This window comes from Cryptomeria japonica, chromosome 1 (assembly GCF_030272615.1).
Source record: "Cryptomeria japonica chromosome 1, Sugi_1.0, whole genome shotgun sequence".
Taxonomy (NCBI): domain Eukaryota; kingdom Viridiplantae; phylum Streptophyta; class Pinopsida; order Cupressales; family Cupressaceae; genus Cryptomeria; species Cryptomeria japonica.
Window position 1 is genome coordinate 179961965 of NC_081405.1, and position 72089 is coordinate 180034053.

A 72089-nucleotide genomic window follows, 5' to 3' on the forward strand; every position below is an offset into this window, starting at 1 on the left:
CTGATATTGGCAGTTCACAACAAGTTTTTGATAAGTTATGAGTAAAGAACTATTACCAAAAACAACTATAAGTCATGGCCAATGTCTTATTCATTAGGTGACTGAAATTGCAAAACGTAATATGAAAATATAACATAACCTTTTATCTAGTAGCAGAGGATCTAAAGAAAACACTGCCTTGCAATATATCTCTAATGATATGACGAATCAATAAGGATCCAGACAACTACTAAGAGGAGGGGTGAATCAGTAGATAGAATAACCAACTAAACTTTCACCAAACTCAAAACTCAACTCACAAATCAATCACTAAACTATAAACTGCAACTGCACTGTCAGGTTTACTGGTTGACTGGCATAACAAGATAACAGTGTAACAAATCTGAAACTATCAAACCATTTGACCAAAACATCAAAACACTTTACTAACATTAGTAAAATCACTTTTCAGATCACATCTAGTCATCTTAACATATCTAAGTGGATTTATCAGCTAAGCAAATTAACCATATCAAAATATAACCACATAAACCATTCACCACTTGACACAATGGTTTTTTGATGTGGAAACCAAATGGGAAAAACCATGATGGGGATGAATACCCATAAATATTTTGAACTCTTCTAAAGTTCACCCTGTTAGGATCCAAGCCTTGTTAGAAGCTTTAGAAAAATGTCCTATTAAGAACAGATCCAGTTAAGGACCACCTGGTTAAGGGATTGACTACAATACCCTGCTAAAAGCAATACCCTGTTAGGAGTAACCTCGATAGAGGACTTAAAATCCAAGCTAATGGATCATCTGGTTCGAGGATTTAAAGAACACTAGGCCTGTTAGAGCTTACCTGGTAAAGGGATTTAACTTTTGTAATTGTTAGAGAACAACAAGGTTTTGTTGATCTAGTAAATAAAACTACTATGCTTGATTAGATCCTTTTCGTGCTCTTATCTTCCTCCAAACATTCTACAGATACTCCTTCTGGTTCAACAATCAATCACATTGACACTTAACCAAAATTGCCAACACTACTATAAAACAACTCGTCGACCTTTTAAGAAAAACAATAGGTCGATAACACATCAAAAACCTAAGATCTCATAGAGATTACAAACAAATCAGTTCAAACATGACCATTAGATCACATAGAAATCATCATCACATTTTTCAAGACAACCTCAACCACTCCTTGATCACCACTCATCAAATCTTGTAACTCATCACATGGTTTCTACTTCACGCAATGTACTCACTCATTCCCAAGATAAAACCATTATTTCTACATGCCAAAAACTACTTGAAACTCATCACATGCATCATACATATGTGGTATAATCATCTTCGATCATCATTTGATAATAGATCAACACAACCGATTCACCAAGATCCATCGGTTAGCATTCAGAATGTCAACAAGTAGGGTTACTGGTTGATCTCACTACTTCAATAGTAATACCAATTTCCATCACTTACTCAACTACCGATTGCAAAAACAACTCCATTATTAGTTACAATTGACATTAATGACAACACAATAGTTCATCGATGCAATCTTCATGAAATGCCAAAAATCTCCCCCTTTGGCATTGATGGCAATACAAATATAAATACCCTATGATTATGATGATTGAGAGTAATGCACAGACACAAATATAGGAATCCTCATTTACATTTTACCATTTACTCTCCTTCAACTAAGTCTCCATGTCTTCAACTAGTAACTAGCTATAGTTCTTCTCTCTATCAATCATACAATTATTCTCCCCAATAGTCATACATGTCTTCTCTTCCTTTGACAACAATGCCAAAGTGAAAGTAGAACATGCAGTGTCATACTTCACTGTTTTGCAACTAGCTGCTCCCTTTTTGGAGGAGCTCCACTCTACACCAATCCTGCTTCAAGATCTTCAATAAACCCTAAGACTGATGTCTTCCACATCTAGTCAATTAACCTCATGTAAGGGCAGAACCCCTAGCTGACTTCTAAGATACTCAAAAGTAGTCTTAGGTAGAGGTCTAGTAAAGATATCCACTAGTTGTTCCTTAGTAGATACATACTCCAATAACACATCTTTACTCTGCACTTTCTCTCTCAAGAAATGATATTTCAACTTAATATTCTTGGTTATAGCATGCAACACCGAGTTCTTTGAAATATTTATTACACTAGTGTTATCACATAAAATCCTTATTAGTTTTATGATTTTCAACTTAAAACCTTCCAGAATGTGTTTCATCCAGATTTCGTGGGTACAATTCATATACGCTGCAACATATTTAGCTTTAGTAGTCGACTATGATATACAACTTTTCTTCTTGCTTCTCCAAGATACAATCCTTCCTCCAAGAAATAATGCACCTCCGGTTGTGCTCTTCCTATCATCAACATTTCCCACCTAGTCTGCATCTATATAGAATTTCAAATCAAATTTACCTGCATATGGATACCATAATCCATAATCAATAGTACCTTTCAAATATCCGAATATCCTTTTAGTTGCAATCATGTGTGTTTCCTTCAGGTTCTTCTGAAATATGGCAACTAATCCAACTGCATGAGCAATATATGGTCTGTTATGGACAACATAATGCAGTTTACCTATCATAGATATCTACTCCTTTTCATCAACGGATGTAGAATCATCTTCCTTAGATAGTTTTCAACCTATAACCATTGGTGTCCCAACTGGTTTACAGTCTCCCATTCCAAATGTCTTCAATACCTCTTGCACATGTTTGGACTATGTGATAAAGATACCATTCTTCATCTATTGAATTTGCAAAACTATGAATAATTTTATCTCTCCTACCAGAGACATCTCAAATTCACTTTTCATCTCATTTGCATAGTCATCACTCATGTCATCATTGCCTCCAAAAATGATATCATCCACAAATACTTCACTAACTAGTATCTTATCTCCTTCAGTCTTGAGATATATATAGTTGTCTTCATTGGTTCTCTGAAAACCTATGTTCATTAGGTGTGAATGTATTCTTTCATACCATGCTCTTTGTGCTTTCTTCAAACCATATATTGCCTTGTGTAGTTGACACACCATATCCTTTGCATCAATCAAAGCATAACCATCTGGCTATTCAATGTATACTTCTTCTAGTATTCCATTTGGAAATGATGACTTCACATCCATCTGATAAACTTTGAATCCCCTATATGCTACAAATGCAAGTAGAGTCCTAACACCTTCCAATCTAGCAACTGGTGCAAATGTCTTGCCATAGTCTTCTCCTTCATCTTGTGCATAACCTTTGCATACCAATCTAGCTTTGTTTCTAACTACTACTCCATCCTCATTCAGTTTATGGACCCTAGTACCAATCTGGCTTTGGGTATGCAAGAAACAAAGCCAGATTAGTCTGGGTACTAGGGTCCATGTATTGTTCTTCTCAATCTGGTCAATCTCTTCTTTCATATCTTTGATCCAGTGATCATGTCCAAAGTCTTCCTTTGTTGTTCTAGGCTCAATAGTGGAGAGCATACAAGAATTCTCTCTAATTCTTCTTCTACTTAATACTCCAGCATCCTTATCTCCAATAATCTGATCAGGATTATGATTGAGTCTTACATACCTTAGAATAACATGATCATTATCTTCAGGTTCTTCTTCCTCACTATCTTCATCTTCTGTAGAATCTACTTGTTTAGGTTGAACTGGTACTACAACATTCATTTCAACAACTTCTGGATTCACCGGTTCTGGCTCCAAAATCAAAATGTAAGGTTCATATTCCTTCTTCTCCTCATTGGTTTCTCCTATAACTTCAAGACACACATCTAATTGGACATCAACACTTTCAATTATTTTGTTTGTCCAGTTGTTGTAACATTTGTAGGCTTTTATTTTTGTAGAGTAACCAAGAAATATGCCTTCATCACTCTTAGCATCAAACTTACCAACATAGTCACCTCTCTTGATAAAACACTTACTGCAAAAAATCTTAAAATAATTGACATTAGGTGACCTTCCATACTAGTATTCATAAGGAGTTTTATCATTGCCTCTTTTAACCAATATCTGGTTCATAGTGTATATAGCTGTGCTGATAGCTTCTCTCAAAAAAAAAAATCTACACCTCCTTGTATTAGCATAGTTCTAGCAGCTTCAACAACTGACCAGTTATTCCTCTCTACAATACCATTCTGTTGTGGTGTCCTAGGTGCAGAAAGTTACCTCTTAATTCTATTATCTTCACAATATCTAGTGAATTCCTCTGAAGTAAATTCACCACCTTGATCAATTCTTAAGCACTTTATCTTCTTACCACTTTCATTTTCAACTAAGGCCATGAATGCCTTAAAATTGCTAAGGGATTCTGATTTGTCCTTCAATAATGTGACCCACATCATTCTTGAGCAACGATTAGTGAAGATCATAAAATACCAATCACCTTGAATACTTCTAGTCCTTATTGGTCCACAGAGGTCTATATCAACCAAATCTAGCAAATGTTTTGCTAAGAAAGATTTTTTCGTAAAAGTTTAGGATTTCATCGTTCCTAACTAACATTCCTTACATAAAGAATTCACTAGTTTGTCCAACTGAGGAAAACCTCTTTATGACCTGGACTTACTAGTTTTGACAATGTTATCAAAATTTACATGACAAAATCTATGATGCCAAAGACAACTATCATCTACTTTAGCAATCAAAAGGTTGTTGACTTTAGGATTCACGTGGAACAAGTTACCTTTTCTCTGCTTGCTGGTTGAAATTAGTTCACCTTTGCTCCCATAGATTTTGCACATTCCATTCTTGAATTGCAATGGATAACCTCTGTCATTGAGTTGAGAAACACTCAAAAGATTGTGTTTCAATCCTTCAACCTAGTAGACATCATCTACACTGCTCTTTACATTAAGAGAAATGGTTCACTTTTCTTTTACCATACGGGGTGAGTCATTTCCAAATCTCACAACACCTCCATCAAATTCCTTCAAAGTAAGAAATTTACTTCGGTCACCAGTCATGTGGTGTGAACAACAACTGTCTATAATCCAATCATCAAAACTATCCATACAAGAGACTAATGCCTTCTGGTCTGTTATCTCCTCTTTAATGGAAACAAAGACAATGTCTTAATTTTTATCCCCCTCAAATTCCTCATTAGTGATTCCACCATCAACTGCAATGAGGTAATCTCTTTTGCCTTTTCCTTTGAACTTCTTATAATTTTCTCGTTTATGCTCATTGTCTCCATTAGGATAGTTAGTTGCAATATGTCCAATCCGGTTACATGCAAAACATTTCAAAGGTAATTTACCTATGTACTTACCAGTACCACTACATAACCACTTGGCCAACAATTCTTCAAGCTCAATTAGACTGTCTTCATCATCAACTTCTCTATTGGATCTAGAATCATAACTGTGATCAGAAACTGAAGCTCTAAATGTAGACTCAAATTTTTTAACACTACCATCATAACCATTTAATTCAAATTTAGTTAGTTTACCAATTATGAAGTCAAGAGTTAACTTTGTTTTATCAATAGACTTTAGTTCCTCAATGGCTGCAACTCAGATAGCATAGACTGGTAGAAGGGTTCTCAACACCTTGCTAACCACTATGGTATCCTCCTCTTTACCACTAGCACTTTTGATCTCACCAACTATCTCCTTGATCCTCTAACCATACTATTGAATATTATCACCTTCATCCATCTGCATGTCATCACATTTACCTCTCAGACTCTCTTCTTTCAAAATCTTTGTTAGACACAATGTACCATTGAGATTGGGGTGAATCAGTGGTATTCAACTTTTCCCTTTAATAACCTAGATGCATATACTGGTTATGGGATCTAACACAATGCATACTTACTGGTTAGTGGGGAGACAAAAATACACATGCAATCACACACAAAGGGTCATCACATAACACTAGCATGTACAAGGAAAACCCAAGATGGAAAAAACCTTAGTGAGCAATGTTGCTGGAGTCTACTACTCCAATCTAGCCTCACAATAAAAAATGTTTTCCAATGTTTAGGGAACCAACCCAAGGAGCTACAACCCCTGATTTAGGGCACCAACCCAAGGAGCACCAACTGCTAACTTGTTTATGGGCTACAACCCTTGCACCGAGCTACAACTAAGTGATCACAATGAAAACATTAATTACAAAAGTAGTTATCTTGTTACAAGTGAATATTGCAGCCATTTCTTATACCTTACTCTATCGGTGAGATACCTTCTCTGCTACACCTACTAATTCTTTTGTTGCTCTCATCTACTACTTTGCTTGCTGATAAACTCTATCGGTTCACCTCTCTTTTGTTCTTCTCTTACTGAATCTCCTACTCACTGCTCTTCTCTTCACTGGTACTACACTCTGCCAGTTTTTTGTCTGCCTACTCTGCAGATTCCTTCACCTCTACACTGCTAGTATGGACACTACCAATTCTTCTCTTCTACTAGTTGAACACTTCAACCAATTTCTCCCTCACACTTACTCTCTTCTCAAATACTTGTAGAGAACTTGGCTAATTTTCTCTCACATATAGAACTAATATACTTTACAGTAGCAAAATATCTTTCTCTTAAGCAATAAATTTACTATGTCTTTGGCCTACATATTTATAGCCTGGTTTTCCCACCAAAGGCCAATTCAAATCTCATGCAGTTAGGGTTTCCTCATCATCCTCGAGGCAAACCAAATCCAATAAAATCTTTCCTAATGTGATCTTTCTAATAGTCAACTATACACTTTTGCCATTAACGCGCCTTCTTGATCATGACTTCTTTCTTTGGCAATCTGCAATCAGTCTGTCGGTACTCCTTAGTCAATCACCATAAATGGCTCAGTTGTTTTCTTCACCAACTCTGATCTGCACAATCAAACTATCCTAGATCTCGATCTGCACAACTCTGCAACTATACCTCGAGCTTTATAGTCACCATTAATGCCAGACCAATCACAACTACCTCTTTGACCCAGACAACACTTTCCTCTACACATTCACCATCTCATCTCTGCATGACACCATAGTCGATATCCACCTCATCACACTATTCTATCTATTTATCTTGGTCACAAACCACACACATAACTGGTATGCCCATACTGGTTTACCAATACTAACCACCTTGCAAGTTGTCCTTCTTTTCATGACCTTTTTTAATCTATCAATGTAACCCTTGTGTCAGCATTTCACCGCTTTGTCGGTGTCTCACACACTACTGGTTACCTGACCATGTTTGCATTGTGTTGAACTGCTAGTGGAACACTCAAACTAGTCTTTAGACATGTCAATCCAAAACATGCTCATCTTCTTCACCTGCACCTTGTCCATATTATCGGTGGGCTTTCATACTGGTAACCACTCTTGATGACACCATGTCATCAACCTTCAACGAACTCCATCTTTATTAGGTGATAACCTTATCTTCCTTGTCTTTTCTCTAATGTTTCACTAGTTGACATAACATGTCAACTATCACCAATGCAGATTCCGGTAAATATGTCTGATACTAGGAAACATACTTTCCTTCTTGCTAGTGAGACACATTGATGACACCAAGTCATCACACTCCAACTATTCTACATCAACCTTCCTTTAGTATCCTAATATCCCATGTATATTCCCTTAGATTCACCAGCATTCTTCTCCATAAAATTGGTTCTCCTATAATCTGGTTTATCAGGATGACAAACAAACCATCTCAACTCCTCATTCTTCCACTTGTACAACCGGTTTCTGCATTCAATCACCTGCCTATCTCAAGGAATCATTTTATCTATACAAGAGAATTTACTAAGGGGAGGATACATCATCCACATGACATATGTCATCCTTCACATAGAAGTAACATACTTTGTCAACCCATCATCTAGCCTAGGATAGCTTCTTCATCCAGTGGGGGTCCTGCTAGTTATCCTTACACTAGCAATCTAGTGGCCTGCTCATACTTCTCCTCTGGTGTTGATGTGAACCAAAATAGCATTCTACCACTTCAGCACACTCAATGCCCATGATGTAATCTCTTCATCCTAGTTGTATGCAACACTATATCAACCCTTTTACTGAGTGGTCACTTTAGTGCATCTCCAACATACCGGTGCAAATAGGTTCTTCTTTTTGCATGAATATGGTCACCTGGTTGTCACTAATGACAACATAACAACACTTCTCACATACTAGTCAAACTTCTATTCTGATTGACATCAAACTCTGATGCCAACAACCTTTTGTGCACTAGTTGACATTAATGTCAGTGATACCGATAACATCCTATACCGATTGACATCAATAACGATACAATGCCAACAATCTCCCCCTTTGGCATTGATGTCAACACATGTAGTATTCGGTATACTACAGTATCTTTCTCCCCCTTTGACAACAATGTCAAAGGGAACTATCAGGATAACATTCCTCCTTGTATCTACCAAACATTGACAAGAATCTTTCTCCCCTTGTTATCGGGTGCATATGATGAATACTAAGAGGGGATGGTGAATTAGTATGCCAAAAATATTTGCACTTAAACACATTGCAAGACTAACAGTAAACTAGTAAAACAGTTTGGCAAACAAACCGGTTAGCACACATGCAAACCAAATAGCTAATAATGCACTCACCCACAGAAGAAAAAACACCATAACACAAGAGATTTTGACATGGAAACCCAAATGGGAAAAACCACGGTGAGATGGAACTCACAAGTAACTATCTATAGAATAGGAACCAAACCGATTAAGGTCAAACTGGTTAAGGTCTTACAATGTTCTTTACTAGAATAGATCCTATTAGGAATCTCAATCTCTGTTAGGAGATAAGTCCGATTAAAGACTACCTTGCTAGAGGATTTTAGATCCACAAATGTGAACCACCTTGTTAGAGGATGTACAAGAGGCTTTTCAACCTACCCGATTGAGGGCTATAGACTTTTCAAAGATGTGAGTAATCAACAAGTGATTGATCTAGCTAATAGCATAGATTGCTTGGTTAGATCCTTGATAGCTTGTTCCTAATGCATTCTAGCATTACTCTAGTCTTCTACACATTCATATTCTCTCCAACTCCTCAACCACCTAAAATCAACTTTAACAATAACAACCTAAAACCCTAGACATGATGTCCTTATAAAGGAATTTGATTTCATGTCGGTCCAATAGGATTACAATATAGTTTCCTAGGTTAAATGTATCTAGACGTATCTGGTAACATGACACAAAAAGCACCGCTAAAGTGTCATCACCGTTAAACAATCGGTGGATGGTAACTCATCACAAAATGTCAGTTGGTAACTCATCATAGAGTATTACTAGTTTATACAAAATACCGATTGCCGGTTTGACAAAATGAAGACTGGCAAATATGTGTTCTACAGCTTTGGTCCTTCGTACCGCTTGAGATCCTCAAACTGCTTGGGGTCAACATACCACTTCAGATCGGTAACCACTTTTCTGTAAAACACTAGTAGTCTAAGGACTATAATGCATCATACTGGTTGGAACATGTACCGGTTGAGCTTTAACTAATACATACAAAAATGATCTCAATACAAGTGTGTGTCCATCAATGACAATCACAACATAATCATAAAAAATGCCAACAATCTCCCCCTTTGGCATTGATGGCAACACTTAGGAAATTTTGACATCTAAGTGTTTTACAACAAAAATATGCCAAAATCAAAATTACTCCCCCTAGGCATATACACTATCCCTTTTGCATAAAATACAATGCATACTACTTCTTAATAGAAATAACATGAAAGTATACATCACAACATTCAAAATTTATACTTCTCCCCCTTTGCCAACAATGACAAAAATAATATTACAGACTAACACCTATTTCATTAAAATAATAAGTGTTTATGATAGTAAAGAATAAAACTTGTCAAAAACATATTTAAAGTCCTGCAAGAATTGTTTCATAGATAAAGACCAGGACTCAAGTAGGGAGGTTGCCACTTCTTTCTCTGTCTGCATCTAGGAGACTCGTTCTTCCATGGCATCTAATGTGCTCATCTCTTGTGTCGATGTTAAGGCATCCAGATTAAGATAGCACTTCTAAAGTATTTGCAGATGTGGGAGTAGAACCAGTTGAAGTTCCTACAAATCTTGAGACCAGGTGCTTATTTCCAACTCTAATTTGGCAGACTGGATGTGAAACTAGTGAACGGTTTGCCCATAAGTTGTAAAAGATTCGTATGGCAGCTTGAAGGTACTCATATATAACTGCAAGTCAGTTTGAAGCTTTTTCTTTTGTGCAAGCACATCATCATAGAATAGATGGGGTTGGAAAATCTTGTTGAGTAGAAGATTCCCCTCATCCAAAGCATTCCTTATATCCTTTTGTGCTTTTTGTAGTTCAGACTCGAGCTCATTAAGCTTCTTCACAGAGCCTTTTGATGCTCTTTCTTAGCATTTGCCTCTGCTACCTCTTCTAAGCTCTACACTTGATCATCCACTACTATGCATAGGAGCTTCTATTAGGCCAATGAAGAGTCAGTACTGGGGAGGTTTGTACCGGGTAACAAACTAGTAAGAGTGTCCACCACTGCTTGGATCACATCTTCCTCCTTCTTCCTCCTTAACACCTCAAGGCATTCTTAAGCAACCTTAATGCTCTGTAGCAACTCCATTTTTCTTGTGGACTGGAGGTCAATAGGACTAGCTAGTTTGGCTTGACTTTTGGTTGCCTTTGGAGTCTCCATCTGTGTGCTCTTTGTTGCTTCAACTTACTTGTTCTCCTCTGCCTTTTTCTTCTTTGCTTCTTTTCTCTTTTCCTCTTCCTTATCCTCCTCTGCCTTCTTCTTTTATGCTTCCTTCCTCTTCTCCTCTACCTTATCTTCCTCTTCCTTTCTCTTCTTCTCATCCTCTTCCTCTTTCTTCTTCCTTGCATCTTCTTGTTTCTTTTTCTCTTCATCCTCTTCTTTTCTTTTCTTCTCTTCCACTTTTCTCTTCTCTTTCTACTTTTGTTTCTCCTCTTCATTTTTCTTCTTCTTCTCCTCTTCATCCTTTTTCTTCTTCTCCTCTTCATTCTTCTTCTTTGTCTCCTCTTCATTCTTTTTCTTCTTCTCCTCTTCATCCTTCTTCTTCTTCTCCTCCACTTGCTTCTTTACTTCCTCCTATTTGTCCTCTGTTTCCATTTGCTTTATTTCCTATTCAGCCTATCTTGTTGCTTCCGATGGTGTACCCTGAGCAATATCCTCTCCATCCAAAGCATCGACATCAATAGTGTCGATCGGTTCAGCAACTGGATTTCCTTCATCATCAAACACTTCATCTGGTTTAGTTATTGTCGATTCTTGCTCATCCTTTCTATTGGCTTCAGCCACTCGATGCATCTTCAGAGCATTAGAGAAAGGGTGTGTGTATTCTTGACCACTTATTTACCCTTCCCTTCCAGTAACAGGAGTCTTCTTCTTCTCATGAAGAAGAGGCCTTTGTATTTGTTCATTACTTCAAACAGTTCTGAGTTTGATACATCAGGAAAATGTTCAGCAAAAAATTTCTCTCTCATTTCCTGTTCCTACTCTATGGCAATGAATCATTTATTGTCTAAGGACTTATACAAAGAATCCAGTGTCTCAGCTCTAATTTCTAAAGGCGACTAGTCATTAACACATAAATACTAAATAATTTATTTTTCAACTGCTTCCTTTTCATCATCATTAAAGTCATCAAAACAATCAATCAAATCATTTAGCACTTTTCTTCTAATGTTTTTGATAGTTCTTTGACAATGTATCAAAGGTTTGTAGGAGGAGATGTCAATATTTATCAGTGCCAATGATGTCGGTTCATTCTTTGTCTTCTTCTTTGCTTGTCTTGCCTTCTTAGGTTTTTCCTTAGACATAGTTTCTTTTGAGTCTGGTGAGGCATTCCTTGTCTTCCTCTTTCTCTCAAAGACTTTAATAGGTTACGCTTCCAGTTTCTTTTTAGCTGGTGACCGCTTGGTCACTTTAGGACTGGCTACAGTAGCCAGTGCTAATGCTGAAGGCACTACTTTTGCCTTCTTCACTAAAGGTTCTTTTCCTTTCTTTGCTGAGGGTTCCTCAATCGATGTTATCCTTTCTAGGTAGGTGGTAGTTCTCCTTGCCTTTGGATCAAGTGGTGAGGCAATAAGAGTAGAGGCATATCCTTCCAACATATCATTCATTACCTCATAGCCCATAGGCTCCACTTCCTCCTATCTGGGCTCAACAGCCTCCATTATGCATTGATCCATTTTAATGATAAAGCAGATATCATCTTCATACTTCTTGACTATGTCACTGGATATCCTCATTCTTAGGCTCATCTTGCTTTTGAACTCATCAAAGTACTTGTTCAGAACATCAGGGTCGGTTCCGACTGCTTGTAGACTTTTCTTGATTTGCTTGGTTATTGGTTGGTCAGCAGACCACTGGACATCACCTACTCCTAGAAAGTAGCCTTGGAAGTAAAAGAACAACCCAACCAATAGTTGTCCAAACTTGAACCTCAATGCATTATCCTATTTGATCGATTTAAGTTTCAATAGGAGTTGCCTTTTCATACTGGTGTAGAGGTCGAATGATGCATCTTCCTTGATCATCTGGTAAGTGGCATTTACCGCTACAGTAGATACATAGTTAATTTTGCTAGCCGAGAACGTCCGATATCCAATCACCATACATGCATATTTCACAAGGTCATCCTTGATGGAATTAATAGTCATTCCTCATGAGTCTCTCACTGAACCAGTGAGCTTTGACATTTCCATCTTGCTTACTAGCCTAAGGGCTGGCACTTCCCCTGTATTGTAGAAACTGATGATGGCATAAATTGCTTGCGGTGTAATATCATGCGTTCTTTCCAGGTACATCTTGTCGCCATGAACTCTGCTTAGAATGATCCTAATGTGATCATCTGTGAAATCTTCTAGGAAATAAACAGTATTGTGGAGCTTCTTCTTTTCCAAAATACTAAACTCTAGTTTGATCTTTTTATCTTATCCACAAAATAAACCTAGTTGCAAGTGAATTACTAGCAACCCTAGGTCTTCTATTTTATAGTCTATGTAATATGAGATTCCCTCTTCTACTATCACACTGGCTGGAATTTGTGATAGGGCATTATATCTAGACTTGCGTTGAATAAAGCTTGCTAAATCTACAGATGTACTAGAGCTAGTATGGGATGTAGAAGCCATGATAGAAATTGAAAACTCAAAAAATACCTTTCAGAAATTGTGAATTTAGGGCTTTCAGATTCTTCTCCACCTCACACTCCGTCGGTTGTAGAATCACCACTTTGTGTTGTTCACTTGACCATTTGCAATTTGAATTTGAATCTCCTTCAAGGTTCCTTAAATTTCTCAGAATCGCAGCACAAATCACTTTTTTTCATTCTGCACTTGAAAACCTTCTTCGCTCAAAAAGTGATAGTGAGAACTGATTTGAAAAATTCCTTTAAACATATTCCTCACCTACCATAATTAATGCTCCACCATTAGGGCATAAACACTAATTTTCCTTTTACCATTTTCGGTCTTCCACCAAATGATAGGTATCACATACCGGTTAAGGTCTTTTATCGGTGTAAACTAGGGGTTTGAAACATTTCACCATTTGCTCCCCCTAAGCTACTCTGAAGATTAGTTTGCCGGTTCCGTGATTTCCACACTAGGTGCAGAAACTAGTTCCTCTTGTAACATCATTGGTTTCTTCTTCTAGGTTTTGTTCATATCTACTTGAACAGTGTCAACATCAATCTTTCCTTCCAGAGTGACCGGTATATCTTCCGATATGTTCTTTCTTGATCTACAGAATCTGGCAATGTGACCCAATTTGTTGCAGTGATAGCAAAGCAATCCAAGTGCTCTCCAAGGTCCATTATTCATGTTGTTGTTCTTCCTCCTGCATGTTGCAGCAGTGTGACCATGACCATGACAGACCATATAGTTTTCTCTCCATCTGATTGCTTCTTGATAGCCACCACTTCTTGACTGATGATTAAAAGCATTAAACTAGTTGTGATTCCAGTTCACAAAAGTTTCAGGACCAACTCCTTGGGTCCTCTGAGGATATCTACCAGTGTTGGTCATAATTGACCTACATTCAGATGCTCTATGCCCAAACTTGTTGCATGCATAACAGTTACCATTGAATTTATAGGATCTAGGCTTATCATTTAGAAAATAAGGAAAATTATTGTAGGCCTTGCTTCTACACACATTGGCAATATGTCCTTCTTTAAGACAGTTAAAGCGAACAGGTTTAAACTTTTTCTTACCTTTATCCTTTGATGTCAGTTGATTCTTTGATGTTCCAGCACTTGTACTAGAGGTCTCACCTTCCTCGTGACTGGAATAACCAAGCCCATCAGTATTCTTGATAGGCTTGGTAGATTCAAGCTTTTGCTCTAGCTTGACAGTACTCTTGTTGAGCTTAGCAAGTATTTCCTTTGACTCAGAGAGTTCTTTGGAAATAGCAACATTTGTTTCCATCAAGATTTTATTCTCAGAGATGGCAATGTTCAGTTCTCCTTACATTTCTTCCTTTTCCACTTTGCTTGCATGGAGTTGAGCAGTTAGGGCACTGATCTCTTGCTTCAGCTTGGAGTTTTCATGATCCTTGTCTTTGACTAGATCTTCAGCTTTCCTCTAGTTCTCAAGCTCTTGGCACATTCAGATAGTCAGTCCTTCCAATTCTTTTCTCAGGTTGGAATTGGATTCATTCAACTTCTCTACTTCTTGAATCAGGGCTTCCATGTCCGCTTCTTCAGAGGAACTATTTTAAGATAGCTCCATCAGCCTTTCTACATGTTCTCTCCTTTTTGCTTGAGATGCCTTGTATTTGACCATAAGATCATCATAGGTTTGCTCAGACTGAGTGAGCCAATAAGTAAGTTCCCTCAATGTGTATTCCCCCATATCTCTTTCCAAGTGGTTAAACTTATAGAAAGGTAGGCTCTAATACCAATTGATGAATACTAAGATGGGGGGTGAATTAGTATGCCAAAAATCTTTGCACTTAAACACTTTGCAAGACTAATAGTAAACCAGTAAAACAGTTTAGCAGACAAACCAGTTAGCACACATGCAAACCAAATAGCTAATAATGCATTCACCCACAGAAGCGCAAACACCATAACATAAGAGATTTTGATGTGGAAACCCAAATGGGAAAAACCACGGTGAGATGGAACTCACAATTAACTATCTGCAGAATAGGAACTAGATCGGTTAAGGTCTTACAATGTTCTTTACCAAAATAGATCCTATTAGGAATCTCAATCTATGTTAAGAGATAAGTCCGATTAAAGACTACCTTTCTAGAGGATTTTAGATCCATAGATGTGAACCATCTTGTTAGAGGATTTACAAGAGGCTTTTCGACCTACCTGGTTAAGGGCTACAGACACCTACTTAAGGGCTAAATGGTACTAACCTCAATACCTATGACATCTACCATCATGACAACACTGCCAACTATAGGTCACATATCCAACTGGTTGACTCATAAAGATGTATGCACATAAGATCAGCTACAAGACCAATACATGTAATTTAGGCCCTTTTCAATAACATCGGTATCATGTTTCTCATACCGGTCTCTTCTCTCTACTGAGACACTTTCCTTTTTACCTTTATTTTCCCAGTTCTAATTTCCCCTACTACTATTCTTTTCATCTGTAGCAGTAAACCATCTTTCATGAGTAGTCAGGGTAACAACACATACTGCCATCATATTTTCTTCCTCTTACCAGGAACAAGTTGTTCATCTCCTTATCCATGTTCAACTAGGGGGTGAATGATCTGTTCAATATGAAGCTCCCCCTGCGTCTTGCATCTCCTTTAATCCATAGGAGATATCACTTCTCTATTGAAGGCACAATTATGGTCCATGCTCTTATCTTCCTGCTTCTTCCTCCATGTTTGCTTGATTTATTTCCTTTCCACATCTGTAGTCTTGGCAGAAGGATTGACCTTCTTCTCCTCATTGGTCCTTTCTCTGCAATAGTGCTATATGTTGGCATTATGTGAACTGGCATGAGCCTTATGTAAACTGGCATGAAGACATAATGATATTGTGTGTTGTCATTGATGTCAATATGAGACATAGTGTGAACTGGCACATGAGATAAGTGAAGAAAGAGATACCGACATATGTGTGAACTGGTATATGCCAAAGTGAAGCGGCACATTTGTTCAAAGTGAACCGGCATGCAGTTATGGGAACCGGCACATGGAAGCACTATATGACTACCGATTGGTAAGGTAGCTTCCACTTCGGGGTTTCTAGTTGGAGTATCTCAAGTCTTTGTGACTCAATCAGTGATCTTTGTGTGATGAGTTAGTAGTATGATGGAGGATAGATCATGTTTCCACGTAAGCTCTGTGTGCATGAAGGATCTTGCATGAAGAAGACTATTCCTATCTACCTCGAGAATGTGCAAAGTCTTTCAAATAGTGATAACACATGATGGGTTATCAGCTGCAATGAAAACGGTTGATAATGGATGATGGAGAATGTCTTGAGATCGACTCAAGACTTGTGCATTCAATGCAGTACGTTTCAACAGTCAAGATCGAACCGTTTGAATTGCTCAACCTAATCGGTTTAGGGTTTAGGGTTTTTGCTACCAACCTGTATGTTCCCTATAAGGTTGATGTTAGGTTTCTGTCTAAAGTTGTTGGCAAAAAGTTGTGAGTGTGTATCCAACGAAAGTGATACAAGATTCTTGCCAGACCATAGGAGAAAAGAGATACCTGCAAAGTGTATATGCAAAAGGAAAAGAGGAGCCTAAATAGATCTGTATTAGTATTAAGTACTGTTAATAGATCATTGTAATACCTGTTGATCTCTAACCACTTCAATAGTTGCAAAATCCCCTAACAGGGTAGCCTTAACTAGCTTGATTCAAAATCCCTTAAATCGGGTGGTCTTAACCGGCTTGCTGTAAATCCCTTAACCGGGTAACTCGAAGCTAATGAGTTTTGAGAAGCTAGAGAAGCTTAGGAGATGCTTTCATCTATTGAGTTCTTAAAATCCTCTAACAAGGTGACCCTATCGGTTTTAACCCTTAATCGGGTATCCCTTAACTGGGTGATCCCTAACAGGATTGGTTCCTACCAGAACCTATTGTAATGTTCTTAACCGAACAAGGCTCCTAACAGAGTGGACTTTTTAAGAGTTCAAAAAGCAGCTTGTGGGTATTCATCCCCACCATGGTTTTGCCCAGTTGGGTTTCCACGTGAAAAATATGTGTGTCATGTGAAATGCTTTTATCTTGTGATACTTTGTTTTATTTGTTATGCACATGAAGTTTCTATGTTTTATGCCTGTCTATAAAACATATTTAACTCAATATTGTGAAGATTTGATGGTTAGGTCTACTAGTTCATGCATGAGAATATTATGATAATGTGGTATTGAGATAAGAGAAAAGCTTAGGAAGTGACCGGTTCATGACTGTTTGAGTTAATTTGGATGCTACCGGTTACACTCTATTTTACCGGTATCTTTGTTTATCAGTCATGGTGAGTGTTTGCTATCAAACCGATTTTGGATTGCATTTGTGTCTGTACTAATTCACCCCCCCCCCTCTCAATACCGGTTTGGTACTAGTGGTTCATCATTGAGTTGTCAATTGGTATCAGAGCACTTCAGGTCCTCTGTGTTGTAAGCTTAACTGCTTGAGGAAAAGATCCTAGCCAACTGATAAAGAGGGAAGGTCCAAAGTTCAATAGGGAAAACTTTGGTATATGGAAAGACAAAATGAAGATATTCATCAAAAGTATGGGTGTTCAACACTGCAGTTATGTTGAAAATGTATATGTTGTTCCTACTGGTACTCTCATCGATGACTAAAAGAGAGAGTTACAAGAAAATGGGCAAGTCATGGAAGCCCTCATCAGTAGTCTATCTGACATTGAGTTTATTGATGTTCAGGACAAGGCAAATCCCAAAGAAGTATGGGATGCTCTTGAAAATACCTATGGTGGTGATGAGCATGTAAAACAGGCTAAGGAAGAGAGCTTGAGAGGAAAGTTTGAAGACATGAGAATGGTTGAAGGAGAGACCATTCAGCAGTATGGAATAAGAATCAAAATAGTTGTTGGAGAAATAAAGAGTGCAGGTGGCAAAATAGAAGATTCTACTATGGTAAGTAAATTCCTGAGATCCCTGTTGCCGGTTTATGCAATAAGGGTTGCTGCTATTCAGGAGCTGAGATCAATAGACAAGTCTAAGGCATCCTTGGACTCCATCATAGCCAAGTTGATAGCCTATAAGCTAAATAGCTTTGATGGTAGTGTTCAAAAGTTAGAATCAACTTTTAAAGCTTTTTCTATACTATCCAGAAAAGGAAAAGAGGCTAGCACTAATGGGGAACCTAGTCAGAATAGAGAGATGAAGGATGAAGCGTTTCTAATGGAATTTGAAGCTCTTCTAGCTAGGAGATTCCAAAAAGGAATTGGTAAATACAAAGGTAAACTACCTTTGAAATGTTTCTCCTACAATCGGATAGGACATATTGCTATGAACTATCTTAATAGTGACAACAAGGACAAACCGAAAAGGTTCAAGAAATTCAAAGGAGGAAACCAGAGAAATTGTTTTGTGGCAATTGATGAAGTTGTCACAGATGAGGAATTTGAAGATGAAGAAAATGAAGACATTGTGTTCGTTGCTATAAAGGAAGATGTGATAGACAAGAAGGCTCTTGTCTCCTGGTTTGATGATTCCAATGAGTAGATCATTGACAGTGGCTGCTCTCATCATATGACTGGTGATCGGAGCAAGTTTCTATCATTAGAAGAGTATGATGGTGGTGTGGTTTGCTTTGGCAATGATGCACCATGCATGGTCAAAGGCAGAGGGTCCACCTCCTTGAATGGAAAGAGTAGTGCTGACAATGTGTTTTGGGTTGATGGTCTCAGACACAACCTTCTAAGTGTTGCCCAGTTAAATGACAGTGGACTCGCTCTGTAATTCAATAATGGACTTTGTAGAATCAAAGGTAAAGATGGTAAATTGGTAGCCACCAGCATGCAAACTAAAGGTAACCTATTTCATCTAAATGCTAATATAAGTACATGTCTTATGGCTAAGCTTGATGATAGCTGGATATGGCATAGGAGATTCTGCCATGTGAACTTTGACAACATTGTGAAGGCTAGTAAGATCAAGGCAGTTAGAGGGTTGTCGGTGCTGAGCAAACTAGATAATACCTTGTGTAGAGAATGTCAATTGGAAAAATGTCTTCCTCAACTTTTAAAGGTAAATCTTTCACTATTGACAACTTGCTTGATCTTGTGCATACTAATTTATGTGGTCCTATGAAAACTAGAAGTGTGCAGGGTGATAGGTACTTCATGATTCTCACTGATGACTGCTCAAGAATGATGTGGGTCAAATTCTTGAAAGACAAGTCTGAAGCTTTTGGGAAATTCAAAGCTTTCAGAGCATTAGTGGAAAAGGAAAGCGGTAAAAGGATCAAGTGTCTCAGAACTGATCAAGGAGGGGAATTCACTTCCAGTGAATTCAACAAGTACTGTGAAGAATTTGGCATCAAGAGACAGCTGTCTGCCCCCTGGACTCCACAATAGAATGCTCTAGCAGAGAGGAATAACTAGATTATGGTTGAAGCAGCTAGAACTATGTTGATCCAAGGAAAGGTTGCTCACACCTTTTGGAGAGAAGCGGTGAGCACTGCAGTTTACACTATGAACTGGGTACTCATCAAAAAGGGCAAGGAGAAAACTCCTTATGAGTATTAGAGTAGTAAGACCCCTGTGGTAAATTATTTTAAGGTCTTTGGTAGCAAATGTTACATCAAGAGGAGTGAACATCAAGGCAAATTTGAAGCTAAATATGATGAAGGAATATTTCTAGGATATTCCACCAAGAGTAAAGCTTTCAATTGCTACAATAATAGGACTCAGAGAATTATGGAAAGCATCAATGTAAGAGTTGATGAATCCTCTGAGAAGACTGAGAAAACCGGCAGTGAGCAAGTTGTAAATGAACTAGTTGCAACCTTTTAGGAACTAGTTGTCAGTCATGCAAGCACCAGTAATAGTGTTCTTGAACCGGTGAATGTTGATACTGATGAGGATAAGGATGAAGAAGAAAAGCAAGAAGAACCAATTAAGACCATTCCTCGGTATGTCAAGTTGAATCATGATCCCAAAAAGATCATAGGTGATAAGGATGCAGGAATCCTTACCAGAAGAAAGATCAAAGAAAACTTATGTATGATCTCTGAATCTGAGCCTAAATCATTCAAAGAGGCTCATAATGATGAAGACTAGATCAAGGCAATGGAAGAAGAACTTGACTAGATAGAGAAAAATGGTACATGGTCCTTGGTACCCAGACTAGAGCATAAGAATGTCATTGGCACCAAATGGGTGTTTAGAAATAAGTTGAATGAGGATGGCACAGTGATTAGGAATAAAGCCAGACTGGTATGCAAAGGATATGCTCAAGAAGAAGGTGAAGACTATGGGGAAACCTTTTCTCCTATAGCTAGATTGGAAGGAGTTCGTATGCTTCTTGCATATGCAACTTTTAAGAGATTCAAGGTGTATCAAATGGATGTAAAATCTGCATTCTTAAATGGTGTACTTGAAGAGGAGGTATATATTGAGCAACCAGATGGGTTTGCCCTATCTGAAGATAGTGACATGGTATGTAGGCTACACAAAGCATTATATGGTCTAAAGCAAGCACCTAAGGCATGGTATGAGCACCTACATTCCCATCTTGTGAAGATTGGATTTGAGAGAACAAGTGAAGATAGTAATATCTACTTGAAGTCTGAAGAAGATCAGATCCTGATATGTGAAGTCTTTGTTGATGACATCATCTTTGGTGGAGATGACAAGATGAGTCATGAGTTTGCTGATGAGATGAAGAAAGAGTTTGAAATGTCACTCATAGGGGAGATTAAGTTTTTCATTGGACTATAGATCTAGCAGATGAAAGATGGAATCTTCATCACTCAGTCCAAATATGTCAAAGAGGTGTTGAAGACTTTTGGCATGGAAGATAGAAAACTGGTTGGTACACCGATGGTGAGTGGTTGCAAATTGACAAAGGAAGATGATTCTTCACTGGTTGATGAGAAGGAATACCGATCAATGATTGGTAAGTTGCACTATGTAGTGCATAGCAAATCAGATATTGCACATGCAGTTGGCATCACTACAAGGTTCCAGAAGAGTCCAAGAGAATCTCACTTGAGTGCAGTCAAGCAGATTCTTAGGTATCTAAAGGGAACAATTGAGTATGGATTGTGCTACCCATACAACAATAATTTCATTCTGAAAGTATTCATAGATGCTGATTGGGTCGGTAATGTGGATGACCAAAAGAGCACAACCGGTGGTGCATTCTTTCTCGGTGGTAGAATGGTCTCATGGATGAGTAAAAAGCAGAGTTGCATCTCTCAGTCTACAATGGAAGCAGAATATGTTGCAGCTTTCATTAACTATACTTAGACAATCTGGATGAAGCATGTACTGGAAGGCTTCAAGATCCCTATACCTGAACTGGTAAGTATATTCTATGATAACACAAGTGTTATCAATATATCAAAAAATCTAGTTTTACATTCTAGAACCAATCATTTTGAGCTTAAGTATCATTTCTTGAGGGAAAAGGTTCAGAATAAAGAGATTGCACTGGAGCATGTGTCCAGTAAGGAGCAGTTAGTAGACATATTTACCAAGCCTCTCCCAAAGACAACATTTGTGCATTTGAGAGGTGAATTAGGGGTATTGCCCCTTCAGGAGGTGAACTAAAAGTGGTTGTTCCACATCAGTCAGGTACTGGATAGACAAATCTTTGGTTGATTGGTGTGTTTAAGGATGCTACTCCTCAAGGGGAGCAACATAAGGAAACAGTGGTGATTGTACCTCCACTTTGGTATTGTTGTCAAAGGGGGACAAGAAGTGAAGCGAAAAGATATCCGCAGCAAATGGGGAGAAGAAGTGAAGTGAAAAGACATCTACAGCAAATGGGGATAAGATGTGAAGCAGAGAAGATATCTTTTGTATATTTCCATCAATGCCAAAGGGGAAGATTGTTGGCATTATGTGAACTGGCATGAGCCTTATGTAAACTGGCATGAAGACATAATGATATTATATGTTGTCATTGATGTCAATATGAGACATAATGTGAACTGCCACATGAGATAAGTGAAGAAAGAGATACGGGCATATGTGTGAACCGGTATATGCCAAAGTGAAGCAACACATTTGTTCAAAGTGAACCAGCATGCAGTTATGGGAACCAGCAGATGGAATCACTATATGACTACCAGTTGGTAAGGTAACTTCCACTTTGGGGTTTCTAGTTGGAGTATCTCAAGTCTGTGTGACTCAATTAGTGATCTTTGTGTGATGAGTTAGTAGTATGATGGATGACAGATCATGTTGCCACATAAGCTCTGTGCACATGAAGGATCTTGCATCAAGAAGACTATTCCTATCTACCTCAGGAATGTGCGAAGTCTGTCAAATAGTGATAACACATGATGGGTTATCAGCCACCATGAAAACGGTGGATAATGGATGATGGAGAATGTCTTGAGATCGACTCAAGACTGGTGCATTCAATGTAGTATGTTTCAACGGTCAGGATCGAACCATTTGAATTGCTCAACCTAACAGGTTTAGGGTTTAGGGTTTTTGCTACTGACCTGCATGTTCCCTATAAGGTCAATATTAGGTTTCTATCTAAAGTTGTTGGCAAAAAGTTGTGAGTGTGTATCCAACGAAAGTGATACAAGATTCTTGCCAGACCATAGGAGAAAAGAGATACCTACAAAGTGTATGTGCAGAAGGAAAAGAGGAGCCTAAATGCATCTATATTAGTATTAAGTACTATTAACAGATCATTGTAATACTTGTTGATCTCTAACCACTTCAATAGTTGCAAAATCCCCTAACAGGGTAGCCTTAACTGGCTTGATTCAAAATCCCTTAAATTGGGTGGTCTTAACTAGCTTGCTATAAATCCCTTAACCGGGTAACTCAAAGCTAATGAGTTCTGAGAAGCTAGAGAAGCTTAGGAGATCCTTTTAGCTATTGAGTTCTTAAAATCCTCTAACAAGGTGACCCTACCAGGTTTAACCCTTAACCGGGTATCCCCTAACCGAGTGATCCCTAATAGGATCGGTTCCTACCAGAACCTATTGTAATGTTCTTAACTGAACAAGGCTCCTAACAGAGCGGACTTCTAAAGAGTTCAAAAACTAGCTTGTGGGTATTCATCCCCACTGTGGTTTTTCCCAGTTGGGTTTCCATGTGAAAAATATGTGTGTCATGCAAAATGCTTTTGTCTTGTGATGCTTTGTTTTATCTATTATGCACATGAAGTTTCTATGTTTTATGCCTGTCTATAAAACATATTGAACTCACTGTTGTGAAGATTTGATGGTTAGGTCTACTAGTTCATGCATGAGAATATTATGATAATGTGGTATTGAGGTAAGAGAAAAGCTTAGTAAGTGACCAGTTCATGATTGTTTGAGTTATTCTAGATGCTACCGGTTGCATTTTGTTTTACTGGTATCTCTGTTTATTAGTCATTGTGAGTGTTTGCTATCAAACTGGTTTTGGACTACATTTGTGTCTGTACTGATTCACCCCCCCCTCTCAATACTGGTTTGGTACTAGTGGTTCATCATTGAGTTGTCACTATAGTGACATACAACATCCATGTCAATCTCATGACTGGGGAACCTTCTAACATACTAGTTTGCTCTTCCTTTTCTAACCATGCCATTTTGGCTGGTTACTGATTTCCTTGAATTCCTTGATTGTGTAGAAGCATTTCTCCTCATGTTCCATGCAGGTCTATGTTGATCATATCCTCTGTAATTTCTCTCATATAGAGAATGATTGATCCTCTAGCTGCCATAGGAATGCTTATACTTCTTCCTACATTCATAGCTTCTATGTCCTAATCCATTGCAGTTATAGCATACAATTTTTACATTTTTAGGAACAGTGCATGGATTCTTGATAGCATGCCCAGGAAAGGGAACATGCATGTTTCTACTTTGTGAAATATTTTGCTTATATGCATTAACTTTATATCCATTTGATCTATTATACCTAGGAAAAAAACTCTTTCTATTCCTAGTCTTCATTTCACATTCTCCTTCCCTATGACCATAACCTTTACAAGAAAAACAATAGCCTAAGAAAGAAGGCTTATTACTTACAAATTTTATTTTGCAAAACATGAGGTGATCTTATCAGTTTGGCCTCTCTATTTCTCCTTCTCTGGGCATGAATCCTGGGTTGTTCAGGCTTTACAAATGTTCCATCTGATCTCCTCTTCTTCCACGCTTGTCTTCTACTAATAGGAGGTCCTCTCCTATTCATGTTGTCGGTAACACTCTCTTCCCTTATTTTTCTTTTTCCTTTTAGATCTGCATTGTTTCTCCATGCAACACTAGATTTTCTCTTCATCCTTAGCTTCATGTCCTCACTAGTTGGAGTCAAATCTATTCTTTTCTTTAGAGCATTTCTGACTATGAGGGTCTAGCTTTTTCCATTTTCATTTGAGGAGGTAAAATGGATATCCTTTTGGGATGTCTCCGTTAGGTCCCAGGGACAACAAAGAGGGGGGGGTGAATTAGTTGTCAAATAAACTCAAATAAAAAACAAATTAACCAACTTCAATGCTTAATACCAGTAAACCAATCTTTTGTCCTGGTAGATAGTTTTATCAGTTAATTGCAATAGCGGTAAAGATTAATGCATGAAATAGAAACACAATAACATCCACAATACATAACACCAATATTTGTACGTGGAAACCCTGTAAGGGGAAAAACCACGGTGGGAAATATTACCCACAATTAGATGATACTACTGTAGATAGTATGTGTATACAAATGGGGTCTACACATGAAGAAAGGCCAAGCACCTAGAGCTCACTGCTCAAACACAAATAGGAGTCAAACTGACTACAATTGGATGGTTAAATCCAATAAGGATGTACTGCTCAAAATAACATCTTACTATGTTGGATTCAGTACCAATGTAGTTCTAATTGTCTTCACAAAAACCTTGCTTCACCTTCAAATGATATCTATGTGTAAAGCTCTTCTTATTCTTGCATATAGTGAATTATATCTTCCTTCACATTCCACACACTTGATCTTACATTTATATCAAGACCTAAGACCAATTTTACTAGGTCGGCTCTAAAGGCTATTACAATAAAATTAATTTACAAATAAAACAATATCCGATGCAATAACTGATTCAACATGTTGGCTTGATGCATTTACAACAATAATAAAATATCTCCATATTGTGTCATGCTGATCTGGAATAGATAAGCTTGTCGGTGTATGACCTGGACCTATTTGTTGGTAACAACAAATATGCAAATATGAATATGCCAATGAACAAATCTTCAAGACAAAGTGTCCAAATGATGTCTTTGACATAACTAGGTGTTTTCCATATCATTCCAAGTGCTGGTGAGCATTATATCCTATCGGTGTACTAGATACCGGTGGTTGTGCATAAGTCACTTGCTTTCTGATGTATATTTCCAATTCTTTAAAGTGCCAAAGTTGATAAGTGATAGTAGGTGTTGACATCAATGACAAAACCATACCAAAATACCAACAATCTCCCCATTTGGCATTGATGGCAACACAAGATGGAAAAACCATCAAAGTGCTGAAATAGAAATGCCAAATACCAAAAACCAAGAATCTCCCAAAAAAGAGATCATAACTAGAAATCAAAATATAGATACAGAGAGTAATAACAATCTCTCCCCAAATGAATAATCTCTCCCCAAAAGATAAAGTGCTTTTCCATAGATATCTCTCCCCCTTTGACATCAAATGCCAAAGCCAATACAAAACCAGATTTAAATACAAAATACCAACCAATTCAGTATACCAACTACTCCCCTTGAGAAGTAGCTTCCACATCAAAGCCAGAGTAAAAGATTTCTCTGTTGATTCTGTCGGTTGATGACAAAAATCAACTATCTAAGTCTCTACCCGTGGGGGTATGAACCCAAGCTGGTCTCTAAGATATTCAAAGGTCTCCTTAGGTAGAGGTTTAGTGAAAATATCTGCAATCTGCTCTTTAGTATTCACATAAACTAGTTTTACTTCTTTTGCTTCAACATTCTCTTTCAAAAAATTCAGTTTGATAGAAACATGTTTAGTTTTAGAATGTAATACTGGATTCTTAGATATAACAATTGTTGTAGTGTTATCACAATAGATAGTTATGGGTTCCTTGCATTTTACCTTTATGTCCTTCAACATTTGCTTAAGCCATAATACCTGTGTACAGTTAGTTGCTGCTACAACATATTCTAATTCAGCTATTGATAAAGATGTACAACTTTGTTTCTCACTCAACCAAGAAATTAATCTCCTGCCAAGAAAAAATGCTCCACCAGTGGTGCTTTTTCTATCATCCACATCTCCTACCCAATTTGCATTTGTCTATGCACATAATTCAAAGTTTTCATCTCTAGGATACCATAAGCCAAAATTTGTAGTTCCTTGTAAGTACCAGAAAATCCTTTTTACTGTTGATTCATGATTTTGTCTAGGATTACTCTGAAATCTTGAAACAATACATGCTACATTCATAATATTAGGTCTTCTTTGTGTCAAATATAGTAGGCCTCCTATCATAGATTTGTACCTAGTCAGATTAACAGGTGTAGATTCATCCCTTAGTGATAATTTGTCATTCGTAGTCATAGGTGTGCTTACTGGTTTAGAGTTTTCCATCCCAAATTTCTTTAGTAACTCCTTCAGGTACTTGGATTGACTCAAGAATATACCTTTATCAATATGTGAAATCTGCAATCCTAAAAAGAATTTTATTTCTCCAATCATAGACATTTCAAATTCTTGTTGCATTTCAATAGAAAAGGCTTTACACAATTCATCTTCTCCTCTAAAGATTATATCATCAACAAAAACTTCTATAACCAAGATGTCATCATTAGTCACTTTATAGTATAAGTTGCTATTAGCATTACTTTTAGAAAAACCAATCTTCAAAAGATACTTATCCAATCTTGCATACCAAGCTCTTGGAGCTTGCTTCAACCCATACAAAGCTTTCCTTAACCTGCAAACCATGTCTTTGTTATCTGTCAAAGAAAATCCATTAGGTTGTTCAATGTAAACTTCTTCTTCAAGATCTCCATTCAGAAATGCACATTTAATATCCATTTGATATAATTTGTAGTTCTTGTGTGTTGCAAAAGCCAAGAATAATCTGACTGCCTCAATTCTAGCTACTGGTGCAAAGGTTTCATTATAATCAATTCCTTCTTTTTGAGAATATCCCTTACATACTAGTCTTTCTTTATTCTTGATTACCTTACCATCTTCTTTAAGTTTGTTTTTGAATACCCATTTTGTTCCAATCACATTTTTGTCTTTAGGCCGGGGAACTAATGTCCATGTGTTATTCTTCTCAATTTGTTCTAGTTCCTCTTCCATAGCTTTAATCTAGTGTTTATCTTCACATGCCTCATTAATTGATGATGGTTCAATTTGAGAAATAAGACATACCTCTTCATTTGCTAGTCTTTCTCTTGTCATAACTCCTTTATACTTGTTTCCAATTATCTGATATTCAGAGTGATTTAGTCTTACATACCGAGGTGCCTTTGTTTGTTGTTGTTCCTCAGTTACAGTGGAATTTTCATATGATACCAGTGTAACTGGATCTTCATTTTGTACCAGTGGGTTCAATGTAGATTCATTTATTAGAATCTTTGTTGCCGGTTCAAAATCTATATACCTTGAAGTTCCTCTGAATTGTTCATCAATTTTCACATTTGTACTCTCAACAATTTTTTGCAATCTTTTGTTAAAACATCTATATGCCTTCATTTTAGATGACTAACCAAGAAATATTCCTTCATCACTTCTATGATCAAATTTGCCAATATACTCATCTCTTCTAATATAGAATTTACTTTCAAATATTCGGAAATATTTAAGAGTAGGAGTAATACCAAACCATAGTTCATGAGGGGTCTTACTGGTTTCTCCTTTGATGTGAACTTTTTTGAATGTATAGACCGTTGTGGTTGCTTCCTCTCTCCAATATACATGTGGTAGATTTGCTTCAGATAACATACTTCTAGCTACATCCAAGATAGTTCTATTTTTCCTTTCTACAACTCTATTCTGTTGTGGTGTCCAGGGTGTTGATAACTATCTTCTAATTCCATTCACTTCATAGAATGCATTAAATTTCTTAGATGTAAATTCTCCTCCTTGATTTGACCTCATACATTTGATTTTCTTACCGGATTCATTCTCTACCATTGCTTTGAATAGTTTGAACTTCCTAAGTGCTTCTAATTTTTCTCTGAGAAAAGTAACCCAACACATTCTAGAGTAGTCATCAATGATTAGCATGAAATATCTATCACCTTGTAAACTTTTAGTTCTAGCTGAACCACACAAATCAATATGAATTTAAGTCAAGAGAATTATTTGATTTTTCTGGAATACTTTTAAAAGTAGCTCTAACTTTTTTTCCAAATTGACATTCCTTACATACTGGATTGTGAGGCTTAACAATCTTAGGTAAATCTCTAACTACCTTAGTAGTACTAATTTTTACTATGCAATCAAAATTTACATGACAATCCTTTATGCCATAGCCAACTTTCATCAATATGTACAATCAAGCATGTCTTTTCACTGTTATTCAAATGAAATATATTACCTCTAGTTTGATTACCAGTTGCAATTTCCAAACTAGTTTTGTTCATAATTTTGCATTTACCATTTTTGAATTATAACTAAAATCCTTTCTCAACTAATTGACCAACACTCAAAAGATTATGCTTTAAAAATTCTACATAGTAAACATTGTTAGTGTTATGCTTACCATCAAGAGATATTGTACCTTTACCTTTGATTAAGCAAGCTCTGTCATCTCCAAATCTTACTAGACCTCCATTATATTCCTGAAAAGTCAAGAATTTTCTTTTATCACCAGTCATATGATGTGAGCATCCTGAATAATTGATCCATTCATCCTTAACTTCAACTTTAGCTTCCAGGGCCTACTCTACCAGTGGAACAGTAGGTGCTGATTGAAACATGAGGAAAATTTTTGACTGTGGAATCTCCTTCATTCAATGTTTCCAAGTGATCCCAAATAGCTTTAGTAGTTGATCTATCGGATAATCCCATGATTTGTTGATCTGATAATGCACTCAAAAGTGCTTCTCTAGCTTTGCAATCATTTTCCTCATATTTCCTAAGGTAGGTGGACTAGGCTGACCAGGAGTAGGAACAGTATAGCCTTTCTTTGTAACTTCCTAGATGTCCTTTCCAATGCAATTCAAATGCGTCTCCATTCTGATCTTCCATATGCCATAGTTGGTTCCATCAAGTTTAGGACTATCCTTCTTGAAATAGTTAGTAGGCATTGGATCTCCTCAATCTATTAAACTTCTACAAAAAGAGGACTAGGCTCTGATACCAATTGTTAGGTCTCAAGGACAACTAAGAGGGGGGGTGCATCAGTTGTCAAATAAACTCAAATAAAAAACAACTTAACCAAATTTAATGCTTAATACCGATAAACCAGTCTTTTGTCTCGGTAGACATTTTTATCAGTTAATTGCAATACAGGTAAAGTTTAATGCATGAAATAGAAACACAATAACATCCACAACACATAACACCAATATTTGTACGTGGAAACCCTGTATGGGGAAAAACCAAGGTGGAAAATCTTACCCACATTCAGATGATACTACTGCAGATAATATGTGTATAAAAATGGAGTCTGCACATGCAGAAAGGCCAAGTGCCTAGAGCTCACTGCTCAAACACAAATAGGAGTCACGCTGACTACAATTGGATGGTTAAATCCAATAAGGATGTACTACTCAAAATAGCATCTTACTATGTTGGATTCAGTATCGGTGAAGTTCTGATTGTCTTCACAAAAACCTTGCTTCACCTTCAAATGATATCTGTGTGTAAAGCTCTTCTTATTCTCGCATATACCGAATTATATATTCCTTCACATTCCACACACTCAATCTTACAAATAAGATCTTACATTTATATCATAACCTAAGACCAATTTTAGTAGGTCGGCTCTAAAGGATATTATAATAAAATCAATTTACAAATAAAACAATATCTAATGCAATAACTGATTCAACATGTCGGCTTGATGCATTTACAACAATAATAAAACATCTCCATATCATGTCATGCTGATCTAGAATAGATAATCCTGTCGGTGTATGACCTGGACCTATTTGTCGGTAACAACAAATATGCAAATATGAATATACCAATAAAAAAATCTCCAAGACAAAGTGTCCAAATGATGTCTTCGACATAACTATGTGTTTTCAATATCATTCCAAGTGTCAGTGAACATTATATCCTACCAGTGTACCAGATACCAGTGGCTGTGCATAAGTCACTTGCTTGCCAGTGTATATTTCCAATTGTTCAAAGTGCCAGAATTGATAAGTGATAGTAGGTGTTGTCATCAATGACAAAACCATACCAATTTACCAACAGTCTCCCTACTTGTGGAGCATTCACCTATGACATATCCTAATCCTCTAGTATCCTTGGTGTGTTTTTCTTTACTTAACATTGTTGTTATTTGATTCTTCAAGTCATATTCTCAACCGGCTGCATTCATCATGAATTGAATCTTTGTAATTTTGAAAATCCTTTCTAACACTTTGCAGCTCATCTAGCGCACTTACCAGTTCAATTTCAAGATCTACTTTGGCTTCATATTCATCATCACTCCCAAACACATCTTGCCAGTGGGATCTATTTGCCTTGTCATACTCTGATGTGTGTGCATCACTTTCTATCTCTTGTGTCATGAAGAGATGAGTTTCCTCTTCATCAAAACTACAATAGTTGATCGATCTGCTATCAACACTTCCATATGTGTCTAAATTGTTGTCCTTCATGCTTCCACAATCTGATTCAATAGTGCATGGCTCATTTTCATAAAGCTTCTTCATCCTATCTCATAGACTCTTTGTCAATCTGCACTTATCCACCTGTGAGAGAACATCACTTGTGATCCCATTGAATACAGCCTTCATGCCTTCTTTGTTGCATATACATCTTCTTTCTTCTTCAGTACTAGTGGGAGTGCAAACAATCCTAGGGAGACCATTAACAACCGCCATCCAGATATCATAACCTAGGGAGGATAGGTAGACTTCCATTCTATAATCCCAAATAGAATAGTTTGATCCATTAAACACTGGAGCAATGATTGAAACTAAACAGACCATTGTGTCCTTAAGCTAGAATGTACCCAAGCTAGAGAAAGCTCACCTAACTAGGAACCTATGCTTTGATACCAATTGTTAGACATAATGTACCACTAAGAGAGGGGTGAATCAGTGGTATTTAACTTTTCCCTTTAACAACTTGGATGTGTATATTGGTTATGGGATCCAACACAATGTAGACTTACCGGTTAGTGGGGAGACAAAAAGACACATGCAATCACACACAAAGGGTCATCACATAACACTAGCATGTACGAGGAAAACCCAAGATGGGAAAAACCTTGGTGAGCAATGTTGTTGGAGTCTACTACTCCAATCTAGCCTCACAATAAAAAATTTGTTCCAATGTTTAGGGCACCAACCCAAGGAGCACCAACCCCTAACTTTTTTATGGGCTACAACCCAAAGGAGATACAACCCCTACACCGAGCTACAAATCAATGATGACAATGAAAACATCAATTACAAAAGTAGTTATCTTATTACAAGTGAATCTTGCAACTATTTCTTATACCTTACTCTGTCGGTGAGATACTTTCTCTTCTACACCAACTCATTCTTCTGCTACTCTCCATTGCTACTTTGCTTGCCGCTAAACTCTACTAGTTCACCTCTCTTCTATTCCTCTCTTACTGAATCTCCTCCTGACTACTCTGCTCTTCACTAGTACTATACTAGTTCTATGTCTGCCTACTATGTAGCTTCCTTCACCTCTGCTCTGCCAGTATGGACACTATCAGTTCTGCTCTTCTACTGGTTGAACACTTCAACCAAGTTCTCCCTCAAACTTAATCTCTTCTTCGATACTCGTTGAGCACTTTGCTGATTTTCTCTCACATGTTGAAGTAATACACTTTGGAGCTGCACAATATCTCTCTCTCTTAAGCAGCAACTTCACTATGTCCTTGCCCTGCATATTTATAGCCTGGTTTTCTAGCCAAAGGCCAATTCAAATCTTAGGCAGTTAGGGTTTCCTCATCATCCTTGAGGCAAACCAATTCCAATCAAATCTTTCCCCATTTTATCTTTTTGACAATCAACTATACACTTTCGCCATTAACGTGCCTTCTTGATCATGCCTTCTTTCTTTGGCAATATGAAATCAGCCTGTCGGCACTCCTCAGTCAATCGCCATAAATGGCTCAATTTTTTTCTTTTCCAACTCTAATCTGCACAATCAAAATGTCTTGGATCTCAAGTCGCACACCTCTACAACTCTACCTTGAGAATCATAGTCACCATTAATGTCAGACCAATCACAACTACCTCTTTGACACCAAACAACACTTTCCTTTGCACATTTTCCATCTCAGCTCCACATGGCATCACAATAAATATCCTCCTCATCACACTATTATATTAGTTTAACTTGGTCACTAACCACACACATAACTAGTATGCCCATACCAGTTTACGAATCCTACCGGCACTAACCACCTTGCCGGTTGTCCTTCTTGTCATGACCTTTTCTAATTTGTCTATGCAACCCTTATGTCTACACTTCACCACTTTGTCGATGTCTCACACTCTACTAGTTACCTCAGCATATCTTCACTATGATGAAGTGTCAGTGGAACACTCAAACAAGTCTTCAGACATTTCAATCCAAAAGATGCAGATTCTCATCATGTAGGAGTCTTCTGCACCTGCACCTTGTCCATATTACCAGTGAGCTTTCATACTAGTAACCACTCTTGATGACACCATGTCATCAACCTTCAACGAACTCCATCTTTATCTGGTGACAACCTTATCTTCTTTTTCTTTTCTTTGATGTTTCACTAGTTGACATAACATGTCAACTATCACCAATGCAAATTTTGGTAAATATGTCTATCGATGGGCAACATACTTTCCTTCTTGTCGGTGAGACACATTGATGACACCAAGTCATCACACTCCAACTATTTTGCATCAACCTTCCTTTAGTATCTTGATATCCCATGTATATTCTTGCAAACTCACTAGCATTCTTCTCCATCAAACCAGTTCTCCTATCATCTAGTTTGTCAAGATGACAAACACACCATCTCACCTCCTAATTCTTTTACTTGTATAGTTGGTTTCTGCATTCAATCACCTATCTATCTCAGGGAATCATTCTGTTGGTACAAGTGACTTTACTAAGGGGAGGATACATCATCCACATGACATATGTCATCCAGCACATAGAAGGGACATACTTTGTTAACCTATCACCTAGCCTGGGATAGATTCTTCAACTAGTGGGGGTCCTACTATTTATCCTTACACTAGAAATCTAGTGGATTGCTCATACTTTTCCTTCAGTGTTGATGTGAACCAAAATAGCATTCTGCCACTTTAGTACACTCAAAGCCCATCGAGTAATCTCTTCATCCTGGTTGTATGCAACACTATATCAACAACCCTTTTACTAAGTGGTCACTTTACTGCATATAAAACATACCAATACACATTGGCTCTTCCTTTTGCATGAAGATGGTCACCTAGTTGTCACTAATGACAACACAACAACACTTCTCCCATAGCAGTCCAACTTCTATTTTGATCTACATCAAACTCTGATGCCAACAACCTTTTGTTCACTAGTTGACATCAATGTCAAAGATACTAGTAACATCCTATACTGATTGACATCAATGACAACACAATGCCAACAATGTTCACATGCTCATCACCACTATAGATATCCTCAAGTTTCTTCCACACATCATAAGCACTCTCCAAACCATGGACATCAACATACTCAGAATCAAACAAGGAACTAATAATTGCCTCCAATGCTTGATTATTCTCTTGTTGCTCCTTTTGATCATCTGTTAAATCCCACTAGGTAAAATATATTTGGTAACAACATGTTCCCAGTATTGACTTCCTAGACTCTTGATATAGCTCTTCATCCTATCACTCCATATTCTATAATTTTCCCTATTAAACTTTGGACCTTATTTCTTCATCATGTTCTTCTAGATCTTTACCTCAAGTTGTTAGGCTTAGATAATAGAGGACCTAAATAGCTCTAATACCAATTGATGAAATGATGAATCAATAAGGATCTAGACAACTACTGAGAGGAGGGGGGGTGAATCAATAGATATAATAACCAACTAAAATTTCACCAAACTCAAAACCAAACTCACAAATCAATCACTAAATTATAAACTGCAACTACACTCTCAGGTTTACCAGTTGACTGGCATAACAAAATAACAATGTAACAAATCTGAAACTATCAAACAATTTGACCAAAACATCAAAACACTTTACTAACATTAGTAAATGCACATTTTAGATCACATCCAGTCATCTTAACATATCTAGGTGGATTTATCAATTAAGGAAATTAACCATATCAAAACATAACCACAAAAACCATTCACCACTTGACACAATGATTTTTGATGTGGAAATACAAATGGGAAAAACTATGGTGGGGATGAATACCCACAAATATTATGAACTCTTTTGAAGTTTTCCCTATTAAGAACCAAGCCTTCTTAGAAGATTTTCTAAAATGTCTTGTTAAAAACAGACCTAGTTAAGGACCACCCAGTTAAGGGATTGACTACAATGCCCTGTTAAAAGAAATACAATGTTAGGAGTAAGCTAATGGATCACCTGCTTAGAGGATTTAAAGAACACTAAGCCTATTAAAGCTTACCTAGTTGAGGGATTTAACTATTGTAATTGTAAAGAACAGGAGTTTTTTGGTCTAGTAAATAAAGATACTATGCTTGATCATATCCTTTTCATGCTCCTATTTGCCTTCAAACATTCTACAAATACTCCTTTTGGTTCAGCAATCAATCACACTAACACTTAAGCAAAATTTCCAACACTACTACAAAACAACTCATCAACCTTATAATAAAAACAATAGGTTGGTAACACATCACAAACCTAAGATCTCATAGAGATTACAAACAAATCAATTCAAACATGACCGTTAGATCACATAGCAATCATCAGCACATTGTTCAAGACAACCTCGATCGCTCCTTGATCATCGCTCATCAAATTTTGTAACTCATCATGTGGTTTCCACTTCATGCAATGTACTCACTCATTCCCAAGATAAAAATATTATTTGTATGTGCCAAAAACCACTAAAAACTCATCACATGCACCATGCATATGTGGCATAATCATCTTCGATCATCATTTGATCATATATCAACACAACCAATTCACCAAGCTCCATCGGTTAGGGTTTGGCATATGAAGAGGTAGGGAAACTGGTTGATCTCACTTCTTCAATAGTAATACTAGTTTCCATCACTTATTCAACTACCTATTGCAAAAACAACTCCATTACCAGTTAAAATTGACATCAATGACAACACAATAGTTCATCAATGCAATCTTCATGAAATGCGAACAATCTCATCTACTTGTCCCAAGCTAGAATACTTATCACAATCCATGTATAAGCCCCATCAGTCTGCAAATTTTATCTAAGTAATTTAACCAGCCCCTTAGGTCAGAGCATAAGACATAAAATACATACGCCGTAACAATGCAATGAATGAGAAAAACCCTTGATCTTACTCATTCAAAACATAACAGAGTCACATACTAGTGAAAATAAATTTGAAATATGATTTCATTCATTTAATAAGCTATTTTTTGTTACAAATCACCTTACATATAACTCTTTCAAGAACCTACAATAATATATGACACAGGACCCATTTTATTTGCTCTATAAATTCCTATTATAGTCTACTCTTTTCACCTAGACTCATTGTTTATGACCAAGGATTTGGATCCAAACTTGTGGACCGAATTTCTCGACCTCGTCTCATGGCCTTGAATTCCCTTTTATAGAAACAAGGGAGAAAACAAGCTTCAAGCTAGAGGAGACACCTATCACAAGCTGATAAGACCACTTGTAACTTTGCTACAGAAATATTCCTCATAGTCTCCCAAAAGAAAACTATCCATACTGGAGTTCATGATGAAGTAGAACCAAAATTCATAACTGCATTTTTGTAGAAGAAAAACTTGTTGAGCCATGCCACTATCACCCCTAATGCTTCCAGATGGACCGTGAGATGTGCCTTGGTGCTCTATAGAGTATTTCCCTTCCTGAAGAGGATTTAGATCCTAGCAAGAAGTAAAATCACCCCTCAGATAGAGGAGGAGATAAAGCCTTTATGCCCAAGATCAGAGAAAGTGGAATGAGGATCTTGCAGAGGAACATAAAATGAGAGGGAGGGGTTGCATCTTCCATGTAGTTGCAAAGATGACTAGTTACAATCTCCTCCCCAAGTTTGATCTATTCCTGTTCCTCCATGAGGTCCTTCCTTCTACCAACGAGTGACAGAGGAGAGACAGAGGATGTGTCATGCAAGGCTTGTTCTGATAAGAAATGGATTTTAAGCCTCCATTGACTATTCTCTCCACTTTTAAGACTCCATTGACTATAAGCATACTCACTCACAATGGATTTTGATCCAGTATCATAGATATCAGTGTAACTCCTAGCACGATATTGCTCAAAAATCACTTTCATCATTTCAAAAACTTATGAGAAGATAATGAATTTTTGTTCTTTCTACCAACTGAGAACACCACTTAACTATATTTATAATGAAAATACCTTTCTTGGAGGTGCTCATGCATGGGAAAAATCATCATTTCAATGCTTTTCTACTCATCCTGCCAGCAAATGGATTCAAGAAATCATATCCATCAAATAAAACAAACCGTCAGATTCAAACTACCAATCCACTGCCCTTTGACCAAATTCACCTTATGGGAACAATTTTGTTCTTGATTACTTGATTTCTTGACTGGAAAATTTATTTTTTGAGAATCCCCTTTTTGGATATTGGGTCCTTATCTTCTAAAACATTCTCAACAATGATTTCTTAATTTTCTGCCTTACTATGAGAATATTTGATAGTACACATCCTATGATTGTATTGAAATTTCCTTGATCACTTCATTTCCAACTCATAAATCATCCTTATCCTTTCATCCCTCTGAAAATCTCAACTTTTTGTTGTGGTGGCAATGAGAAATTGTTGAGATTGCCACCTCTAGAACTACAATCTTTGTCCATTCATCATGACTCAACCCAACAAATAGCCCTTAGAGTAGGCTTCTTGAAAATCAGTCGGCCTCTATGTATCTCGACTTGTCTCTATTTATTCCATGTTGACAAGCTTATTCCCTTCTGCCTTTATTTTCCTGCGTGAATGACAATGAAATAGTTCAAGTCACCCCCTTTAAAAAACACATTATATCCACTATAGATTTGTCCAGCATAGCATATCATTTGGTCATTATTAGTCAACATTGATATTGACCCTCCAATGTGGTAAATGGGCCCATAAAAATATGATGAAATGTTGCGAAATCACCTCTGAATCTCAACTCTATCAGTCGCCCCACTGTCAAACCTTTTCAGCTTGCCTGGGACACATGGCACCATCTCATGATGTCATCATCTGATCTTCTCGTTCATAACATGGAGGTTAAAATGTCCTCTCAATATTTGTTGCTATCCTTCAAGCATCTTCCCGCTTGGGTCACAACATCGCTGTCCATTTGATGCTCGTGCAAAATCATGGAGATATTGGCCAAAATATTAAGGCCAGACCTAGAAAAAATAAATACCCCATAAAATATTAAAAGGGGGCTTGACCATAGTGAAAAGACATAAGATTTAGGAAAATTTAAAAGGTCGACAGAAGAAAATAATGCTTAGGAAAAGGAATGCGGTCTCCTTCGACGATGGAAAAGACCCGCATGTTTAAGTGAAAAAGCTAATAAAGAAACATAACAAGCTTTAGGTTTAAAACAAAAGGCTCACTCGAGAACACATAAACCTAGAAACCATTAACCTAGAGGGTAAAAATAGAGAGCAACATTAATTCAAAATGACTAAAACTTTGCTAGGGACATCAAATTTTTGCATTGTCATTTTCAGGGCTATCACACTTTTGGCCTAATTTGCATTAGTATATAAGATTTTAACATGAAATATCCACCTTTTTTCTATCAAATTCCAAATTCCATAGTACCTTTCAAGTATCTCAAAATTATTTTCATGGCTTGCTCATGAGTAACCTTTGGATTTGCCTAAAATCTAGAAACTAGACAAATAGCCTACATGATATCTGATCTAGATGCATACAACAATCCACTAATCATTGACTTGTACTTATTTTGTTCAACTTATAGAGACTCATCATATTTTCTCAACTTCAATCCAATGGTTAGAGGGGTAGTAACCGGTTTGCAATCATTAAAAACAAACTTCTTCAACATTTCATTCACATACTTTCTTTGAGAGATAGAAATTCCATCTTTTAGTTGAATAACTTGCAACCCAAGAAAGAAAGATAACTCACTAATCATTGACATCTCAAATTCATTATGCATCTCCTTAGAAAATTATTTGCATACATCATTATCTCCTCCACATATAATATCATCAACATACACTATAACAATCAACAACTTATCTGCAACAATCTTGAAAGCCAAACTTCTTCAACATTTCCTTCACTTAATTTCTTTGAGAGATAAAAATTTCATCTTCTAATTGAATAACTTGCAACCGAAGAAAGAAAGATAACTTGCCAATCATTGACATCACAAATTTGTTATGCATCTCCTTAGAAAATTATTTGCATAGATCGTCATCTCCTCCAAATATAATATCATCAACATACACTATAACAATCAATAGCTTATCTTCATCAATCTTGAAATAAAGATTACTGTCTATTCTACCTTTCCTAAAATTTTGTTGAAGTAAATACCTATCCAACCTTGCATACCAAGATCTAGGTGCATGTTTAATTCCATACAAATCTTTCTTCAATCTACACACCATATCTAGGCCTTCTATCAATCTAAGTCCATCTAGTTGCTCAATATAAACTTCTTCTTCTAGATCTCCATTCAAAAATGCTAATTTTCTATCTGATATACTTTAAACTTCTTGTAGGCAAAAAATGTAAGAAACATTTGTATAGCTTCCATCCTTGCTATAGGAGAAAAAATTTCTTCAAAGTCTATGCCTTCTACTTGAGAATAACCTTTACATACTAGTTATGCTTGATTCCTTATCACTTGTCCTTACTCATTCAACTTATTCCTAAATACCCACGTAGTTCAAATTACATTCTTGTCCATCGGTCTAGGTACCAGCTCCCATATCTTGATCTTTTGAATCTGATTTAGTTCTTCTTTCATTGCCTTTACCCAAATTTCATCTTTTCTTGCTTCCTCATAAGTCTTTGGCTCAGTCATTGATAGAAAATAGTAATTAGCTTGATCTTGAGCTTCTATAATCTTCCTTATTGTTTGAACACCTTTTGATTTATCTCCAATTATCTGATTTTTTGAATGATGCTTCTAAACATATTTAGCAGGAACTTTCACTAAATTTTCCTCTTCCTTTTTTTCTTCTTCATTTGATTCATTCTCTTTTCTTTTCTTCCAAATCACTTGTCTTCTCTAGAACTGCAAGAACAATCTCAATCTTTTGTGCTAGAAAATATTTATTCTCCTCTTTATCTTTAATGTAGTAAACATTTTCTCCTATCCTAACTCCTTCTACAACTCTTTTACTAGTCTTCCCCTTTCTAACCACACATCTGGTACTACTGAACAAAACTTCATACCCTTTTCTACACATCTGACTAACACTTAACTAACTATGTCTTATCCTTCAATAATATAAACATCATCAGTATTATGCTTACCATATATAGAAACACTAGCAATGCCTCTAATAGTTGCACACCATCTTCTCCAAATAACTTCACAAATCCTCCTCATATTTCTTGAGATTGATAAACCTATCTTTATTATCAGTTATATGATTTGAACATCTGGAGTCTATAATCCATGTATTTGATTATGTCTTAGCATGCAATGTAGTCTTAACTGGTTTCCCATCTTCCGATTTCTCCAAAGCACTCTTGTTATCTTCAATTGCTAGAAACAAGGATTCTTCACTCGAGTCACCATCAAATTCATCTATAGATGTATGTTCTTCAAAAGAGCTTAATCCCTTCTTCTCCTTTCTATTGAAATTGTGTCTTCTAAACTTGTTCTTCTTTTCATCATCATTTGGTTTCTTATTATCTTCTCTGTAAGTGCAATTAGAAGCATAATGTCCAATTCTACCACAAGAAAAACATTTTAGAGGTAACTTACCTTTATATTTCACATTTTGGATCATGAAATCTTGAAACATTATATATTCCTTCTCTCTTTCCTCTTTTCTCTTCCTCTATTTTTCAAATTTCGTAGGCTACTAAGGTACAAATAAACTGATCAATAGTATATTTTCTCAAATAATTGCTCTCTTGTTTAGAACATCTATGCAGCTTGTAGGATTTAGGAAAAGCCAACAAGATGTTATGCACAATATCACATTCCTCCAAATTTCCTCTAGTAGCTCTAATGCCATCAACAAGATTAGTCACCCTATGAATCATGTACTTCTTAATGCTTTCATCTTCCAATATTCTCATGTACTCACATGCTTCTTCTTCAAATTCATCAACCTATCCTTCTTTGTCTTCCGATCTCTTTCATATGCCAAATACAACTTGTTTCACACAACTTTAGTTTCTTTCAAACCTTTTAATCTTCCAAACACTGAATCACTTATATAGCTGAAAATTATAGCTCTAAAATTTGCATTAGATTCCTTCAACTTTATCTCATCTAAAGTATTAGTACCACCCTGTAAATATGTATATTCAGTTTGAATTATCTCCCAAATTCCATTCTACAATGTCTCCAAATGTGACTCCATTTTGTCCTTCTAGTACAAAAAAATCTACCATCAAAGATAGGAACCTTGTAATGCATGTCTTACATCATAAGAGATCTACCTCAAGCAGTTAAGCTTACTCAAGAGGAACCATGCTTTGATACCAATTGTTGAACCCAAGATAGGATTGAGGGGGGGAGGAGGGGGGGAGGGGCGGGGGGTGAATCGATCCAAATAAAATGATTATTTCAACATATACACAATTAACCAACTACACACATCAAACACATGAACACTTAGATTTATATGTGGAAAACCCAAACAAGGAAAAATGATGGTGGGAGTTAACCCACAAGATAATCCACTATATATGAAATGATTACAAAAGAGAGCTCATTGCTCCAGACTTGCACACCAAGGCTAATTGCTCATGTGGCAAGATAAAAGAGGATCTGCAAAACTTGAAGCTAACCGCACTCAGGGAAAGACATAGAAAATGATCTGAAAAGAAGGATCTACTGATCATGAAGTTGTCCTTGAAATCTCCATCAAGCGTCCAATTGAACAACACACAACTCTGATCTCAATTGCCAACACTCTGTCTCAACTCTCTACAACAGTCTTCAACATAGCTTGCATATCATTCGAACACAACTCTTTTGCTCTACTCAAACTTCCTCGGGTATTCTCTCTTCACCACATCATCTACACTCTCTCCACATTCCACACACTAACTCAAAAACATACATATTCCCCATATAAAAATATAGATCATCAAATCTTGAACCAAGTCAACTTGAATCAAAAAAGGTGAAAGTGCAAAGTTGTGTCACACTTTTATAAAGGAAATGGTCAATGCTGATTCAAAATTTTAAATTGAATCAATAGAAAGTGAAATGTATGTTTTGAATTTTGAAATGATGTAAACTAATAGAATGTATATTCTTTTGTGTATTTTATGTTTGTAATTTTTTATTAAAAAAATTTACAAAAATTTGAATATAGTTTTGTATAAAGTAAACACTCTAATTTAGTTGTTGATAAAATGTTGAAATTGAAGTTACATAAGCCGCCACACTTTATTTAATAAATTTTAACTTTTTTTCTTCAATTTTTTTGTGTATATTGGTAACTTAAAACTTTAGTGTATGGATATATTTTTTACTATTTTTTATAAATATATTATTTTCAATAAACTTGAAAAGTTGTGTGTACTAAAATATAACTCTTTCCATTTGCGACCACCTTTTTTATTCATTATTTATCCAAATTAGAAAAGAATTTTATCATATTGACATAGATTCTTTTCTCTAGTGCATCATATTTTTTTCAAAACTTTTAAATAAATTTTAGTATTTTTTCTTGTCATGATAATCAATCTTATATTTAAGTGTTGATGACCTACTTTCAATAAAAATAAAACATAAAATATAAAAAAAATTAAAATATTTAAAGAGATATATTTTGGAATATTCACTTGTTGAAATATAAAAGGCATTTTGACATTTCAAAAATAATATTATTTATAAGAGTAGGAGTTGTTGAAATATCGAGTTTTAAACAAAAAAATGGTAATTAGACCCAAAGTGATATAAAATATACATTTAGTAGACATTTCCAATTGGAAAATTTGTGGTCCATATCTAAATTATCTATAATGAATCTATATAGACCATATCTTTGAGTAAAATTAGTTTTTAGTTAGAAAAACTTAAATTCACTTTTACCAATAAGTTGGTCTAAAACATAACACACTATTATAATTTTACCCAAAAATACTTTCTGAACCAAAAACACATACACTAATCCACTCCAAGAGAAAGAGAGGACCAAAACACATCTTCTAAAGATCAATTCACTGATCTATAATCACAAGATCCTAACCAACAACATATCCAAACACTATACACTCATATAAGCAATTATCGATCAAAACATAAGCTCCAATTCAAATAACTCTAATATTAATCTCCACACGCTATAGTGAGACCCCTAATATATCAAACACACTCCCAGAAATCATATCTAGACCTAAGGATAGGTCTAACATATAATCTCACAACCAACAATGATTAATGCCACAACATCCGAACAACACAAAGATGTTTCTGAAACCACATATCCATCATATCCATGATACCAAAACCATAACCAATGAAGATACCAGTAATACTCAACACAAACAACAGATTCTGAACCCAAGCACTTCCAGAACAACCAATAGAACAACTGCACCAACAATAACACACCAAGATAACTCTACACCACAAACATTCTAGACCAAATGGGAATAACAAGTTTGACATCAATGACAACCATAACAACATATCAACTCATATTTCTAACAAATATTGCATCCATTTCTCCTTCACAAAACACCAACACATCAATAATTCCAAAAACTCTCTATAATTTCTCTAAGATGGTCCTACTAAGTATACCCCATTACATGATATGCTCTCAATCAGATGGGAGAGCCTTTCCAAAATAATGGATAAAATTACAAAGTTTTTTCATAGTTTTATAAAGAAAACAACGAACATTAATCCAACCTTTTAACTTGAATTACTAAAAGATGACATATATCTTTTAAATTTTGGAATTATGTAAACTAATAAATTTCACTTTTTAATGTATTTTTTTAATTTAATAAAAAGTCAAAAAATTTGAATATAGGTTTTTATAAAATTGATATTTTAAATTAGTTGTTTATAAAATACTACAAAAAATAAGTTGCATGGGACATTGTTGTTTGCATAGAAAATTTAAATTTTTTCTTCCATTTTTTTTGTTTACTTATAATTTGAGACTTTAGTGCGTGCATTTATTCTTTTCAAATTTTGATAAATATATTTTTAAAATATATATATTAAAATGTGTTAGTATTGAAAGCACAATTATTTCCATGGGATCTCACATTTTTTCCTTATTATTCATCTAAAATAGAAAAAAAATTATACCATCTTGACATAGATCCTTTTACCTAATGGATCATATTTTTTTCAAATATTTTTAGTAAATTTTAATATTTCACCTTGATAAAATAATCAACCTTATATTTTGGTGCCCATAACAAACCTTTAGTAAAAATAAACAATAAAATATACATAATAATTAAACTATTAAAAGGTATATATTTTTGAAAAAATTAACACATATATAAAATGTTATTTTCATATTTTTTTTTTAAATTCCATTTGCATGAGAAGAAGTTGAAACATAAAATATTTTAAATAATTTTATTCTTTTAGAAAATTTTAGTTTAAAAAGTTGTACATATCTAACTTATCTAGAAGCATACTAGTTAGATCATATGCTTCACCCAAATTGATTTTTGTTAGAAATTCCTAAATTCACTTGTGTTCATAAGATGGTCGAAAGTGTGACTTGAATTCATAATTTTACCCTAATACCATTGAAAAAGCCAATAAATCATATATGAAAAATATCAAACTAAACATCTACATAAAAATACACATTCATGGACAACCAGAAAGCACACATTTACATAAGAACAATATAATTACATCCATAATCAATATAAAAAATTTCATTAGGATGAAAGGATCTATCTGGGTAAGTGCACAAAGATGTGGGACCAAAAAGATGCCAACAAAATTTTTGGCCCCCATCAAGCGTGTGTGCCCTATTTGGTGTGCGCCAAATAGGTTTGGCATGTCGAACCTAAGGTTTGGCCATGCCAAATATGGCATGCGCCATATGGTCTTGCATTTTGACAAGTGCATTTTCATTTTGAAAAGCACAATTTTTCTTTCCCTTTCACTCTCTATCTCAAAATAAATACATAAAATATAACATTTAAGTATAAGAAATTTCTATTTGTATATATTGGTAGGATGTTTGAGATTGGTTTTAGATCTCTAGGAGTTACAATGCAAATTCTAGTTTTTAGAGTATCATGTATATTTCAGACTTAGTCAAATTTCAATAATCAGCATGCTCTCTTTGGTATCTCTCTCTCTTTCCTTGCATCCCCCCCCTATCTCTCTCTTTCTTTCTCTATCTCTCTCTAGTTTCTCCCTCTGTTTCTCTCCCTCCCTCTCTTGCACTTGGGCTTTCTCTTCCTCTAGTCTCTCCCTCAACCCTCACCTTCCACCCTCTCTTTGTTTCTCAGTCTCTCCCTTTCTCCCTCCCTCCCTCCCTCTCTGTGGTTGATGGAAACAAAAGAAAATACCAGGGAGAGAGAGAGATCAAAGAGAAAGTGAGAGAGATGGAAGGAGGAAGGGAGTGGTTACTGGAAAGAATGAAAGTACCAAGGATAAAGAGATCTCAAGAGAGAGAGAGAAAGAGACAAAGTGAAAGAGAGGGAGAAAGGAAGGAATGGGTCAAGAGAGAGAGAGAGAGAGAGGTTGATGGAAAAAGAGGCACATATCAGGGAGAGAGAGTGAGAAAATAGGAGAGATAGACACTTGAGAGAGGGGGAGAGAGATAGAGGGTATGAGGGAGAGAGACTTGAGAGAGAAATATAGAGGGAGTGGGAGGGAGAGAGGGAAAGAGAGAGAGAGAGACTTGAGAGAAAAATAGAAAGGGAGGGGGGAGAGAGAATAGGGGACAGAGAAACCTAAGAGGGGGGAGGGAAAGAATGGGAGGGAGAGAGGGAGAAGCAAAAAGAGGGAAAGAGGGAGAGAATGGGAGAGAGAGAGAGAGATAGAGGGAGAGAGGGAGAGAAACTTAAGAGATAAAGAGAAAGGGAGTGGGAGGGAGAGAGGGAAAGAGAGTTAGAGGTAAAGAGAGAGACTTGAGAGAAAAAGAGAGAGGGAGAGGAAGAGAGAGAGAATGGGAGAGGGAGACACCTAAGAGGAGAGAGAGAGAGAGAGAGAGAGAGATAGAGAGAGAGAGAGAGATAGAGAGAGAGAGAGGGGAAGGGAAGCAAAGGAAGAGAGTGATAGGAAGGAGGATGGAGGGAGATGATTTGTGTGTGTGAGAGAGAGACAGAGGTAAGGAGGGATGGAGAGATAGAGAGGGAGAGGAAGGGAAGTAGAGGAAGAGGAATGGAGAGAGGAAGAAGAGGAAGGAGGGAGATGATGTGCGTGTGTGAGAGAGACAAGATATGTATGTGAGAGAGAGAGGAATAATGGAGAGATAGAGAGGGGAGGGAGGAAGAAGGTGTGTGTGTGAGAGAGAGGTAGAGATAAAGGGTGAGAGGGAGAAGGGGAATGGGAGGGAGAGATGGAAAAATAGTTAGAGGGAGAGAGAGAGAAAGAAAGAGAGAGAGAGAGAGAGAGAGAGAGAGAGAGAGAGAGAGAGAGAGAGAGAGAGACTTGAGAGAGAAAGAGAAAGGTATGGGGAAGCAGAGAGGGAATGAATAGGATAGAGACACCTAAGAGAGGGGGAGAGAAAGAGAGAGGGAGTGGGGGAGATATAGAGAGACTTGAGAGGTGGATATGGTGTCCTAAGAGGTCATATGGTGTTCTAACACATGTGTAGGCCCTTAAGACACCATATGACCCCTTTTAACATCCTAGTACATGATATGACCCCTTATGGTGCCCTATGATTCCTTAGGACAATATGATGTCCTAAGGGGTCATATGGTGTTCTAACTCATCCATTGCCCCTTAGGACCCCATATGACCCCTAACAATACCATGTGACCCATCGAGACACCATATGACCCCTTAGAATAACATGATATCCTGACAGGTCATATGGTGTCTTAAGGGGTCATATGGTGTTCTACCACATGTGTGCACCTTTAGGCCCTATATGACCCCTAACGACACCATATGACCCCTTAGGAAACCATATGACCCCTTAAGACTGTATGATGTCCATATGGTGTCCTAAGGGGTCATATGGTGTTCTAACACATGTGTGACCCCTTAAGACCCCATATGACCCCTAATGACACCATGTGATCCCTCAAGACACCGTATCACCCATTATGACACCATATGACCCCTTAGGACAATATTATGTCCTAATGGCTCATATGGTGTCCTAAGGGGTCATATTGTGTTCTAACAGGTTATATGGTGTTTTAACATGTGTGCCCTTAGGACCCCATATGACCCCTAATGACACCATATGACCCCATAAGACACCATATGACCCATGAGGACACTAGATGATCCCTTTTAACATCCTAGTAGATGAAATGACCCCTTATGACACCATATGACCCTTTACAACACCATGTGATGTCCTAATGGGTCATGTGATGTCATATTGTTCTCTAACACATGTGTGGACCCTTAGGACCCCATATGACCCCTAACGACACCATATGACCCCTTAGGACACCATATGACCCTTTAGGACACCATATGATATCCTAATGGGTCATATGGTGTCCTAATGTGTCATATGGTTTTCTAACACATGTGTGGGCCCTTAGGACCCTATATGACCCCTAACAACACCATATGACCCCTGAGGACCCCATATGACCCCTTTTAACATCCTAGTACATGACTTGACCCCTTATGACACCATATGACTCCTTAGAACACCATACGATATCCTAATGGGTCATATGGTGTCCTAAGGGGTCATATGGTGTCCTAAGGGGTCATATGGTGTTCTAACACAAGTATGGCCCTTAGGACCCCATATGACCCCTAACAAAATCATATGACCCCTTAAGATACCATCTGGCCCATGTTTAGCATCCTAGTACATATGACCCCTTATGACACCATATGACCCCTTAGGACAATTTGATGTCCTAATGGGTCATGTGGTGTCCTAAGGGGTCATATGGTGTTCTAACACAAGTATGGGCCCTTACAACCCCATATGATTGCTAAAAACACCATATGATCCTTATGACCCCTTAGGATACCATATGACCCCTTTTGACATCCTAGTATACGACACAACCCCTTATGACACTATATGATCCCTTAGAACATTATATGATGTCCTAATGGGTCATATGGTGTCATAAGGGATCATATTATGTTATAACACAATTATGGGCCCTTGTGACCCCTAAGGATATCATATGACCCCTTTTAACATCCTAGGACATGACATGAGCCCTTCTGACCCCTTAGGATAATTTTATGTCCTAATGGATCATATGGTGTCCTAAGGGATCATATGGTGTTCTAATAGATGTGTGGGCTTTATAGAACACCATAAGACCCCTTACGAGACCATATGACTCCTTTTAACATCAGAGTACATGACATGACACCATATTACCCCTTAGAACACCATATGACCCCTTAGGAGCATATGATGTCCATATGGTGTCCAAAGGGGTCATATGGTCTTCTAACACATGCCTGGCCCCTTAAGACCCCTTATGATCCCTCAGGCCACCATATGATCCCTTAGGACAATATGATGTCCAAAAGGGATCATATGGTGTTCTAAAACAAGTATGGGCCCTTAGGTCCCCATATGACCCCTAACAAAACCATATGACCCGTTAGGACACCATATGACTCATTAGGACACCATATGACCCCTTTTAACATCCTAGTACACCACATGACCCCTTATGACACCATATGACCCCTTAAGACAATATGATGTCCTAATGGGTCATATGGTGTCCAAAGGGGTCATATGGTGTTCTAACACATGTCTGGCCCCTTAGGACCCCTTATGATCCCTAATGACACCATGTGACCCCTTATGACACTATATGACCCCTTATGACAATATGATGTCCTAATGAATCATATGGTGTCTTAAGGGGCGATATGGTGTCCTAAGGGGTCATATGGTGTTCTAACACATGTTTGGCCCCGTATGACCCATAACAATACCATGTGCCCCCTTATCACACCATATGGACCCTTAGGATAATATGATTCCTACTGAGTCATATGGTGTCTTAAGGGGTCATATGGTGTCCTAAGGGGTCATATGGTGTTGTAACACATCCATGCTCTCTTAGGACCCTGCATGACCCCTAACAACACCATATGATCCCTTAGGATACCATATGACCCCTTAGGACAATATGATGTCCTAATGGGTCATATGGTATCCTAAGGGGTCATATGGTGTTCTAACACATTTCTGGCCCCTTAGGACACCATATGACTCCTTAGGATACCATATCACCCTAGAGAGGGAGGGGGAGGAGAGAGGGAGAGAATGGAGAGAGGTACACCTAAGAGAGGAGGAGTGTGAGATAGAGAGATAGAGAGAGCCTGAGTGAGAGGGAGGAAGGGATGGAAGGAGAGTACAAGAGACTATAGAGAGAGAGAGAGGTGAAGAGAGGGAGAGTGGGAGAGAGTGAGAAGGATAGATAATGAGAAAGGGAGAGAGGGAGGGGGAGGAGAGAGAGAGAGATAGGGGGGGAAGAGAGGGAGATATGGAGATAGAGGGCGATAGGGAGAAGGGAACTCAAAGAGAGAGAGAGAGAGAGAGAGAGAGAGAGAGAGAGAGAGAGAGAGAGAGAGAGAGAGAGAGAGAGAGAGAGAGAGAGAGGAGGGAAGGTGATAGAGACACCTAAGAGGTAGAGGGAGGGAAGGTGAGATAGATACCTAAGAGGTGGAGGGAGTGATGGTGAGAGAGAGATAAATAGAGGGTGAGAGATGATGAATAATGATGAACTAATAAGGTCCTAACTGATATTGAGAGGGGGGGTGAATCGGTATGCAAAAAAATCTACTTCAGCACTATATCATATTAAAATGCAGCTAACTAGTTGTCTTCACCACTGTACTTAACCATAGAAATACCAGTTAAACATAAATACTTCAAACAACTAAATAGGTTAAAGAAAAATACTTCAGACAACATTCAATAGATCTCAAATCTTAATGACTACTTCACCGATATAATGATGCATGAATTGTATCAATAATACCACAACCATTTAACACTCCATGCATATCTAGCTTAATCAAAATCACACAATCATCACATGAAAATCTCACAACCCATAACACACATATTTTTCACATGGAAACACAAATGGGAAAAAAAATGGTGGGGATGAATACCCACAAGCTTGTTTGTGAACTCTTTTGAAGTCTGCTCTATTAGGAGCCTAGTCCAGTTAAAGACTTTACAATATAGGCTCTACTAGGAACCAATCTTGTTAGGGATCACCTGGTTAAGGGATGGCTATATACCTTGTTAAAGGTTACCTCACTAGAGGATTTAAAGAACTCAATAAACTTGAGGCACTTGGTTAGAGGATTTACAACAAAGCCTATTAAAGCTACCCAGTCAAGGGATTTACCTTATGTTGAAATGGTTAGAAGACAGTAGGTAAAACACTCTGATCAGATAACAACATTTCTTGCTAAGGCAGATCCTTTTCAGTTCCTCTCTTCTGCAATCACACTCTACATATTCCTCACTCTGGTTTGGCAAGTATCAAATCTCCAACATGTGGACACAAACACAGCTTTTGCCAACAACTGCAATAACAAAACTCATTGACCTTATAGACAACAACTAGGTCGGTAGCATAAACCCTAAACCCTAAATATTTTAGGTTTACAATTACAAGCGGTCCAATCCTAACCATCAAAACACAATACATAGAATGAAACGATCTAAAATAGATCTCAAGACATTCTGCATCATCCAATCTTCACTACATCTAGAAATCAATAACTCATCACGCGCTCTTCACACACTGCTAAGAAAAATGCTCATTCTCAAGTTAGGCATTTAATGTATTCAATCTTCACATGCACACAAATGACATGGCATCTCGATCCTTATCCTTATTCCTTAACTAACTGGTCACAAAACATCATCAGTTGCACTGCACAAGCCAAACCGGAAACCCTAGAGCTGAACAGAGACTACCAACTGGTAGTCACACTTAGTGAACCCTGACACTAGTCCACTTCATCTGGGTTGACCATAACTACTTCCAATCTTCATACTAGTGCATACTGGTTCACCTGCTTGAGCACTTATTGACATCAATGACAACATACATTGTCACCACTTTATCATATGCCAACAAGAGATAGAGAGAGCCTAAGTGAGAGCATGGAAGGGATGGAAGGAGAGTACAAGAGACTATAGAGAGAGGTGAAGAGAGGGAGAGAGAGAGTCAAAAATAGATATAATGAGAAGGGAGAGAGGGAGGGGGAAAAGAGAGGGAGATAATGTGAGAGAGAGGGAGAGAGAGAGAGGGAAAGAGGAAAATAGAGGGAGAGATAAAGATAGAGGGTGATAAGGAGAATGTGACTTAGAGAGAGAGAGAGAGAGAGATAATGGGATAGAGACACCTAAGAGAGGGGGAGAGAGAGATAGGGAATGAAGGAGATATAGAGAGACCTACGAGGTGGATGGAGGGATTGAGAGAGAGACCTAAGAGGTGGAGGGATGGAAGGTGAGAGAGAGGACTAAGAGGTAGAGGGAGGGAAGGTGAGAGAGATACCTTAGATATGGAGGGAGTTACTATGATAGAGAGAGAGAGAGAAAGAGAGGGTGAGAGATAGAGAGAGCCTGAGTGAGAGGGAGTAAGGCATGGAAGGAGAATACAAGAGACTAGAGAGAGAGAGATGAATAGATGGGGAGAGGGAGAGAGTGATAAAGAGAGATAATGAGAAAGGGAGAGAGGGATGGGAGGAGAGAGGGAGAGAATGGGAGAGAGATACATCTGAGAGAAGGGGAGAGTGAGATGGAGAGATAGAGGCTGAGAGGGAGAGACTTAAGATATAAAGAATGGGAGAGAAAGATAGATGGAGAGAGAGTTAGAGAGAGAGAGAGATTTAAGTGAAAAGGAGAAAGGGAGGGAGAGGGGGAGAGGGAGATAATGGGAGAGAGATACACTTGACAGAGGAGGAGAGTGAGATAGAGAGATAGAGGCAGAGAGGGAGAGAGACTTAAGAAAGAAAGAGAGTTAGAGAGAGATATAGAGAGAGCGATAGAGGGAACAAGACAAAGAGAGGGGAAAAGATTTAGAAGGAAAGAGAGAAATAATGAAAGAGAGAGACACTTGAGAGAAGAGGAGAGAGAGATAGATAGATAAAGGTTGATAGCGAGAGACTTGATAGAGAGGAGAGAGACTTGAGAGAAAGAGAAATGGAGCAAGAGGGGAAGAGAGAAAGAGATAGAGGGAAAGAAATATTTGATAAAGGAAGACAAAGGGAGGGGGAGGGAGAAAGAGAGAGAGAGAGAGAGAGAGAGAGAGAGAGAGAGACGCACACACACACACACACAAAAGAGAGGGGGAGATAGTGAGATATAGAGATACTTGAGAGAGGGAAAGAAAGAGAGATCCCAAGTGAAAGAGGGAGAGAGAGGGTGAGGGAGATGGGAAAGAGAGGGAGAGATACTTAAGAGAGGGAAGGAAGTAGAGAGGGAGAGACCTAAGAGAGAGAAAGGTAGGGTTTAAGGAAGAGACAGGGACTATAGGGAAGATACAAGAGAGATAATGTTGATACAAGCATGCTGATTACTGAAATTTGACTATCTGAAATTTATATGAATACTTAAAAAACTAGAATCTACATTATAACTCCTAGAGATATGGAACCACTCTCAAACATCCTAATAATATATACACAAAATATAACTTAAAGTATATAAGACAAATAGAAATGTGACTTATACTTAAATGTTATATTTTATGTATATATTCCAAGAGAGAGAACACTTTATGCATTCTAAGATCAAAAAATGCTATGAAATACATTTGGTGCATGCCTTATTTGGCATGAGCCAAATATGGTGCATGCCAAATGAAAATTTGAATTTGTTTCATTTGGCGCACGTCAAATTTTGCATGCACCAAATGTGTTGCATTGGAAAACACCAAGCCCAAAGCTTGGATTAGTCTTCAGCATCCAACCCAAAGGCTTTGTCACCCTTCTTAGGCATGAGATGTATTTTCCAAAAAGTATTAAAAATTTTCTAACTTTTTTGTTTGTGGTCTCTATCAGGTTTGCATGTGTTTCAAATTTTGAGTGTACCTATCTTCAATTTCTCGTCAAAGTTCAAACTTTGTTGATTTTAGGAAAAGAGTGGCATCTTAAGACCCCTTTTTGGTCTCCCATCTTTGTGCACATACCCATCTTAGTCTTTAGACATGTAGTGTCATGGTTAAAACACTTTGTTGGTGAAACAACCCAAAAGGTTCAAATCCCTATCGGGCTATTGAGATTACAAGCCTTATGCCTTTGCTAGGCCATCTCACTCGTTGGTTTGATCAAGTGAAGTGTGGGGATGAGGTCCCCCATTTGTGGCCTCACCGATTTATAGCTCTGGGTCAAAAGCATTCCACGTGGAGCCATAGAGTTGTCATGCCAGAATCACTGATCACGTTAAAAAGTTTACAAATCATTTTTTTTTAAATAAAAGGATCTATCTTAAAATATCTTTCAGAAAAATTTGATTTAGACTTTGATGGATAATTTCCACCAACCTTCTCCAAACTCTTCAAAAAGTCCAGCATTATACTCCTCCACTATCCAAATGACATAAGATATTATTTTCAGAAATACAATAGTCCTCCCCAAAGTTTAAAGGTGAAAATAAAGAGATATTTTTATCTCCTCATTCTTGGTATATGCACCAAAATGGTATACAAAAAGGTGGCCACTTGGGAGAAAAAACACAAAAAATGAACAAAAAATGAAAGTGGTTTGAATAAATAAAATACCATGCACATGTTGTGGCTCAAAAAATTTGAGCCATCACATGCATGTGTTTTTTGAATTAAAAAAATGTATGTGTTTCATTAATAAGAAAAACACATGCTTGCTATTCTAAATAAGAATAACATGTATGTGTTTTTCTAATTAAAAAAAATATGTACATGTTTTTCTTAATAAGAATAAAATGCACGTGTTTTGCTTAATAAGAATAACACACATGTGTTTTTCTTATTAAGAATAAAACCTACTAATTTTGTTGATTTTAGGTTGCGAAAAAAATATGCTCATTTTCATCATCAACCCAAATCTTCTATAGTGATTTGGTTAGCTTCAACTTAGCATAACAAAAATGTGCTTTTGGCAATTGCAAGCTAGCTTGAAATATAAAATTCCTTTGTCTTCCCCTTAGATTTTTTCACCAAAATATATACATAAAATCTAACATCTATTTATAAGTGACATTTTAAATTTCTTTTACCTTTGTTATACTTAAGTTATGTTTTATGTATATATTGGTAGGATGTTTAAGAATGGTTTCAAATCTATAGGAGTCATAATGTAGACTTTATATTTTAGGAGATCTTAAATTTTTTAGACTTAGTCAAATTTCAATGAGTAGTAAGTTACTCTCATCATTCTCTTGCTATCTCTCTATCCCATGCTCTTTATTTAGCACAATCTCAAGACATATCTATGTCTCTATCACTCTCCTTCTCCCTCTCTCTACCTCTCTCTATCTCACTCTCTTCTCTCCCCAAGTTCTAGATCTTATAATTTCTTAGACATAGTCATATTTCAATAATCACTAAGCTCTTATCATAATTCTTACTATATCTCTATTCCACTTTCTTTATCTCTATTGATCACTAGATCTATCTCTCTCCCTATCAATCTCCCCCTCCAACTCTCTCCCTCTCTCTATCTCCCCCTTTCCTCTCTCCCCAATCCCTAAACCTATCTCTCACACTCTTCACTCTACTCTCTATCTCCCCTCTCTTCTCTACCTAGCTCACACACATTCTCTCCTCTCTCTCTCAGCTCTCTCTCCCCCTCACCACATGTGTCTCTCCTTCCATCTCTCTACTTATCTATATCTCCCTTCTCCCTCTCCCTACATATCTCCACTCACTCCCTCCCTACCTCTATTTCTCTAAATACCTCTACCTCTCCCACTCCTTTTCTCTTTGTTCCACCCTTCAATGCTCCATCTCCACTTACCTCTATCTCTCTCACCCTTTCCCTCTCTCTACATACATATAACTCCCTCTATACCTACCTCTCTCTCTCTCTCTTTATATATATATATATATTGGCCATAGATTTTTATTTGTTTAGCAAATTTTGAAACAAATTATATTTTTAGAAACTAGATTGCATTCTACACAAATTTTTTTCTTAAATCTGATTTTTGATTAGTTTGTCACAAATTTTTGGAAGGAGCATGCTCAAAATTTCTACTTATTAGGATGTGTCCACTTCAGAAATTCGTAAAAAATTAAAATATTCATTAAAAAAATAGCTGAAAAATCTACAATAAACTTCAATATGTTAGCTACTTTCTCACCATAGCGATTTGCAAAATTCTAAAAAAAAGTTGACGTTTTAGGGGCACCACATTCTGTGTTATGTTATTTTTTTCTGAAAAAATAGAACCAATAAATGTGGTTGTCCTTTTTGAAACCCTCAATCTCCTTTATTTTCAAAGGTTGGGGTATTTTCCTCTTTTCCTTCGTCAATTTCAACCATATAGATTAGGCCTCCTCTTCTTCTTTCCTTCTTTAGTTGCATGGTTGATATGGTTTCTATATTAATGGGATTAAACTTTCCTTGGATTTTGACCCTTTTCCCCCCATCATCCAAACATTCAACAACTTTGTTATAGCAATCTGTAGACACTTAAAAATAATTATTTTAATTATTTTTTAATTCCTCGCATAATTAATTAATTAATTATGTTAATTCAAATTCCTCTCAATATTAATTAAATACAATTAATATTGTCACTATAGCATATGATTGATTTATTTAATAAATCAATCCCTTTCTTTATTCTTCTAAAAAAATCAAATCCTCACAAATCTTCCTCTTAGCTAATTAATTTCAAATCATCTTCTTAATTCATTCTTCTAGAAACTCCTTAACCTCACTTAACATTATTCTTCTAATTTTTTATTCCCTCCACTCATTCTCTCTCCTAGTCAAATTCTCCTACAAATATTAATCCCACCTAATATTTCCTCTAATCCCCCTCCTAATGAGTCATTAATGGTTAATCATCATGATTAGTCACAAAGTCAACTCTTTGTCCTTTTCATCTAGCCACTAGCTTTAAATGCTCTTTTCTTAGGTGAATGTAAGATTTTTGAAATCACACATTCCTCTAGGCATCCCCTCTCCCAAGGAATTTTTATTTCTTTTTTATTCCTCCAATCCCCATGATATCTTTTTTTGGAGAATTTTTAATTCTTCCAATGCATCTTGTGGAGTGTGGAGATACAAAATGCCTTAAAGGCATATTTCTTGGTCTCCACACCCTCTCTTGGACCTTGTGTGAGCTCACAAGTAAATCCTCACCCTTCATATTGAATTCATCCTAGCCATCCATTTTCCTCTCCTCTTCCTATAAAATAGGGCTCCATCCCTTCATTCAAAATATCTTGAAATCCAGTAAGTTCATGCTGCCCTTTTGAGCCTAGGAAATCATCTTGGCAACTTGATCATCTCATTCTTATCATTTTTCAAATCCATTCTATTTGTGCACAACATTGGAGAGCCATCCACATCCAGCAATCAAAGGAGCACATCAAGTGGAGCATTATCAAGGGGCGCCTTCACTTCATCAAGCTCAATCCGAAGGAGAAGGTAAAATAGCAAGGTGAAATGGTCTTTTAATCATATTTTAGCATTCTGCATGTTTATTTCATTATATTTTGATCATTTGACCTTCAAATCTATTTTTCCCTCTTCATTTTGGCATGCCCGATGGGACCCACATCCCTAAGAACTAATATTTTTTGTTTAGGTTTTTGTGAGTTATGAGATGCAGGTTCCAGAATAGCGCGACTGCAGAAAAAAAAAAAAAATCATTTTTGCAGGTTCCAGAATAGTGGCTCTGTATTTCGGCGCAACAACTTCTTTTCTATTTCTGTTGCATTTTTTCTGAGAATTTGAATTCCTGTTATCCAATCTGTTATTTGCTCTGTTATCTGCTCTATTTAATTATAATCTGTGTGAAAGTAGGAGAGTATGCTCTTGTCTATATAGACAATAAAAAATCCAAACCTTTCACATTTCTATTCTATTTAGCGCGACTGTATGCTCTGACTGCAGGAAAGTGTGAAAATAGGAGAGTATGCTCTTGTCTATCTAGAAAATAAGAAATTTGGACCTTTGACACTTTTCTATCTATTTAGTGCTACTGTCTGCTTTGTTAATTTGTCTGAAATTTTTAGGCGCTAACAGTAGTCTGCATTTCTTTTTTTTTCATTTCTCATTATCTACTCTATTTAAAGATAATCTGTTTGACCGCAAGAAAGTGTGAAAGTAGGAGATTATGCTCTTGTCTATCTAGACAATCAAAAATTTGAACCTTTGACATTTTTTTATTTTTTTTATTGTTAAATTTAGGGTTTCTGCTCTGCTAAATCTAGGGTTTCTGTCTGCTTTTTTAAATCTAGGGTTTCTCCACTAGATTCTCTGCATTGCCATTTTCCACATTTTCTTCCTTGGGGGCCTTATCCCAAAAATCCACTTTTTGAAGCGTAAATCCCATATTTCTCTATTTTTAAGGTTTGCTATAACTTCTTCCCCTTTTATCCAATCACCTCCAAATTTTTCTCATATTATCCATCTCCAATTTTTTCTTCTTTGTCCCTCTTGGATAAATTTTCTCATTCTTTCATCTCTCCTCCAAAATCCCCATTTTTCGCTTGCCTATCCCTTGGAAAGTGGCAAAAACCTAGTCAAACCCCATTTACCCATCAAAGCTTTCATCAAATCCACATTTGTCATTAGTAAAAAAGTTTTTATTCATGTTTTTCTATTCATTCCCAAAAAAAATTTTAAAAAATTAATATTTTTGTCATTTTGTTGTTTTTGCAGGACTTTTTTCAAACTACTAATCAAATTGTTTTGCAGGACGCTTTTTGAAGACTCCATTTTTCAAACCACTAATCAAGTGGTTTTGTAGGTTGCCTATTTGATTCAACCAAATATTGTGCATTTATTTAAATTAGGCACCTAGATATTAATTAAAATGGAATGAACCATTGTCTTATGTGTCTTTAAGAAAAGTGTAAAGGTAGGAAAGTATGCTCTCATCTTACTAGACGATCAGAAATACAGACCCTCCAATCTTTTCTTGTTTGATTGTGTGTTTACCTCTAGCAGGCCTGGCCTACCAAATTTCTCTTTGAGAAGGTAAGAGGGGAACAACCCAAGTGAGTACATCCGGACCTGGGGTTCCCAACTCACTATAATAAATAGGCCATTGACTACGAAAAGGTTAATGGTTGGGGCTATATGAGAGTTCACTCTCACATTAGGTGCTTAGTAGGATCCTAGAGATCTCAATCATGCTTGCATGACTACTAAGTTCTTGGTACTTTGTTTGGCTATAGGCCTCAATTGCGCTTGCATAATTTCAAAGGGTAGCTCCTAACAGGAAGACTTACTAAGCACCTTGTTCATAGTGGCCAAAAACCTTCTAGTCATTGGTGCAGGAGGTCAGACCTCTGAAGTGGCCCATATTCTTATGGCCCTTAGTAGAGACACAAAGTTCACCATGAGTAGTTTTCATGGGAATTGATGCTTGGTTGCCCCAAGAAGTGAGTGTCGTGGAGAGGAGCCAGTGAGGTCAAGCATCTAAGTGTTTGCTTTGGGTAAGCATAGATGGGAAACCAATTAGGATTCAATGACTATTGTCCTTGCCAACCTTAAGAATGTTGTATATGAGCATGAGTGTCTTTGATATAATATGCATTTGATCACTGTGTTTGCTTTGTTTGATACATATTTGCCAAGAGTAGACTAAAAACACATCACTATCCCCAAACACTTTGCAAAAACATTTGTCAAGAAAAACAATTGTCCAGGTCATTACCCACACAAAGTCCAAAATTGCATCAAAACTCTGTCCGTCCCATTTTTCATAAGCCCAAGAGAGAAGCTAAGAGTTTTATCCTCTACGTCAACATTCAAGTTTGTCCTTTGAAACACCTATTATCCTCCAAATCAGGGTGGTCATATCCCTTCATACAACTTGTCATTCAAATTGATCCTCCATTAAGTCGTATTCATATCAAAGACAACCTAGTTATCAAGTTTCTTCTAAGCTATCACTACCATACCTTCTTCATCAATCATCCTCAAATTTCTTAAATCCTTTCATCCTCAATTTTCTTAAATCTTTTCATCACAAATTTCTCAAGTCCTTTCATCACAAATTTCTTAAATCCTTTCATCACAAATTTCTCAAGTCCTTTAATCACAATTTTCTCAAATCCTTTCATCACAAATTTCTTAAGTCCTTTCATCACAAATTTCTTAAATCCTTTCATCACAAATTTCTCAAGTCTTTTTATCCTGAAATTTCTCAAATCCTTTCATCACAAATTTCTCAAGTCCTTTCATCACAAATTTCTTAAATCCTTTCATCACAAATTTTTCAAGTCTTTTCATCCTGAAATTTCTCAAATCCTTTCATCACAAATTTCTCAAGTCTTTTCATCCTCAAATTTTTTAAATCCTTTTATCACAAATTTCTTAAGTCCTTTCATCCTCAAATTTCTTAAATCCTTTCATCACAAATTTCTTAATTCCTTTCATCACATTTTTCCGAAGTCTTTTCATTACAAATATCGTGTATGGTCGCAACTCGATCCCAAAAGAAAAAGATGGCCGAACAACAATATGGCATGTCGAACATTGGTGTCCTATATGAAGATCCCATGCAAGATCATACACAAAGTGGGCAACCTATAAATCAAGATCAAAGTCAAAATCTTGACATGGTTAACCAAGATGAACTTTGTCTAGAAGTGCAAACTTTCCTAGTGGATTCTTATAACCAAGAGATGATGGAAAAGTTTATTAAACACAATCCTACTGCACTTCTGAAAAATCTCCTTGAACATGGAGCTCAACTTCCACCTGAATTTAATAGATCTGCTCTCACCCAACAACCACAAGGAGACCTCACTCCCACACAAAGTGTTGCACCTACTATTCAAACTCAATCAATTGCAGCCCCATCAATCATCCAGGCTCAATCAATGCCACCCGCGGTACCTCCCACCGTGGTCTCCATCCCACCTTCTTCCTCCTTACCATCCATACCACTATCAAATCCAATCTCATCCATTCTCCAACAAACTTCTATACCACCTCCTTCTATTCAACCACAAATTTTTATTCCACAAACTTTCCTTCCTCCCAACAATGTCGCAAATTTTATCCAGGCCGTATTCAATCCCGTCACAACAATTGGTAGACTGCAACCAACTGTCACTCAAACCCCAGTGACATCGGTCATCACATCCCACATTCCCACCTCCTCATCATATCAATATATTGGTGATGGTGCACCTTCTTTGGTTCATCCAATTCTTGGGGCAAATACAATTCATCAATATCAAAGTCCACAATAAGACCTCATCAAGGAAATTCAAGACATGAAGAATATCATCAACGACATGAAACAAAGGACTAATAAAAGAAAAACTTACTCATTTGAAGAGTTTTTCCCTTGTCCTTATGACCTATCTATATCAGTTGCACCATATCCCCTAGGATTTGAGATTCCTAAATTCACCAAGTATGAAGGCAAAGGAGACCCCCGCGACCATGTCTGAGAATTCCACATCTTATGTCAACAAGTCTCCTATAGTGACCTTTATCTTCACAAACTCTTTCCCAAGAGTCTCATGGGAGACACCTTGGCATGGTTCTCATCTTTAACATGAGGTTCCATTGTCTCTTTTCTAGACTTGGCAGAAAAATTTGTGGCCCACTATGAATACAACATGGGTAATGATGTTTCTATGATGGACCTATGTAATACAAAACAAAGGCCTGGAGAAACCTTTGCCAATTTCTTACAAAGATGGTGATATCTTATCAAGAAATTACAGTGGGACATGCTAGACCAACATCAAATTGAGCTATTCCAAAAGAACTTGGTGCTTGAACTTTCAAGACCTTTAATATCTCAATGTATCAAATCCTTCCAAAAATTGACAAATAAGGGCCTTGCCCTCGAACGTGTCTTGTTGGAGGAAGGAACCTTGAAACATTACCAGAAATCAACACAAAGTTCTTCCTCTTATTATAACGACAAGCCAAAATTCTGGTCCAAAAACAAAAATGTGGTCAATGATGGTATAACTGATGCAAAGCGGGTCCAAACCGTGGCCGCTCCCCCAAAATCCACCACCAACAATCATCAATTCAACAACCAAAATCAATCCCAAAAACCTCACAACAATGTCTCAATCCAGGGACGACCACCCTGATCGAATAATAGGACTCCAAGAGATTTCACTCCTCTGGTTGAGCCTATTGAAGTGGTGTTTCAAAAACTTGTCCAAGCAGGTGTAGTGGTTTTTCCAATTACTCGCCCATTTGACCCCAATCAACCTAAACCAAGATGGTATAATGAAAATGAGTATTGTGAATACCATCATATCAAGGGACATGATACACGAAAGTGTATGAAACTGAAGATCTACATACAAGATCTCATTGATAGAGGTGAGATTGAAGTAGCAAATGCAAAACCTAGTAATAACAATGACAAACTCAAAATATACCAGGAACCCTTCCTAAAGCATGATAAAGGAAAAGGCTCATCATCTAACGCAATGGGTTATGACTACGCTAATCACATAACTGGTTTTGATTTTTTAGTAGGTCACATTGAACCTGCAGACAATCATGTCAATGTCATAACCATCCAAGGAGTTAATCCTCCTTCTTCCCAAAGTAGACCAAATCCTACTAGGATAGTCATTCAAGGCGCCACGCCTTCCACCTCCCATTTCCATAATGACTACAATGCAACTACACACCAAGGAAGAGTCACCATCCAAGGAGTTCCTCCCCCACTAAATCCCCCACCCATGTCTTCCACCCACCGATATGACCTCCTTGATCAACTTGGGAAGACACCCGTGCAGATCTCCATTTTGGAACTTCTCAAGACCTCCCCGGTCCATAAAGAAATTTTGGAACAAGCCCTTCTCCAATCACGCGTTCCAGATAACATCAACGCCACCCAATTCCAAGCCCTCATTAGAAACCTTTATGCCCAGCAACACATTGTATTTAACTCCAAAGATTCTCCCATAGATGAAGACCATAACAAACCCTTTCACATCGAAGCTCTTATACACAAGCACAAGGTCAAACGTATCCTAATAGATGGTGGGTCTGGGCTTAATCTGTGTACATACAAATTAATAAAACAATTGGGACTTTCTGAGGATCTGATAAAAACATCAGGAAGGATCACAATAAAGGCATATGATGATGCAGAAAGAATTTCAAAGGGTGTGGTCACCTTACCTCTTCAAGTGGGCCCCATTACAATTGAAACCCCTTGCCAAGTACTAGATCTTGACCTCCCCTACAACATTCTCCTCGAGAGGCCATGGATTCATTCCTTGTAGGTCGTACCCTCCACCTATCACCAATGCATCAAATTCCCCTATAACAAAAGAGAGATCACTATCAAAGGTGATCCCCAACCTTTTCAATATTGCAAACTATTAGAGGGGAAGCATCTATATCATTGCCCACTAAATAGACCCTCACCAATGCCTCCATCTGACACATCAAATGTTGCCTCCACATCAGCCCAACCAGATAATCAAATCAAGATCTTGGACAATGGCTGTGGAGAATACAAATTGGAGGACGTCTTATTAATAGGCAACCTCCCTCTCTCTCCTAAGTCATTTGGCAAACCAAAAGAAATAAAAAAGGACCCAAAACTAATCATGCAATACGAAAACACCACCTTCTAGCAATGGGGCCCACTTGATAATGAGAGCCTCGAAGTAGATATCTCTTCATGGTTGTACTAAGAAGAAGATGAAGATCCAACAAGAATATCCAAAGAAATGTACCCAAAAGCATCTGCCATAGTTGAAAAAATGGGTTACAAAGGACACGGCCTGGGACTAGAGGAGAAAGGAAGAAAAACACCCATAAATCCTATTTCCTACAGATACAACAGAGGTTTGGGGTGCACCCCGGTGCCTAAGATTACTATCACTAGTGCCCCTTCTAGTCCTTCTTTGGATATCGAAAGCGCTGACAAAGAGGAATTCCACGAAATTCCTTATGAATATGAGAAAGATATCTTCTTGTATGCTTACATCAATACCATCACCCCCGTAACCCCTCCCACTTCACATGAGCTACATCTTGTCCATCCAAGATAAACCCACTTTAGATATCTACATTGATGATAATGCTCTCATTGCTCTCCTAACAACGCAAAATATGGAAGATTGTAGCAGAATCAAGGGTATTCAACTACATGAAAATGGATACTTTGGTAGTCAATTCAATGCCCTTAGCCATAAAAAAGATAATAAAAGAAAAAGATATGATTCCCTAGGTGAAAACCTCCCTTAGGCGCCTTTGGATAAACAAGAAATAAAAACAAAGGGCGTATTTGAAAGTGAAAACTTGGAAAAAGCACTTGACGATGAGGGATTTGACCTCCCTACTATTGGTTACCTTCCACAAGACAAATCAAATTAGTTGATAGAAGAAACAAATAGCATCAACATGGGCACCAAGATCATTCCAAAAAATGTGCTCATTGCCAAATCCCTCATAGAAATCGAGAAACAAGACTTCATCAACTTCTTTACAGAGGTAAAAATCAATTTTGCATGGTCCTATTCCAATAGGCCAGGGTTGGACCCTATCTTGGTGGTTCATAATCTCACCGTCCGCCAAGATGCAAAACTTGTAAAACAAAAATTGCACAAAATGCACCCACATATTGCACTCCTGGTCAAGGTGGAACTCCAAAAGTTGTTAGACATAGAATTTATCAAACCAATAGATTATGCTGAATGGGTCTCCAACACTGTACCTGTCGGCAAACCTGCTGGGGGCATCCACATCTACATAGATTTCCGAGATCTAAATATAGCTTGTCCCAAAGATGATTTCCCACTCCCCAATATAGACATGCTTGTGGACCTTATAGCAGGACATGAAATGTTATCACTAATGGATGGGTTTTCTAGATATAACCAAATTAGGATAACAGATGAGGATTAGCATAAAACTGCATTCACAACACCATGGGGTACCTTCTATTACCAGGTCATGCCTTTTGGCCTTAAAAATGCTGGAGCTACATAGCAATGGGCAATGACAACAATTTTTCATGACCTCTTGCACAAAATTATGGAGGACTACGTGGATGATCTGCTAGGAAAATCCAAGACAAGACAAGAACACATCCCCATTCTAAAATAGATCTTCAAAAGATTGGAAAAATACAAGTTGCGCCTAAATCCCAAAAATTGTGTGTTTGGCGTCACATCGGGAAAACTACTAGGATTCATTGTTTCCTGCAAAGGCATTGAGGTTGATCCTGCAAAGGTAAAAGCTATTATGAAAATGCCTCAGCCAAAAACTCTCAGACAACTGTGCAGTCTCCAAGGAAAACTCCAGTCTATCAGGTGTTTCATTTCATAGCTAGCAAACAAGTGCCATCCATTTGCACACCTATTGCGTAATGACACAAAATTTAAATGGGATTGCCTATGTCAAAAGGCCTTTGAGAAATTAAAAGAATATCTAGTATCACCTCCTGTATTGATGCCTCCTGCTCCTGGAAAACCCCTTATTTTGTATATATGTGCTACTCCAGTGGCATTGGGGGCATTATTTGTGCAAACAGATTATCAAGGGAAGGAACACACCATTTACTACATCAGTCAGATGTTGGTAGGATATGAACTCAATTACACCCCCATTGAAAGAGCATGTTTGGCATTGGTGTTTAGCACACAAAAACTCTGACATTATATGCTAAACAACAAAACAAAACTAATATCTCTTGTCCAAAGCTGCTCTCATTGGTGGAACCGCCAAATGGGTCATGCTCTAAAGCGAGTTTGACATTGAATATGTCGAGAGAAAGGCAATCAAGGGACAAGTCATTGTAGATCAGTTGGCTGAAGCTCCACTTCCAAGAGACCATCCTCTTCTCACAGAATTACCAGATGAGTTCATTATGACTGTTACCACATCCTCCACATGGAAATTGTATTTTGATGGCTCCTACACTCAAAATGGATCAGGGGTAGGAATATTATTGGTCACACCTCAAGGAGATGGCATCCCCAAATCATACAAGATAGCCTTTGCATGTACCAATAACATAGTAGAATACGAGGCCCTCATCACAAGTTTACATTTAGCCATCCACTAGAAAATAAAGGAATTACAAGTCTATGGCGATTCCCAACTCATCATAAAACAAGTCAATTATGAATACTAGACAAAAGATGATAAACTCCTTCCCTACCATACCATGGTTAAAGATCTTAAGCAACATTTCATGGCAATCAAGTTTGACCAAATCCCACAAACAAACAACAGGGTTGTAGATGCAATGGCCACCATTGGCTCCCTCCTTCAAATTCCAGCACATAGTCAAAAGTGTGAGTTCTTGGTTGAGAAATTGATTATATTGGCATACAACCTACCAGAGTCTGAAATGGTGTGTGTTCTCATTGGTCTTGAGTCCCCTTGGTACCAAGAAACCTTCGCTTTCCTCAAAGACAACACCATTCCCCCACACCTCACCGAAACCCAACAGCAAACCTTCATCCGCCGATGTGCCCGTTACACCATCCTTGCAGACACCTTGTTCAGAAGGAATTTTGATGGTTCCCTCCTAAGGTGTTTAGATAAACAAGAAGCAGAATGGGCATTACATGAAGTACACAAGGGTATCTGTGGGGCACACTCAAGTGGACTCACATTAGCTAAAAAACTATTGAGAATAGGATACTATTGGCCTAAAATGGAAAAAGATGCATACAATTATGTGAAGAAAATCATGCCTTACTAGCAGCATGGTGACAAGATTCATGCACCATCACAAGAATTGCAGCCATTCATTACACCATGGCCCTTCTCATAGTGGGAGCTCAATCTCATTGAGAAAATCCACCCTTCATCTTCCAATGGACATAAATTCATTATCACCACCACTGAATACTTCACCAAGTGGGTAGAGGCTATCCCTCTTACTTTCACCACTGGCAAGAAAATATCCAAATTCATCCTGAACTACCTAATCTGCTGATATGGCATCCCAAAAGTTATCATAATAGATAATGCTAAATAATTTAAGAACTAGGATATCAAAGAACTCTGCCAAAAATTCAACATCCAACACCGCTTCTCCACTCCATATTACCCCCAAGGCAATGGCCAAGTTGAGGCTTCTAATAAAACCCTAATAAAAATTCTCAAAAAGATAGTCAATGAAGTGGGTCGTGATTGGCACCTCCAAATCCATCCTACATTATGGGTCTACCGCACCTCCATCCACACCCCCATAGGTGCCACTCCTTATTCCCTAGTATTTGGTTCCGAAGCCCTCCTTCCCCTTGAGATCGAGATCCCCTCTCTAAGGGTATTGCTTCAAAAAATCCTACCAGAGGAAGAATACAGAATTGCCCACTTACAAGAGCTAGATTGTTAGATGAAAGGTGCCTCAAGGCCTTGAATCATCTCCGAGTATATCAAAACCGTCTGCGCATGAGTTATCATAAAAAAGTCAGAACCCGAGAATTCCAAGTTGGTGATCTTGTCCTCATGGAAAATTAGAAAAATCTACAAGAAAGAAAAGAAAGGCAAGTTTGAGCCTAATTGGCTTGGACCATATGTAAATATAGAGAAATATGGATCAGGAGCTTATCAGTTGGCTACTCCTAAAGGCAATCCTTTGGATGATCCAATGAATATCATGCACCTCAAAATATTTTATGCTTATTCCTCAGAAAGTCTTAAATTGTCAAAAAAAAAAATCAAGAAATTTTTATTTTAAAAAATGAGAAAAAGATCCCGAAAAAATCATCACTTTGGTGAAAACCTGGCAAATAGGCACCTTATGACACAAAAAAATTAAAAAATTAAAAAAAAAAAGAAAAATAATTCGTCCATTAGTGAAAACCACTTGGTCACGCTATGGACAAGTACCTTGGTGAAAACCTATGTGCAGGCACCAAGGTAAATAACCGGATCCACTATCTATCATGTCGATACTACAAATCATCCACCATCTAGCCCACCCATGCCCAACATTCCTTCTTTTCTGCCTCCCAATAAAACATATGTATGATGATGAGTCTTCACCTGAGTCATGAATAGGGAATGTCCCATTCAAACTGAGCTTTTATGCCTCTGTGTAAGCTTCAAGAAGTCTTGAGCAACAATCCCAAGTCCATCCTAGTTCTACTCTTGGCAAGAGGTATCATGTGTTCACAAGGAAGAGACTTGTTAGATTTTGTTAGATCTTTTCATATAGGCTTGCATCTTTTGCCCTACGACTGCCACTATTTACGACTACCTGGGTTCTTCCATATCTAGGTATGTTATGATAGGTGCATACTGGGACATATTTCATAGTATGGCATGTTTTGGATCCTTTTGTATAAATCGATGACCTGGTACTAGTGTTTATCAACACTTACCTTCTTGTGTACAAGAGGTATCGGTGTGTTTGAGGGTTTCCTTGCATGAACCCACAATTTGTATTAGTGCTTCTTAACACTTGCATTGTTGTGTGCAAGAAATTCCCATTTGTCTACAGAGTCAGTCCACGCCTTGCGTTTCTCATGCCATCCTGATTTCTATAATCAATGGTGCAAGTCACTTAGGGAAACATCAAACTAGGTTGGCTCTCCACATTTGTTGTGCACAAAATCTCACCATCATTCCATCAAATCCTAAACTCAATAATCCCATGGAGTTCTCAATTGCCCCCATTTTCCTCCGTGGTCTCGCATCTCGTATTCTTCTTTCCAAATACCTCATGACTACTTCATATTTGTTCCTCATCTATCCCTTCCACCTTTATTTTTCTTCCTCTATTTTTTTTCCTCACATAATCAATTCTGATTCTAATTCATGTGTTATACAGAATGAATCCTTCCTGAAACCAGATGTTGTGATCAATCATGTCTTATATAGGATGAATCCTTCTTGAAACCAGATGTTGTGATTTGATCATGTCTTATACAAGATGAATCCTTCCTAAAACCAGACATTGTGATCAGTCATGTCTTATACAGGATGTATCCTTCTTGAAACTAGACACTCCGATCATGTCTTATACAGGATGTATCCTTCCTAAAACCAAACACTCTGATCATGTCTTATATAGGATGAATCCTTCCTAAAACTAGACGTTGTGATCAATCATGTCTTATACAGGATGAATCCTTCCTAAAACTAGACATTGTGATCTGATCATGTCTTATACAGGATGAATCCTTCCTGAAAGCAAACGTTGTGATCAGTCATGTCTTATATAGGATGTGTCCTTCCTAAAACCAGACACTCTGATCATGTCTTATACAGGATGTATCCTTCTGTAGCGTCGTAAATTGTATGCACTTACTAGGGGGGTACAATTTCACACCTAGTTTAGTACCCGCTTTGGTGCATTTTACATTTTGCATTGCATTTCTCCTTTAGCACTTAATTAATCAAATTAATTAGGTCTAAGGTCCTATTTCATCATCCTCTACATCATAAAGTTGGGCCCTTTCATTAAAGCATGCCCTTTTCATTTTATTCCTCCAATACATCACTCAATCAAAAACCCTAATTAAGTCCTATTTTGAGCTTGGGGGCTTGGTTTTCAGGGTCAAAACATCTCGAAATCACCTGTAACTTCAAGATTCTCTCTAAAATCATCATATCCGATGGCCCTGAAAATTTGGTGAAAAGTTGTCAGGACCGTGGCGCCCGGAGTGCACATGGTCCCAGACATTTTTCTCAAAATTTTAGGAGCACAATCCAATCATAAAATAAAGCTTAACCCCAAGAAATTGGCAGGAAATTCAATCTCTAGGTTGGCCAAAAGACGAAATTATGACCTAGGGTTTCATACATAAGAGCTCTCTTTCTTCATTTGAAGGGATCCAATTTTTGTTTTCAGGAACCTCATATGCAGCGAAAGAGTAGATCTTTGAAGACTTCAACAATATTCAACATCCCTCTATCAAGCATTTATCAATTTCATCCATTTAGGGCTTGGAAGACATTGAAGAATAATAGGAGATTACCGACTAAAGATTGGCTTGTACTCCTCCCTTGGGGGTTGGGTATGATTTCATGTTGTTTTCATGTCTTTGCATAAGCTTTAATATATCCTTTATTCATGCTTTAGATCACTTTGCATCTTGATTTAGAGCATTTACATCGTCATTTACAAGCAATTAGGGTTTACTTTCTAGGTTGCTCTAGTTTGCTTGCTTGCATTTTAGGACCTTGCACACACACTAAGTCTACACACACAATACATTTTTACAACACAACTTGGCTATTCATGGAGGTGGAAATCACCGAAGCGGGGGTTTGACTAAGGCAAAACCCTATATAGCCGCCCATACCATTTTTAGATATAAGTGCAGGTTTCGGGACTCGGATGACGCCGCAGGTGATAGATCCGGGAAAAGCAGGTCGAGACAGCACTCCACATCAAATTGCAGAGTAAAAGACTTGGACAGGGGTGTGGGGTGCCCTGGTCCTGCCTGGACAGGGGCGCTAGGCACCCTGGTCCCTGGGACAGAGGCACTGGGCACCCTGGTCCTCCTGACAGACAACATTTTCAACAGTTTCCAGAGTGCAAGATAGCAATTTCAAGAGCAGTTTTCGGCACTATATCAGGATAGTGGCGCCCGTGCCCCCGTCCCGAAAACATTTTCAATCAGATTTTGACTCCAGGTATGCATTTGCATTCTTATTTCATCCTTATATTTACAGCTATTCATTGTTTAATCTCAATTCTGCAATCTTGTTATTCATTTGTACATGCATTTTGGGATTAGGACTTGAACTTGCATCATTTTATCTTTCAATTTCAACGAAGGAATAGAAATCCTAATAGGTAGCCCATGGCTCTCTCTTTCACAAGAAGAAGTAGCCAATTGTGTGATACCTCTAGGCTCTTTTGTATTCCGTAATGTGTGTCAAAAGGTAGGATTAGGGCATGTTAACCTAGTCTCGCTTTTTCCCCTACACATTTTGGTGAACCCGACGTGAATCTATCATTGCTTCCTCTTGCATTGCATTTGTTAGATCTAGATCTAGATTTAGTGTGTTTTCATTTCATTTTCATTAAAAAAGAAAAAGAAAAAAAACAAAGTGTGTTTCTTTGCATTGTGTGTTTAAGTTTTATGCAACCTTTACTTCAAAATGTCATATTTTTATTTGCAAAATGTTCATGCTTTTGATGATTATTATGAGTATAGCCAAGATGAATTAGATGAAGCTCTAGATGAGTTTTTGAACCCTAAAGATGCCAAACCTTCATTTTACCAAAAACTCATAAACCTTGTTGCTATGCCATTTAGATGTGATGAGAAAGATAAGTCGAATGGTTCCTCTCAAGGGTACATTCCTATCAACTCTTCCACTAAATCTAGTAACATGGTTGTGTTCAATAATCCCCTCTATGAGGAGATGTCTCCTTTTGAATCAAAAGATAGACCTTTTAATCGATATGATCATGCTTTGTTGGAGGATGCTCTTGATGACTTTGTGGCTTTATCGAAATCTTTAAATAAGAACAAGACTTCTAAATTGGTTAACATGATAAACCTGAATGAACATAATAAGCCTCTCTTTGAAGTCCAAGGTGCTTATCCTTCTCCCACCTTTCAAGTTCCTAAATCACCTCTCCTTACTATCCAAGGAGGGTATGATCATGATTCCTTTCGTACTCCGAATAAACCAATTATCACCATGCAAGGAAGAAAACCTATAAGTCCTTATAGTTATGCCAAGCAAATAACTAGAGAGAGTTATCATGCGGTTGCCCATACTTATCACACAGAAATATTAGGCAGCCTAATCCTCCTCTTGTTATTCCAGTTTCTCTTCTGAATACATCTAGTAATATAGCATCTTTAGTTAACTCTGTGATGAATCCTAAAGCTCAAATTGTGTTTACCCAAGATGAGTTGCCTACTAGTGAAATTCAGCAACAATATGATCCCTTGATGATTGTGGTTATCATGAAAGACACTGCTATAAGATGAACACTAGTAGATAATGGCTTTGGCCTTAATGTGTGTAGCATTAATCTATTGCATAAAATTAATGTGGATACATCCCTCATTGAGCCTGACTCTTGTCCCATTCGAGGCTTTGACAATGTGGCTAAGACTTCATTAGGTATTATCACCTTACCTCTCATAGTAGGACCTGTTACTTTGCCTACTCCTATCCATGTTATGTCAAGAAATTTAACATACAACTTGTTATTAGGGAGGCCTTGGATTCACAGTATGCAAGTTGTCCCCTCTACATTTCATAGACAAGTTAAATTTATCTATAACAATAAGAAATATACCTTGATAGGTGATACTAATTTCCAAGCTTGTCTACAAACATCTACTTCCAAAGGGGGTTCTTCTAAGCCATCCTCATCTAGTGATGACTCTTTAAACAAGATACCTATCGATGAATCTTCACTCTCTGATGATCAAAATTCTTTGGATGAGTCTGGAGCTCCTGAAGAAGATTCTTCTCAACTTGAATCTACACATAAGAAAGATTTTGATCCTGAGAAGGTTCTCGCAGAAGACGATTTGGGATCTCTTGATTTCAATCCCACCTTTGTAGGTGAATATAAGGTTCCTTCTAGAGAGCTTAAGGTTGAAAAGAAGGAAGAAGCTAAAAATCAGTCAATCTTACTTGAACCTATGAGTAATAATTTTGTGGCCGCTTCTCAAACTTCTTCTCCTCACACCTCTAATTATGAAGAGTTTGATTCTTTGTCTTATGAAAAACCATCTCCTCTTTCTAAAATGGCTGATCGTTATGGTCATGGTTTTCGCATTTTTGCTAAGCATGGGTATCATGGAAAAGGTTGTGGTGCTCATGAACAAGGGATAAAAGTTCCTCTAGAGACTAATTTTCACAATTATGCCTTTGGACTTGGCTGTAATCCCTGCAAACGCACTAAAGCTTCTAAAAGACCATGCATTAGTGTTAATGCTATTTCTACATCTCTATCAATGCAACACCTTGAGTATATTGATGGGGATCCTTCATGTGCCTATGCTTTGGATGTCTTCCCTACCGACGATGCTTTAGCTGAATTCTTGGGAGCCTATGACACTCTTCCTCGTTATCATCACAATAGGGGACTCCCTTATTGTTTGAACACTGAAGCCTATTTTGGGAAAGAGATCGATAATGATGAGATTGTGAAAGAATTCCCTCAGTTAAAGGATACTCCTCAACAAAGTA